This window comes from Bidens hawaiensis, unplaced genomic scaffold (genome assembly GCF_021521415.1).
Source record: "Bidens hawaiensis isolate Kalapana, Puna unplaced genomic scaffold, B.hawaiensis_p1.1 tig00004269_1, whole genome shotgun sequence".
Classification (NCBI taxonomy): domain Eukaryota; kingdom Viridiplantae; phylum Streptophyta; class Magnoliopsida; order Asterales; family Asteraceae; genus Bidens; species Bidens hawaiensis.
The window spans coordinates 345,039-417,127 of NW_027491256.1; the positions used below are offsets into that span (position 1 = coordinate 345,039).

Below are 72,089 nucleotides of genomic sequence, written 5' to 3' on the forward strand. Positions count from 1 at the left end.
ACGCTTATATTGTGATGTATGTTGTTACAAACTATTAGTTGGTAACAGTGTTGTCTCCGAGAATAAAAGTTTCGGGACCCGTGTCATGCAAAAAGAAATAGTCCCCACACCAGTGCCTCTCCTTTGGGCTGGCCTGTCAGTAATGTATCTTACTACATTTTAATTGTAATGTTGTGCAACTATGCCGTACATTATAATTAAATAATTATATATGTTAGCTCAATTCATGTGTCTTATTATAGTATAATGTCGTTTTGCAATTTTGTTGCACACTGTAGTTTACTACAGTTTAGTTACAATTTTTCTCTATGTTGTAAAACATTATAGACATCTAACTTCTCAAAACACCATACATTCATTGCATATTACACCACATATTAAAATGAATTGAAAACTACTAAAAGACCTAATGCTATAAAAACGAAAACTCACAATTTGTTATTTTAAACTTAACTTGAAGTTGTTGAACCTAACTTTCAAGATTGGTTTTTGGCCATAATTGCCTGAGAATAATCTCCATTACATGAACACACATGTTGAATCCACCCAACCAAGAACTCGGCAGTTCGACCACTACAAAAAACAAATTGAACTTGATTTTAGCCCAAAATCAAATGTGGAAATATTAGAGAAAAATCTCGAGCAATAAATATGTTGTACTTACCACTTAAACTCTTCAAGAGTATAACTACGCCGGTCAATGATGTTGGAATTATAAATTGTCTTCTACAAAAGTAGACCATGTAAAGATGTATGGTAAAAAAAGACACAAATATCCTTAAATGATACCCACAGGTCAGAGGAACACTCCTCACAAGGCACTCACGGGACATATGAATCACCCGCATAACTTTGTAAAGGAAGAACACTCTTATATCACACGCGGAAGCATCAGGCACCCTCAGACGTCATCCGCGTGATAGCACATTCACCCGCCAAAATGACCAGGAGGCAATGCCAACAGGACAGCTGTAATTAACCAATTGCCTTCTAGAAGATTTACTAAGATGCTTTATTGGGCAATACGTGATCTCTCAGCCAATAAATAAAGGACAACTGGTCAGGTTGTTATAACCGTGCACATGGTCAGGGTTACATAGCGTCCTATCATAATACACGCGTCTAGGTTGCTATGCCCATGCACATGCAACGTATACCTCAACCTATCATATGAGGGCACGTATCCAGGTGGTTACGAGAGCATCTTCTAGAAAGGGACAGCTGGCCCAATTACATTCCCACACTCTTCGGCTATAAATACCCTCTCAATTTCCATGAGGTATTCATTCACTCCCAACTATCTACTTTAAATACTTAAGTACTTTCTCTCTATCAGAACTGTACTTATTCTCACGCCGGAGGGTGGTTACTGGAAGACCCCCCCTCTTGTCCTTCCCGTAACGAGCTCGTGGTGTCTGTTTTGAAGGTTCCGGTCACTGGACTTTAGGAGATTGTGTTCATATCGTGTTGGTTGTTATAGTATCCTACCATGTGGACTCACCAGATCCAGGACCCGTTAGAGGGATTGGATCTGTGTTTCTTCATTGGTGCCATCCGTTTTGGTGTTAGAACTGCAAGAGTTTTTGTTGGTTTTTTGATTCGTACGAATGAGTAAGCTTCCTGAAGGGCTGACGGGAACTCCTGTACCTGTTTCACGTACTACCGATACTGAAGCACCTGGAGGCTTTGCTTCAAGTATCTTCGCACGAATCATGGCACCTGGAAGTTCCACTCCAGGTGACTTGGGACACGTCACGGCACCAGCAGGCCCTACTCCAACGGATATATGGCATGTCACGGCGCCAGGAGGCTGCAATAATGGTAATCTGGGGCGAATCACGAGAGAAACTCATTAGACTCATTCAGAATTAGGTCTAGAGGACGATTCTGACGATTCTGAACCGGCGAGAACTCATCATCGTAGTTCCAAAGCTAGGGGACACTTGTCTCCGGATGAGTGGTTCCATATCCAACCGGAGAATGTTGTAGCTGAGTATGAGCGTAGGGTGCACGAAGAGCGACTCCAGGCTCAAAACTTTGAATTATGATGAATCTTCCAGGAAGTCTCCTTCTCCTCCTGCAACAGCGAGGAGGAGTCAGATCCGTCACAGTGTTCAGACGGAGAGAGATCCTAGGGAAGTTTGGAGAAAGCATGACCGTCCTCGTATGGTCATGCGTGTGCCATCCTACCTTGACGAGTATGACAGTTATGATCCATCATATCGTCCAGGTGATATCAGTTACTACAGCGGTGATAGCCGACTTCATTTGCATGAGGGAACTAGCCGTCCGCAGGCGGTAGTTCGCCAAACGGGTTATCACAGTGATGCTGAGAAAGACTTTTCTAAGCCATACCGTCCGGCTGATTTTGCTGAAAAATCGAAATTCATTGCACGCATAGCAAGTGCCCCGTTTCCGGTCAATGCAAAAATCCCAACATCTGTTGGAAAATACGATGGTATGACTGATTCCAGCGATCATTTAATGAACTTCGTGGCTGTAGGAGGAGTCAACGGTTGGACTCTTCCTTACTGGTGTCACATGTTCGCATTAACATTCATTGGTGCAGCTCGGGAATGGTTTGAGAAGTTACCAGATGGACAAATCAAGAACTGGGATGATTTTGTGGCTAAATTTTCCAAGCACTTTAGTCAACAGAAAAAACACACTCACGATCCATCCGAAATATTAGACGTCGTTAGGCGTAATAATGAGTCTATTGAAGACTTCATTACCCGATTTAACAACGAGAGTCTCAATATTGGTGGCATGAGTAAAGATATGTTGCGGGGAGCCTTCTGCAAAAATGTGAAGAGTGATGAATTGATTTGGACGTTAACTGGAAGAGATGGTATGCCCACGTCTTGGGATGACATTATGTCTGCGGTGAAGCTGTTCGCAAGGACTCAAAAGACTTTGGCAACCAATAATTAGAAACAGAATTTAAAGGTTAAGTTCCAGACCCCGCGACCGAACAAGCAGGCAAAAGGGACAATTTGGTCTAGACTCCAGCCATCCGTGGAGGCGTCAGACATAATGTATGAACAGTGCATTGAGCAGCTCGAAGAAGAAGATAAGGAGAGGTTGAAACCCATTCATGCTCCTGTATATGGATTTGGAGGTGAGGTGATGCACCCGCGAGGGTTGATATCTTTTCCGGTCACTCTCAGTGACGGAATCCATTCGAGAACCGATGAGGTTGAGTTTTTGGTTTTGCCAGCAACGTCCAAGCATGATAACATTTTAGGACGTGAGGCAATTGGTGACTTTAACGCTCACCCAACTACAGCTCACGGTACGGTAAGAGTTCCGACTCGCACCGGCGTAGCAATCATTCATGTTAATCGACACTGCTTTGCAATCGAAAGTTCAAAACCCAACAAAATTCCAAAGCAAGTTCAGAGGACTGAATCAGGAAAATGGGTATTGAACAAAAAATTCTCGTATCAGACAGTTGTGATCGGACCTGCTATCTTCGAGATAGTGAGAACTTTTTTGAAGCAGTTGTTAATTAAGAACGTGGACATCTTCGCTTTGAAACCCGCCGACATGACCGGTGTCCTACGGAATATTGCGGGACACAACTTAAGGGTGAACCCAGTGTTCATACCGATTGTCCAGAAAAAGCGAAAAATGGGCTCAGAACAAACCAAAGCTATGAATGAGCAAGTACAAGATATTCTTCATTCCGGAATCATTCGAGAAATCAAGTATCAAACATGGGTGGCCAATCCAGTCATCGTTCCATAGAGCAACGGAACATGGCGGAAGTGCATAGACTTCAAAGACTTGAAAAAGGCATGCCCAAGAGATTGTTATCCATTACCCGAAATTGATCTCAAAGTCTATGTTGTGGCCCCGTTCAAGTTTAAATGCTTCCTCTATGCCTACAAGGGCTATCATCATATCCGCATGGCGGCAGGAGATGAGGACAAGACAGAGCTTCGCACAGACCAATGCACATTTTGCTACAAAATGATGCCCTTTGGATTGAAAAACGCAGGTGCTACATATCAGCGACTGATGGATCAAGCTTTCAAGAATCAGATTGGTCGGAATTTAGAGGTGTATATGGACGACTTGGTGATAAAAAGCATTGAAGAAGATCAAATGTTGCGAGACATAGAAGAAACATTTGAAACTTTGAGAAGTATCAACATGAAATTGAATCCAGCCAAGTGCTCCTTCGGGATGGAGGAAGGAAAATTTTTAGGAGTAATTGTTACTGGAGCGGGCTTTAAGGCCAACGCGGACAAGGTCCAGGCAGTAGCCCGCATGCCTTCCCCTTCGTCCCTTAAAGAAGTGCAGACACTCAACAGAAGATTAGTTGCACTAAACAAATTCTTAGAAAATCATGCAGCTAAATCTTACTCGTTTGTTTCAACTTTGAGAAACTGCCTCAAGAAGGCACATTTCAAGTGGACCGCGGAGGCTGAACAAGCATTCCTGGAGTCAAAAAATATTTAATAGAGTTGCCTACCTTAACAGCATCACATGCGGGAGAACCTCTGACACTGTACTTGTCAGCAACTGATATCGCCATGCTACTGACAGACTGAAAGAACGTCCAAACCCCAATTTATTATGTCAGTAGGACGCTGACAGACCCAGAAACCAGGTACTCGATGCTTGAGAAACTGGTCCTGGCATTGGTCTATGCTGCCAGGCGGCTCCGCAGGTATTTCCAAGGCCATCCCATTAACGTGTTAACGGGATACAAACTCAAGAATGTATTGAGCAAGCCAGAACTGTCTGGGCGATTGGCAAAATGGGCCATCGAACTTGGTGAACATGCAATTAAGTATGAACCCAGACCAACAATTAAAGGGCAAGTGTTGGCGGACTTCGTCACAGAGGTCCCGCAGCATAAAGAAAAAGAATGTTTAGTCGAACAGCAGCCCCAAGTACCTCCTGAACAAGGGCAAGTTTTGTCATTGTTCACGGATGGAGCTTCCAGCAATGAGGGATCTGGCGCAGGCCTCAGACTAGTCAATCCCGAAGGTCATGAATTTACTTACTCCATCAAGTTAGACTTTAAAAGTACTAACAGTGAGGCGGAGTATGAAGCCTTCCTGGCAAGCTTACGAATATCTAAGAAACTTGTGGTGAGACACTTGGAGGCGCGGGTGGATTCTATGCTGATCGCGGGATAAATTAATGGAACTTACGAAGCTAAAAATTATGTAATGGCTTCGTACTTGTCACAAGCAAAGGACTTGATTCTTCAATTCTCTTCCTGAAAAGTTATTCATATCAAGAGAAGTGAGAAAAGTCGGCGGACGCCCTTAGCAAATTGGCTTCAACAAACTTTAAGCACTTTGCTAAGGACATTCATGTTGAAGTCTTGGATCGCCCATCCAAACCGCAGAACCAAGTTCTAGTACTCCAGACTGGCGTAGAATCCTGGATGACACCAATCATAGCTTACTTGTCATCAGGAGTTCTACCAGAAGAGAAGGCCGCGGCTCGAAAGATAAAGCATGAGGCCTTGAACTACCAAATGCAAGATGGCGTCTTGTATAGACGATCCTTCCTCGGCCCACTCATTAGGTGTGTGGACGTCGAGGATGTGAATTACTTGATTAGGGAAGTTCACGAATGCATTTGTGGTCTTCACGTGGGCCCGAGAATGGTCGTAGCAAAACTCATGAATGCCGGATACTGCTGGCCAGGGATGCATATGGATGCTATACAAGAAATCAGGAAATGCGATTATTGCCAATGTCATGCCCCCAGCACATTGCGACCAAAGAATGAACTTGTTCCAGTAACTTCCGCTTGGCCGTTCCAAAAATGGGCTATTGACATCATGGGACCTTTCCCCGAAGCCCATGGACGTGTCAAATTGTTAATCGTGGCCATTGATTACTTCACTAAGTGGGTGGAAGTCAAACCAGTCGCATCCATTACGACATCAAGTGTCAAGAAATTCCTTCGGGAATTCATAATCTGTCGATTTGGTCTTCAGCTAGAATTGTGAGTGACAATGGGACTCAGTTTGCGGATATCGGGTTACAAGAATGGTTGAAAGAACTTCATGTTATCCAAATCTTCACATCTGTGGCCCATCCGCAAGCCAACGGTCAGGTCGAACGGTGTAACATCCCGTTTTTCTAGTTTCGGTTAATAAAATGAGAATATGGATTATTATGAGTCGGGCTAGTGTTGGGTAAAATGGATGTGGGTTATGGACTTGGGTCATGAAGGAAAGAAGGAAAAGACCATGGGCTTAAGCCCATTATCCATAATTATATAAACCATAAATCACCCATTTAATTCATTTTCACACATAATCCATAGACCTCCCAAAAAACACACTTAGCTCTCTCTCATATTTCTCTATCTCTCTAGCCGAAATCACCAAGGAAAACCGATCCCGATCCAAGGTAATGATAGTATTATGTTGTATGAGCTTAAACCCGTTAGATATGGTCACGAAATGACGAACCGACATCGTTAAACTGTTTAAGTCATGAGATCCGGGTGGAATCGGGTATAAACCGAACTTAAGATGAGCTTAGGGGTCACCCTAGCTCATATCTGGATCGAACGGGGCGAAAAACGGTGAAAAACGAGTCAAAACTCGTTTTTCCGGCAAAATCGCGTTTTTCCGGTGACGACGGCGCCGGAAAGGCGGCGGGTACGAGGAAGGGAATGTCAGAGAATGTTTCTGACTTTCTCTGACCTAACCCTAATTCGTTAACGGAGAGTTAACGACTTAGAGGCAATACGTCAGATGATTCGTTACAAGAAGCTTAACGAACTAGCCTTAGTTCATATCCAGATTCGTTAAGGAAAAGATAACGAATTAGCCCCAATTCTTTATAGTCATTCGTTAAAGGAGATGATGAATTAGAAGGTTCAATTCGTTACAGAGGGGTCATTCGTTATAGGGTTCAATTCGTTATAAGGACCAGTTCGTTATGAACCCAATTCGTTAAGAACCAAGTAACGAACCAGACCATGCTGAGATAACGAACCAGAATAACGAATCAGCTAACGAACTAGATTATGAAATATAACGAATTAGTTAACGAATCAGGCTTAATTCGTTAGGGCAAATGAGTTAGTGAATTAAAAATATATTTAAAATTCTAATGAAAAATGTGATAAGACAGTTAATGGAAATATGAATTATGTATGATGATTGCTTCACGGTGCATGAAGGGGATGCCGCCCATAGACCCCGCTGCTAGGGGCGCTACCCCCGGACCCCTGTTCGTTGAGGGTTATAACTAGACTAGAAACGCGATGTGAGTAGTGATAGTTAAATTGATATGTGTAATTGTTATACAGTTAGTCGAGCACAACTAAGGAAAGGAATAACAATTAACGGTGAACGTAATCGAGTTCAGGTGAGTTTCTAGCCCCACTTCTTTGTTATGTTTTCGGGGCTGTGTGCATACTCGATGTGATAGTTAATACACTTACCTTAAGTGTTAAGTGTATGCCTCGTATGAATTATGTATGATGATTGCTTCACGGTGCATGAACGATCTTCGGATATTGCATGGACCGTCAGGTGGTAGCTAAAGATATGAATGATATATATAATGTATGAATGATGTATGTGTGAAGTATGTATGATGTATGAACGATGTATGTATGATATGTTAATAGTACGTGAACGATCTTCGGATATTGCATGTACCATCGGGTGATAGTTTGGAGATATGAACGATACGTATATAAAGTATGAATGATTGCTTGTTCGTACGCGAACGATCTTTGGATATCGCACGTACTGTCAAGTTATAATGTTATGTATAATGTACGAATGGTACGTATGTATGTTATGAAGGAATGTAAGAGATAGCCAGGTACAGAAGAAAGGGACTGAGCCCTAATAATACTCAAGGTAGAAAAGGGACCGAACCCTTTATAAATCTCGAGGCAGAAAGGGACTGAGCCCTAATAATACTCAAGGCAGAAAAGGGATCGGACCCTAATAATATCCGAGGCAGAATAGAATAATCTAAAGTAGAATTTAGAATAAAGTATGAAGGTACGTATGTATATTATGAACGAATTATGAAAGTATGAAGTACGTAGTTATGAATGTATTGAATGTTGTATGATTAACTAGAACTCGCTCAGTGTAGCTGACTTTTAGTATGCATGCAGGCTAATCGACTGAGACAGTTGGCTTGAGAAAGACACATGGCAGGATCCGAAGAGGCTGGCATCTGGAGATTTGTCATGATGTTTGAAATACTATGTTTTATGTTATGTTTTAGAAAGACAAGTTATGGATGTTTGTAATGAATGGTTGACTTTTATATTATTCCGCAAAAGTTTTTATTAACTCTGATATTTAGAACTGTGTTTATGAGTAAATCCAACGTCCAAAGTAGGGCACCGGTAACGGGGCCTTACAAACGGACCAACCGAACTATCAAGCAGGGGATTAACGCTAGGTTAGGTACTAAACGAACAGGTTGGGTCGATGAATTGCCCCATGTACTTTGGGCCTTTCGCACCCAGAAGAATTCAAGTAATTCTGAAACGCCGTTCAGTTTGACCTATGGCACTGAGGCCATGATCCCAGCTGAAATCGGGGTTCCATCCGCACGAACTTTGATAATTGATGATAACGACAAAGAGTTGCGGTTGAACCTCAACCTCCTTGAAGAAAGGAGAGAGTTGGCACTGATCCGCGAGCACAATTACAAACAACAACTGCAAAATACTATGACTTGGGGGTCCAGAAGTGTACTTTCGATGCGGGAGACTTCGTCTTCCGCAACAATGAGGCATCTGGCCAAGAACCCCCATGCAAGTTGGCCCCAACTTGGGAAGGCCCTTACAGGGTTAAACAAGTGTTATCCAAGGGTGCTTACAAGTTAGAGAAGTTGGACAGGACTGAGGTCCCTAGCAATTGGAATGTGGCACGGTTAAAGAAATGCTATATCTAGCAAGACATGATATTTACTTTTTATCTTTGGTATGCGTGCCTAATAGACTAGTAAAGGACATGTAATGTCATTTCTTGTAATTTCGTTCGGCTTATGCCTTTTTTATGAAAAGTTCTATTAATCCCACATTCTAGTTTTATGTAATATACATGTTCTGGTCCGCGTACCAGATGGGATTCATATGTTCGTATAGCAGGAGTGATGTAATCCTTTATTGACAAATAAGAAGATCCTACAAGCACTTATATTATGAAGAATAAGACAAAGTGTACTGGATGAAACAAACTTCTTATATATGTGCAAATGGGATTACAAAAGATGTTAATTACAAGGAAAGTGGATCTGTGCAGTTTGCAAAAATATATAATTACAATGCTGCATCTTCATCTTCCGCGTCTTCCTGATCGTCATCCTCAGTTGCAAGGAGTGCCCTCAACTGATCAATTCTGTCTTCTCTGTCCGCAAACTCAGCTATTTGATTTTCAATGGTAAACTTTAAGTCATCAAATGACTTGGTTTTCTCAGCAAGAGCTTTGGCAGTATCATGGCCGTACAGAGAATGTTCCTCAAGAGGTCTCTTTCCTTCAGTGAATTGAAGACCCTTTTGGAAGCCCATCTGGCGACCAGCTTGAGAAGACGCGATCAATAGTGCTGCAAGACAGTTTCCAAGTTCATCATCCTCCCAGATGTGAGCAATAACCTGTTAACATGAGGGACATAAGCAAGTATTCTAGATAAAATTACTTTTTACAAAGGAGTTTGAAGGGAAGTGAGAGTTACCTTGGGAACTCCCTCCGCCAATAGCCATCTTTTGTCCTCCTTGGCCTGGACAATTTCCATCTTATGCCCGGCACACTCCAAGGCTTGCTCCCAGTTCTTGGAAGCAAGAGTGGCAATGCGTTCATCCTTAGCGGATGATTCAGGTTTCAAAGCCTCCAGAGAGGTTTTATACTCGTTTAATTGCTGTTGGAGGGCGACGGTGGCATCTTCGGTGATTGAGTGATGTGTTTTCTCTGCCTCTAAAGCTATCCTGGCATCCGCCAGTTGTCTTTCAGCAGTATCAGCATCCAGTCAGTTGTCTCTGGCTTCTTTCATAGCCTCAATGGATTCTTTCTCCGCCTGAGCTACCTTAGGCTCCAAATCCTCCCACGTTTCATTCATAGATCGCCAGTCTCGATATATTTCATGGCTGGTCGAGACAGCGTTAGCCAGGGAATACGTGTAAGAGTTCGCCAACTCTTGACGTGGCTGCACGCGTTGACGTTCCTTCTCAGCAGGAGGAAGTCCTCCTGACAAATACTCAAGGCACACATCTGCTTGCGAAAATATGGAATCCTGACGTATCGACCAACGTGGACGATGCGCTAAGGGATCCTCCTCGTGATGAGACGCGGAAGCCTGTGGCCCACTGGCAAAGGTACTTGGTCCCTCCGGCCCTTTGAAATGAAAAGGAGCATGGAGAGGTGAAGAAATGACGAGACCTTCAGAGGTATCGCCCTTCTTACCCTCGAGGAGGGAAGTGTCATTGTCAGTAACCGGATCTTGAACAACCTTTGGCGGAGGAGGCAGAGTCGATCCCCTCGGACCTGAAAGGTCCTTAGAAGAATCTTCTAAAAATTCTGCAAAATGATACCCCCTCATCAGAAACGTATCTTAGATAATAAAAAGCAAGTATCAAATTTAAAAATATTGAAGTTACCTGAAGAAACCTCTGTGGGTGCAAGTTGTTGAAGACGAGCTGCCAACTTCGTCCTCTTGTGTTTCTTGGTAACGACAGGCTTGGTGGATTGCACCTTTCGTTTACCAGACACCTTGGAGGCACCCACATCAACAGCTTGATGTTCACCTTCGACGACGACATCATCAGTGGCTCGATGTTCATCTTCGATGGTGACATCAGCACCTTTGTTACCCGCCACCTTGCTGGTGGTTGGATTCTGATTCCGCTTGCGGGTCAGACCTACAGTCGAATGTAGGGTGTTCAAAGTGTCAGTAGCATCAACTAATAATCCTTCTTCACAGGGTGATGACTCTTCACTAGAAGAAAGAAGTACTATCACCCTGCTAGAAGTAGCAGCAGTAAATGGTCGGGGTTTCAGAACTCCCTCACCTTTTGCAACAAATTCCTCACCTTTAGCATACATCGCCTCGGAAACCACAGGTTCCAGGTGGAGTGTGGTGGAGAAAAAGAAATTGTTGCGGGTACGCTCAAGGATGGGCACGTCCTTTGGATCAATCGGACAACACACCATAAGACCTTCCTCGTGGTCTAGAAGCGTACTGAAGATGGAGCCTTCACCTACATAAACAAAAATAGAAGTCAGAATTCAGGCGGAATCCTAGAAAAGTAATGACAAACTTACTTTTGTCGGGTTTCTCGTAAAACGGTTCCAAGGTAGGGAATGGCCATAAGCGGCTCATCTTTGCACTCACTAGTGCTCCCTCATGTATCGCCTGCATCGAAGTAGGTGTACCGGTTAGGGTCTTGAACCATGGAAGATCCACCTGTGTGGTGGCACGGACCACCGGCATCTCATCGTCCAGTTTACGACGGGTCATCGTAAATGGAATAACGTCTTCCCGAACCCAGAAAAACTTGGGCTTCCATTCGTGATGGCTTCGATACCATTCGGTACCGATAACACCCTTTCCGGTAGTGGCTCGGCCGTACCACCCGTCACGACTCATCATTTTGTAAAAAAGAGCGAACCAGCTAACTGTGGGCTCCATATCGCGGGCCTGACAGCAAAACTAGAAATGAGGAACTCGTAACATCCCAAAAGGATGGACCTGTGATAGATGGACACCATAAGCCGTCAAGACGGCATTAACAAACTTTGTCACGGGTAACCGGAAGTTCCTTGTGGTAAAATGATCGGCATATACGGTCATTTTCTTGGCCGGAGGGTTAGTAGCAATAGCACCGTCTGCCGGGCGTTCAGGATCCCACTACGGCGCCAAGCCGTAAACATTAACAGTATCGTCGAAGTTCTTCTCCTTGAAGTTAACAACGACCTCATGGATAGCAGGGGCGCTCTTCTTGTTGCCTGCCATCAGAATAGAACAAGTATACTCGAGTTCTTATAGAACTTGGATCTGAAGATTTAAGAATGAATTTCGAAATCTCAGATCTAGTTTTGCAGAGAAAAAGAAGAAGAATTAGAAGGGGATAAGAATGAATAGAAGTTGGGTCCGATCTATTTATACATGTCGCAGTTAATGCGACTTATTGGATGCCAATGGAGAGAGAAAAAGCAGCCCAATCGAGGGTTGACATGTCAGGCGGGAAAGACGAAAAGGTAAGAGTAGACTGCCAAAGGACGTCATACACGTCTGGTCAGTTGTCTTGCGACATTTCTTTTTCCGCCACGTCATCATTTTCATCCCACTTGCAAATTTCAAATATGGATAATTCAAAGTATCTAACAAGATAATATCCTAAGTATGATATAGTTCAAGACTCACAAGATGACAAAAAAGATTTTTGTTCATTCAAATCAAAAAGATAATTACAGAATTGTGAAAAGAAATTACAAGTCTAAAACTTATTCTATGGGTCTTGGGCGGACGCATCTTCCGGAGGTGTAGACGGAATGTCTTCTGGAGGTGTAGGCGGGATGTCTTCTGATTCTTCCTCCAAATACTCCTTCAATTGATCCACGCCATCACTTGCCGCGGCAAACTCTGAAAGCATGTCTTGCAAAGGAAATGATAAGTTGTCATATTCTTCAAGACACATCTTATACTCCTAAGCAACATCAAGCCCGTGTAATGGGTGTTCTTCAAACGAGCGGTCGGCTTGAGCATACACCATGCCTTCATTAAAACCCGTAGCACGACCAGATTGGGAGGAAGCACTAAGCAGAAAGTCAAGGCTATCTGTTAGTTCCGTACCTTCCTTAATATGCTTAATAACCTGCCATGGAAAGAGAAATTTATTAAACGACTGGCAACAAAAATAATATAACAGTGGAAGAGTGGGATAACATACCACGTTAAGACCCTGGCCCAACAGCCACCGTCGCTCCCTCTCCGCCCACTCCGCCCGTTCTTTAAGTTCATGGAACCCGTCAGCTATCTTTTGCTTATCATTTAGGTATTCAGCTGCACGGCTTCCACTTCATTACGCGCCTACAGAAGCGAGTCATAAGCGACCTGCATGTCGTCAGCCCTCTTATCCTTAAGCTCAGCTTGCTTTTTCTGCAGTTTTGATTCCGCTTCAAGCTCTTGAATTATAGTACCTTGGCAGGTTACTTGGGCTTCTAAGGCCGAATTGGCATCAAGTGCCTTGGCCAAGTCCTCCTTTTTTTCTTTGGGCTTCATCCCGGGCAGCTTGAAGAACAGAGTTTTGTTTCTTACAAGCTTCCTCCCATTGATGTGCAGCAGCTGTGTGCCTATCTTTCTCATTTTTGAGAGCAATCTCAGCAACAGATAACTTCCATTGGCTGTGTTGGCTGCCACACGGTGTTCGTCGGCTTCTTTTTAGCCTTCTCGGCGGATCAGGTCATTTCTCCCCACCTCTCCCCATCGACCGCCATTCGTGTAAAATTTCCTGTCCACAAGCCATGGTGTTGGCTAAGGACGAAGAATAGTCCATATAAAGGTCATGACGGGAAAGATCGCGCTGATGGATCTGCTCCGCAGGCGGGACACATTGATTGACGAATGTCGCACAAACGTATGGATCGGTGAAGCGGGATCCTTTCCCGATATCCCAGTTAGGGATAAACATGAAATCATCCTCCCCTGGATTTGGCTCCTCGTAATAATCAGAACTTGCTGCTCGGGGTCGCAGTGGGGTAGAGGAGGATTGATGGGGTGCATCATGTGTCGCCACCCCTTCGACGTTCGGTAAGGGATGTCGGGAATGAGAACCCTCCTCTTCATCCATGGGAAATGGTGAAGATGAGAGGGAAAATTGTGGAGGATGTGGAGGAGGAGATTCTTGCGTTTTCGGTGCCTCCTCATCCACAACCGGGTCCTTTCCTTTGGAACTAGAAGCATCTCCAGTCCCAAACAGATAGGCCAGGGGATCTTCAGTTTCTGGCGGAGGAAGCGGGTCTTCTTGATTCTCCTCAGACGGAGGAGTCAGTGGCTTATCTTCTTTCTCCGGCGTCAGAGATGGTAATTTCTCGTCTTCAGGCGTTGGGGACGGTAATTTATCTGATACAGTACTTCCGCCAACTACTACAGACGAATCTACACAACAAGATCGCACATGAACATTAGTTAAAGCATAAAATTTAAAAGAAAAATGTTACTTTAACTTACCAGCCATCCCCTTCATGCATTCAGCAAGGCTGACCTTCTGTTTCTTGGGGAGATGAGTCCGACGCCTCTTCGTCGCTGGCTCTCCTTCGGCATCCGTGTGGCTTACGCCCGCGTCACTTGCCTCAGCAAACTGCAGTCTTCGCTTCCGCTCCAATTCTGCTAACGCGTGCGAGACAGATGACGTTTCAGAAATTTCAGAATCGTAATCTTCTTGGGATGATGACTCGTCACTTGATGACAGAATCACGATCACCCCATCAGTAGTATGGATATTAAGCGGACGAGGATTAAGGATGTACGCACCTGTGTGGAAGATATCTTCCGAGAGTCTTGGTTCCGCGCACACCTTGGTTGAAAAAAGAAAATTTCCTCGAGTCCTATCCAGGACAGGAGGATCCTTCGCGTCACGGATCCTCTTGCGAGGATAAACCTTATTCTCAAATAGGGCATTGATCATACTTACCTCACCTGAAACATACACAAGTGTCAATGCAAGTATTACATATGAAGGAAACTAAGCAAAGTGTATAAGGCTCACGTTCGTTCACACTAAAGCCGGGATATGGCCACAGGCGGCTCATACCCGCTGACACTAAAGCCTCTTCCCGGATAGCCCGCATCGGGGAAGGACTCAACATTAGAAGACGAAACCAATCTCGGCCTTCATGTTGTGCCGTAACCACTTCCGGAAGCGCCTCATTGGCCGGACGCCGAACCATGACATTTGGAATTACATCTTCCGAAATCCAGAAGAATTTGATTCTCCATTCTTCACGGCCTTCGAGAGGATCAGTCCCAATAACCCTTCTATATATTGGGATACCTTTGAACCATCCGTCGTGATTAACCAGCCGGTAAAAAACCGGAAAACGATCAACATGTGGGATCATCCCGTTCGCCTTGCAAACAAATTCGAAATGTCGAATTTGTGTAAGTGTAAGTGGATGTAACTAAAGCGATGAATCCCATATGCACTCAGCACCTTCATCAGGAACTTGGTCACGGGAAACTGAAGATTCCCATGGGTGAAATAGTGGGCATAGACAGCCATCTTCCCGGCTGGAGGCTTGCTGGCCACAGATCAGGCAGTAGGGAATTCTAGTCCCCATTCCGGTGGAATACCATAAGTACGAAGTAATGCTTCGTACTCAGCCTGATTCCAATTAATTTCGACATCGTCGATATTGGGAATTAACGATTTACTAGCCATGGGTCCAATAGAAAAAGGGAAACAACGAGCAATCTTGAAATGGAATCGAATGCTTAGTCAAAAGATTAAGAGAAAAGAAGAGAAGATTAAAGGAAATCAAGGGTGATAAAACTTCGAAAAGAAGATAACCTCCACTATTTATACCCATCGCAATTAATGCGATGGGATATGAACAGTGGAGAGTGAAACTCGTCGCCCATTTAGCAGACGCCACGTCACGCGGGAAAATCGAAAAAGAGAAAAAAGTGTACAGTTGGGTATAGTGACAGCCGGCATAAATGTCCCATCACCTGTTCACGCGCCTACAAGTGGTCAACTTGTCCTTTTTCATGGCTATCCACACCACCAACAGAAGATATTTATACCAAATTCCAAAATTCAAAACCCCCCAAATATATCTTAAGTCCAAAATTTCACCCACATAAAAACTTTACGCAGAAGAAACACTGGCCAGGTTGTAATTAACCAATTGCCTTCTAGAAGATTTACCAAGATGCTTTCTTGGGAAATACGTAATCTCTTAGCCAATAAATAAATGACAGCTGGCCAGGTTGTTATAACCGTGCACATGGCCAGAGTTACATAGCGCCCTATCATATTAAGACACGCGTCCAGGTTGTTACGCCCATGCACATGCAACGTATAGCTCAACCTATCATATGAGGGCACGTATCCAGGTGGTTACGAGAGCATCTTCTAGAAAGGGACAGCTGACCCAATTACATTCCCATACTCTTCGGCTATAAATACACTCTCAATCTTCATGAGGTATTCATTCACTCCCAACTATCTACTCTAAATACTTAAGTACTTTCTCTCTATCAGAACCGTACTTATTCTCACGCCGCAGGGTGGTTACGGGAAGACCCCCCATGTTGTCCTTCCCGTAACGAGCTCACGGTGTCTGTTTTGCAGGTTCCGATCACTAGACTTTAGGAGATTATGCTCATATCATGTTGGTTGTTATAGTATCCTACCTTTTGGACTCACCAGATTTAGGACTCGTTAGAAAGATTGGATACGTGTTTCTTCACCATGGTTGTTGCATAAGAAAAATAAAAATGATGCTTTTACCCTATGTGCAAAGGCACACGATGTGATTTAACATTAAAAATAAATACGCATCCACATCATGGATCAACTAACACCACACACTAGTGTAAAATGTCGAACAAAATCTGAATTTTTAAAAACAAATGTCCACATTTTCAATGAGTATACAGTTAATATTATCTTAATAAGGCTCACAAATAATAATTCAATATTCTTTTTTATTTTCTTTACATTATGTATGGACTATAAAACTCAAAATCATTAGGTCAACAATTTGTTTACTTGTTTACATTTTGTATAAATTTCATTTCATTGTTGCAAATTCGTAGGTTTACGGAAAAAAACAAGTTTTGACATTTCACTATAATGATATTGATGTTTGAACTACTATGAAACATTAGTCTCCCTAAATCTTATTTTCTTAGAATGCAATCTCATACTATCATAAATTTAATTCCCAATGTTCTTCACTTTTGGATATATAAAAATAAAAGTACCATAACACATGATCATATATATATATATGTGCATACTTTAACATATATTGATATCGTCCGTGGCGAAACTTGGACTAAGACATCGTGGGGCCGGACTCAAAATGTATACAAAATTTCACAAACGATGGGGGTTGGGCTCAAATTTTCGACCGAAAACGGCTAAATTACACTAGTGTAAATATTTCGGACGAAAACGGGTAAATTTACATTACCACGCAAACAGTGGCCTTGGTGATAAGCGACTGATAGGTGAAATTGGTAGTCTGGACAACAATAATGGCTTTGGTGGCGGCAATGCCCACAAGATGGCAATAAGTGTTTGTAGTGGTTGTTAGGTGATGACGGTGACGACATATTGGTGATGGTAGTGGCACGTAGTGAAGATGGGGCAACAATGACAATTACAAGTGGCAATCTTGAACCAAACCACTTTAAATGGGTTAATTTGGATTGGTTTAAAAATTATATGAGTTAGTTTGGGTCATAGATTTTAACTAAATGAGTCAAATGGGTTATTTGAAATTCAATCTCTTATTTTCGAGTAAAACTTGGTCGACAAATTTAAAGATATGAGTCGATGTGGGTTAATGTCTTAAGGAAAAGTGGCTGGTTTGGGTTGAAACGGGTTTTGGATTGAAACGAGATCGGTTTAGGTTTTGGCTCGGATGAGGTTTTCTGCCAACACGAGTTTTTGCATTTGACGGGTTGGGTTTTGGTTTCTTTCGAGTTTTCACACTAGACGAGTCGATTTCGGTTTTTTGTTTCGTTTTGGTAAGGTTTTTTCAGTTTCATTTATGTTCAGTTTCAGTTTTTTAGTTTTCGTTTTGATCTTTTTTCGGTTTTGATCAATTCGGTTCAGTTTTGGTTTTTGTTTCGTTTTCGTCGAGTTTTCGTTTTTTTATGAACGAGGACAACTGAAGAAACATTTTAGTATTTTTATTTTTTTCGTTATTTATTTATATATTAAGTTATGATTTTTTTTATTTGTTTTAAGGGTTTTTTATCTTAATAAAACCCTAAAAAAATTAATAAAAAAATATAACGAAAATTATAAAAAAAACAAAAAAAAAGTAAAAAAATAAAACGTTTCGTCCGTTGTTTTCGTTGAACAAAAAAAAACAACCCGAAACCCGTTTTGACCTGGACCTGTTCTGGCCCGAACCTGTTGACCCTAACTCGTTCCGACCCGAACTAAAACAATCCTTTTTTAATTAACCCATTCCAACCCTAACCTGTTTCGACCCATGACCTGTTTCAACCCAATCCAACCCATTTGCCACCACTAATGACAATACAATGTTAAGTAGTTGATAATAGCACTGACACTGGTCATGTCATTGACGTTGTGACTAACACCAATGGCGGGTGATGTTGATCCCTATGATCGGTTATAAGTTAGCTACTTTCATATGGGTGACATTAATAAATCTCTTATAACCCAAAGTAACCCAAAGTAATCGAGTTTATCATGATAATCACATGTAATAACCCAAAAGTTAGATGCATAATTGGTTTGTTTAGCCCATATATATAAGCATGATGTATAAAGTAATTAATAAACCATTCAAATTTCGAAACTTATTTAAGGGCTGTTTGTTTACATCTGAATGAAACCATTCAGATGTAAGCATATAATTCATTCATACTTCAGACAGTTTGATTCCAAACAGAAAAACATCTGAATGGTTAAAGTTATGTCTGAATTATTCAGACTTATTTTTGTTACTGAATGGGACAGAGACTCATTCAGATCTTAATGAACCAAACAGCCTCTTAATTAGTTGAAAAGAAACACCAAAAGGCTCTTTACAAATAATTAAAAGGTCTACAAAGAAATAATCAAATACTTCAAGGACCACCCACCAATTAATATTCCATAACACAAATAAACTTTTTTTAAAAAAATGAAAAATTTAACCCGCCAAGACCCAACAGTTTCCTCCATTTGTCTCACCAATAATACTCTCTAGAGAGAGAGAGAGAGAGAGAGAGACAGACAGACAGCAAGAGAGAGAAACAAACAAGCCATAATCAATATTCAAAATCTTTTGAATAAAAGTTTGGTTTTTTTAATATGGGTTCATCGTCTCCATCAGCAACACCATATATGAACAATGGAGAAATCAAAGGCAGCTTCAAAAGATCACAGATCAGTCCCACCAGTTATGATTATTCTTTCAAGATTCTGGTTATTGGAGACTCAGGTGTTGGCAAAAGCAGTCTTCTTTTAAGTTTTATATCTAACTCTGATGACCCTTGTCAAGATCTTTCTCCTACTATTGGTAAATATTCAGTTTCAATCATTTTTATGTATCTATATTTGTATATCTATATTCTTGTTAGTTATAAGGTTTCTTGAATTTTTTAGATATTTATGTATATGAGTTTTTGTATTTTAGTTGATATTTTCATTTGATTAGTTTTATAACATTAAAGGGTGATTCTTTAGCTTTGATCATTTGGTTGATGTATAAATTCTTATTGATTTGAATTTCAAATGTAACCATCTATATATCTATATCCTGTTTATTGAGTTATAGGTTTTTTTTATATAAACTTTTGTGATTTTAGGAGTAGATATGATTAGATGGTATACACTGTTTACACTTGTGTGATTGAATTTTTTAGAAATTTTTTATTATAATTAAGCAGTTTATAAGGTTATATGGTAATTTTTTTAGCTTTGATCTTTTTTGAGTGATGTTTCTTATGATTTATTTATAAATTTATATCTATATATCTATATTCTTTTTACTGAGATAGGATTTTTTTTAAATATTAATATAAAATTTTGTGATTTTGGGGATAGATAAGACTAATTGATAATTTTTTGTATTTGTTGTTCAGAATAGTATAGATATACCTTGTTTCCCACACACTTATGTAATTTGATTCTCTTGAAAATTTATATTACAATCAAGCAGTTTATAAGATTAAATGGTGATTTTACACCATTGATTTTTTAGTTTATGTATAAATTTCTATGATTTATTGGAAATCTATTATCAATATGTGTATTTGTACACTTTAGAATTGCGAAAACTATTTAAACACTAACATTTATTGATTTGAATTTGACATGGTTTTCGCGATTTTCTACTTAAAACTGGTTATGTATTGGACGTGTATATGAGACTGGTAGGGCACTGCTATAATATTATGGGAAATCATTTACCAAAAAGCATTTTTATTTATTTATTATTATTATTATTATTATTATTGGATTTTTTTCACTCTATCTGGGATTTTCTTACCCAGATACTCTTTAAAACTATTATTAAATTTGGATTTACCCTACCACAACAGTATGTTCTTGATATTTCATCTAGATATTGATCTTTTTTTGTTTCTTGTTATAATTGTTTGTGTTGGATCCATGGGCTTTTATGGGAAACTCACTGACAACCCATGTTCTCTAACTTATCATTTTTTTAACTTTGACCTTATCTTTTATCCAATTTCAGCTATAAAAACTATCTTGTCATCCTTTTGTTTTCTTGTTCATGAATACTCATCATAAAATAAAACATGTGTATCAATAGTGTTGTTATCTTTATTCTTTAGTCATGTGAATAGATTCAATCAAAGTTCCAATTTTTTTGTTCTTTAAATAAAATATGAGTATTTGCATGTGGTAAGATGATTCCAAGATTTGATTTTTATTATATGTTATGACAGTAGACTACAAAAAGGGTCCCCTAAATTAGGATTTTGAGACAAAAGCTCATGATGTATGCTTATATGTTCCCATTTAGATAGTCTTTTTGTGTTTATTGGTATAATGTGTCATGAATCATTTGTTATAATATTAGGCATGCACACATGGTCTTTGATAAAAATGGCACACAGATTTTAAACCGTAATTAACCGAATGTGAATAATATCTGTCAATTTCCAGGGGTGGATTTTAAGATGAAGATGCTCGCAGTTGATGGAAAACGACTGAAACTAACCATTTGGGATACGGGTAACTATATATAATCGTTTTTAAGATTATTAGCTGCTAATTGGTGGAAAAAAAATACCATTTTTGAACGGGTGTTGTGCTGCAGCGGGACAAGAGAGGTTTGGGACACTAACAAGCTCATATTATCGAGGATCACATGGAATCATTCTTGGTATGCCATTGAATTAATTTACAACTTTAGAATGTTATAAGATGATTAACAAGAACTTTAAAGGGATGGTGTAGTGGTAAACAACTGATTTAGATTTAAATCAATCTTTGGCTGGTTCTTGCCTATAACTCCTTGAGTTTTAACTAGGGGTGTAAATGAGCCGAGCGGAGCCCGGCCTCAACCAGGCTCTAGCTTGGCATGTTTATTATTTATTAATAAATTTATACACAGTTTTGTTATAAGTTTTATATATAACGTAATATATATTATTTAGTCATTTTTGCCATGTTTTTATATATAATAATAACTATTATTATATAAATATATACATAATATATTAAACAAAAACTATATAAATAATAGGCTCGCAAATTGGATTGTGCTTGATAAGTGAAACTTTGGCTTGGACTCGTGTATTGTTCAAGCTTAATTTATAGGCTTGAGCTCGTTTAAGCTTGGCTCGATTCAAGCTTTTAGCAAGCCAATATTGGGTGACTTGGTCTGTTTACATTCTTAGTTTTAACTGGTTCCGTTAATTGGTTGGGAGGGAGTTGTTTGAGTTTTCTAATAACGGGTTCTCATGGTTAAAATGAAAGATGATTAACACTCGTTATATTTGTGATATTCAGTTTATGATGTTACTCGAAGAGAAACCTTTACAAACTTATCGGAAATATGGGCTCGAGAAGTTGATCTCTACTCTACAAACCCTGATTGTGTCAAGATTCTAGTTGGAAACAAGGTCGATCGGGTGAGTTTATGAACCAAAAATTTTGCACTTTTTTTTTATTATCAATCTTTATCAACCAATTAACCCGTCTCACGATCATGATGACACATTTCAGGATGTTGAGAGGGCTGTAACGGTTGAAGAGGGAATGGCTCTTGCAAAAGAACATGATTGTTTGTTTTATGAATGCAGTGCTAGAACAAGAGCAAATGTACAACAATGCTTTAAAGATCTTTCTTCAAAGGTGCATACATGTTTTCATGTTTTATTTTTTAGCGAGTCGGATTAGATAAAAGAACTTGGTTAAAAGGGTAATCGGTCAAACGGGGTCAGACATGTTGAAAGTCTCTCAAAAGTGTATTTCTATAGCATAAAACTTTCCAAATCATTTTCTTGAAAAGATCAAATTTTTTGCAATCAATTTATAAGTTTAGAATTTTTAGAAAAAATTGAGTCAGCCCATTCTGACCCGTTTTCACCTCTACAGACATTTACCTGTTTTGAGCATAACTCATTGGCCCATTACTTAACCTGTTCGTGTTTGACTGGTAAAAGTTTTGATATTGTGCAGATACTGGATAAACCAGGTCTGCTTGAACAAGGATCAGTAGTAGTGAAGAGACAAATCTTGAAGGAGAAGCAACTTTCCATAAAAAAAAGAAGTGAAAACTGTTGCTCTTAATTGGAAGCGTGTCTTATATGGTTCTTTTTTTCCTTTCTGATGTTTGACTCGAGATGGTCAAACCTGTTGCTGCATTTTCTATGGTCAACCAGGATATGATGCTTGAAAAGAAGTTGGGAGTTATTGTATAATGCTTTGTAGGTTAAAATTGCATAGGTATATGTTTTTTATTTGTTGAATCTTTTGTCGCGGTTTGGGCTCGTTAAGAGTTCACTTTGAAGTTTTGAACGGTTTCGGTTTATGATGTCCGAATGAAAGCCCCGGTATGGGATGGCAGTAAATAGTTATGTATTATCTTATCGTGTTTTTTTAGTTATACGATGTTTTTGAAGTATATTTGATTTGTTTGCTCATAAATCTATCAATGTGCTAATAGATCCTAACTCCAGAGACAATACAAAGGTTGACATTTGAGATCAAATTTTTAAAATTTTACTCTTGAAATGAAATAAATTGATTCTATTCAAACTTTCACATGTTTTTATACAGTATAGATATGTTGACTTCTCAGGTCAAACTATGTATTTCCAAAATAAAAATGATTTTTTTTTTCTTTTTGCCACCTTTTAGGTAGAGATGATAATGGGACTTTTATTTATTTTATTTTTCAAATATATGTTCTGCTATTTTAATTTTTATAAGTTTTATTACTCAGGAAAATTATAAATATATAAACTAAATATCAGTGAATTAGTTAATCGATTTTTTATTATCCAAGAATAAAACAAAATAAAAATAAAAATAAATGTTTACGGGTGACCAGATATACATGTTTTGTGTAATAGGGCCCGGCTATCACAATATAGTGTAATACCATACCTGTAAAAAATTCAAAAGTAATCCCATACCCGAATACTTGTCAGTTGTCATTGCCAGTTGCCCGTTGGGTTTGGGTTCGTTCGCATCCCTACTTTTAGATCGTAGTAGCGATTCCATCAAGATTTTCTAAGAATTCCCATCAACTAAAAAAAGACTTGAGCAGGTCAAATCTTGATATAATCTTGTAACCATGGCTTTTAGTTACATGACAACATAAACAGATGGCTAAATAGACTGTTGTTTAAATCATAGATATTAACTTACTAACATCTAGACATATATAAAATGACAAGAAACAGTTGGTTCTTCGTATGCCGATGGCGATATCAACTAAACTGTCAAAACCAAAGTAGTTTTGTCTTGTGAGCTTAATCAACCTTAGTGCCTGCAGGCATGCATACAAAACCTCAGTTCCATCACCACCCTTGTTACATAGACCACATATGCACCTTTTGTTCCTATGCAACTCACAATGGCTTCTTTGGTATGGTCCATATTAGCTTTTCTCGTGGTTTTACTTGCGACAACAAACTCGGAAGTCATAGATCTACGTTGGGATATTGATAGTGACGATACATTTGGGCAACCGGTAATGTCCCGTTAATCAGTCTTTAATGTTTGAATAATCGTGTCTATATACAATGTTTCTTAGGTAACTTCTGTCACTTAAAAATCTATATGCATTTAGTATTATATATTTCAGACAACGTTGGTGTTCTTTTATATTTTATTATGTTATGTTCATTGATAGTGTTCGTGTGTTTGCGACAGGTTATAACCATTAATAGCCAGTTCCCGGGTCCTCTTATTAACGCCACGACCAACGACATTGTTAAAGTAACCGTTTTCAACTATTTAGACGAACCCCTTCTTTTCACTTGGAATGGTATTCAACAAAGGCTTAACTCGTGGCAAGATGGAGTTTCCGGGACTAACTGTGCCATTAAACCAGGCACTAACTGGACTTATGCATTTGTAGTTAAAGATCAGATTGGTACTTTCACTTATTTTCCTTCTATCAACTATCAAAAACTTGCGGGAGGGTTCGGGCCCATTCGGGTCAATAATCGTATTGTCATCAATGTCCCGTTTGCAAAACCCGAAGCCGAGTTTGATCTTCTCATCGGTGACTGGTTTACCGCGGATTATAAGGTACAACAGTCTATATTTAACCAACCCTTTTAGAAAAATCATCAAAATAGCCATTTTAACCAAGAAAACAAGCAGAATAGTCTTTAATGTTTTAAAGTATCAATCAATCAAGACACGACATGTGTCGTTTTGGGGCAATAGGTTGGATCACTTTCGCTTTGTAGATTTAACATAGCACGCCAAGTTTCCATTTGGCGCGACAAATTTCCATCTTTGGTCATTTTCTTAATTATAAAATAAAAAGTCGTCAAGACTATTTTGGTAATTTCCCTTATCTATATCACTACTAGAAAATTGACTATCAAAAACAAAAAAAATTCTGACAGAATGACCGATCATTGGTTACCGACGAATCAATGACATCACAATAATATTTTAAAAAGAAATTAAATTAAATCTTTAAATCCGACCGGGAATGATAAATCCCTAAGAAAAATACAAATTATTTGAGATAAGATTTCGTCCCAGACTTTTCAGCAGTCACTTAGTAAGAAGGTATGTGCGACGGACCTTCACTTATTCCGTCACTATATTCATCTTATCTATAATTTTATAGTGTACTTACATTTTATCTTGTTTTCATGTAAAGGTCATTAGGTCAAATCTTGAAGCTTTAACCGAGGTTCCCGATATGATGTTGATCAACGGAAAGTCGCCTTATGGGCATTCGAAATCAAAACCTTACGAGTCTGTAGAGGTCACTAAAGGTATACAACTTTACATGACAGTTAAATATAAATAACGTGTCAACTCTACTATTCTAAGGCTTCTAATGCTCTAAAACTTTAGGTAAAACATATAGATTCAGAGTATCCAATGTGGGAACTACATTGAGTTTCAACTTCAGGATTCAAAACCACAAGATGCTGTTGGTTGAGACCGAAGGCTCGTACACGAACCAGACAACGTTGGACTCTCTAGACGTGCATGTAGGACAGTCATACTCGGTTCTAGTAACTGCAGATCAAGATGATGCTGATTACTACATTGTAGCAACTCCTAAGATGTTAAACACATCAGATGATAGCCCGCTTGTGGCTAAAGGCGTGTTGCATTACACTAAATCGAGTACTCGTGTTAGTGGACCGATCCCCACTGGCCCTGACCCATGGGACATTGAGTTTTCAGTAAACCAGGCAAGATCAATCAGGTAAATAAGTGAAAATTTTAAAACCACTTTAAAAGTATCGGTGTGTAATATTTTCTTTTCATTAATAGGGGTGGCAAATGTGACCAGTTAGGGTTGATATAGGCTGAAGTAAAATGTATAATGGGTCACTATCATCGTACTCAGTATATCCCACCAATAGCAAAGCTATGGTAGGGTCTGAGGAGGGTAAAATGTAGACAAACTTACCTCTACCCTTTAGGAATAGAGAGGCTGCTTCCGGTGAGACCTCCGGCTCGATAGTAGTTTTGCATTAAGCCTTGGACATAAGGCACATAACACTCAACCATCGGGACACCGCCGATTGGTGCATGTACCCTTGTCTTTCGGCTATCAACGCCACCACATGATGCCTGATTAACCTTCCGCCACTTTTAACGTTATTTTCACGATATTAGTAAAATAACGTCAAAATTAGTGCTATTTCACTTTTGCCCACCCGAGGGTTCACACATATATACATTATATGCATGAACCGCAAGCAGGGTGATAAAATGTATAATGGGTCAGATTGGGTCAAACTAAAAGAAGAAAATTGTTGAATGAGTCAGAATGGATTGAGATATCAAAACCCCTTAGAAAAAAATTCAAATAAATATTAAAAATCATAAATCAAAATATAAATAAAAAAATAATAATGTAAAAAAACTAAAAAGTTTCATCCATTGTCCGCATTTGTAGGAGAAAAAAAATATAAAAACCTCAAGAAATATCAACTTTCTGACCCATTCCAACTTTTTCCTTCCTTTAGTTTAACCAATTGTCCAATTCTGACCCATTATACATTTTACATCAACCCTTTAACAGGTCACATTTTCCACCCCTAACTGGAAGCCAACCCTTTTTGAGCTCAAAGCGAACAAAAAATAATAACGCTAAAGCTGAATAACTAGTAGTGGTGTGTAGGTTGGTATTGAACTCAACAACTGAAAACAGAAAATTCAGTTTTTGCGTTTCTAAAAACCGTTCGTTTTGGAGTTTTCGGTTTTCACAATGGTTCGTTTTGGGTTTTGGGGTTTTCGGTTTTCACAATAGCGTTGCAGCTTGTTGCACGTTTACCCATTATCCAGATGTAGCTCGGTTTGTGTTTATATGTCAAAAGTTATAAAATTCAAAAGTTTTTGCTAGAAAATTTTGGGCCTAAACTGGCCCAATGTAGTCAACATGGGGCTTGAAACTTTAGGGTAATTTCTTTTGTTAAATAATATTAAACGCCTTGAGGTTGGTGATCTAATGACAGAGACAAACTCTGCTAATCACCCGTAAGTCCCATGCGCAAGTCCTAAGGAAGTAAGAAGAGTAAAAAATTTCCTGGTCTAAAAAAAAATAATAATAACTATAAGGAATAAACATCTAAAACCATAAGTGCTCTTTAGAGGTTTCAAAATCTTTGAACTAATGTGTTCGGTTCTTAAACAGATGGAATATGACAGCAGGAGCAGCACGGCCTAACCCGCAAGGGACATTTAACGTGACTAACGTGACCATATCGGAAACGATCATCCTTCACGGATCGCAGGCCAATATTAGCGGCTCGTACCACTACGCGGTCAATAACATATCATATTTCACACCAGATACACCATTGAAACTGGCTGATTATTTCGTCAACGGGTCTGGAGTTTACCACCTAGGTGAATTCCCGATCCAGTCCATCAAAGACGAGGCCGCCTTTGGTGTTTCGGTCGTGAATGGGATTCATAAAGGGTGGCACGAGATCATCTTCCAAAATGATCTCACTTTAATGGATTCTTGGCATTTAGATGGCTATGGATTTTACGTTGTCGGGTAAGTGCTGATCAAACTTGAGCTTTTACAACAAATAAGGCAAATCGAATTCTAATAGTTTAAACTATAATTCATTGGTCAATAATAATCTATACTGTTAATGTGACTAATGACACTTGTAACATTAAGTTCCGTTGTTAATCACAAACAATTTACTTTTTTTTTAATCACAAGTAAAATGTTACAAATTGTTTTTAAGAAAAATATATAAAAATTAAGGGCAGTCCGATTTAGTGATTGCCCTATTTGGTATATTGTAAGTATATATTATTATCAATCAATAAGTCATAGTTATTATTTTTTTTTTCAGTTTTGGTGATGGAGAATGGACACCGGAATCTCGAAACACCTACAACTTGTATGATCCTGTGGTTCGTTCCACCGTCCAAGTGTACCCTGGATGGTGGACGGCGGTGTATGTTTTCCTAGACAATCCTGGAATGTGGAACTTGAGATCACAACATTTGAAACGTTGGTATTTGGGACAAGAGTTGTATATTCGGGTTCATGATGATGATCCTAACCCGGCTAAGGAAAACCCTCCACCAGAAAACCTGCTTCTATGCGGTGTGTTTGGTGGGTCGGGAGCATGGGCACCGAGTGGTGCACCTGAGCCTCAACCGGGATGGTGATTACTTATTAGAGTGACAGGTTATGATGGTGCATGGTTTATAAGCATATAACTCCTCTTCGCTAGCAATAATGTGTCTCTGAAATAAAACGGATGATAATATTTGTATTTTCTTTAATTAAAATTGTTAATTATAAGAAAATAAAATGACAATTTATTAAGATTCTTTATTTTACATACAAACAACTCACAAAAGTTTATATGTAAATATTCTTTGACCCAACCAAATACATATATCAATTTGGAGGTTTTTCGTTCTTTACCTTCAATATTGCGTTGGACATTCTTTATGTAATGAGTTTGTAAATTAACGTTAGGTCTTTTAAGCTAACGGATGTTAAATTACTTGTAAATTGACATGTTAGACGACCAACATGTCTTCATATTTATAAAAAAAGTAACTAAGAATAAGAAGATAACCTTTTATAAAATCAACATATTGTTGTGAAAAACCATTTAAGTTATTAATAATATTTACAAATTTGTCCTTTTGAATATAATGGATTGACTAAACATTCTAATGGCCAAGATTAGTTTCTAGTACTTCTTGCATATATATGTGTTTGTGTATGTCATACTTTCTGATATTTACAAACATTTAATTACTTAATACACTTGTTAGTACTAGTTGATCATCGAATGATGACCCAAGCTATGATCTTGGTACCCTTCTAGCGGGTTTATATGATTACAACTCTACTTATGGAATGAAAAGAATTTAAAGAATGACACAACACAACCACCCTTCAAATCAAAAGGGTATAAGAATTTAAGTTAGTTGTAGCCCCTACAAAAATATATCCTTTTAGAGACATTAATTTTTGTAGGGTATAAGAATTTAAGTTCTATTGGGAAAAAACAGAATACACAAATCTTGAAGTAGCACTAAATGTGGGCACATGCATGACCAATAACTTTTAACAAAATATCTCTTTTCCAAACCGTATTTCTTATTATTATATGATCTAATTTATATTTTCTTTTGCCTTCAAGTATGTGACAAATATCATGTTATGGTTTGGTTAGTTTAAGCGATACGTAGACGTCACATCATTATCATGTAGTTAGTGAGTTTTTACTAACCAACTCAAAAAATAAGTGTAATGAAAGGGGTTATATAAGTTAAAGGTGCTCCATCCACCTCCGTAACACTTAGAGGCTGTTTGTTTACATCTGAATGGAAGCATTCAGATGTAAACATCTGATTCATTCAGACTTTAGACCATTTGGTTCCAAACAGAAAAACATCTGAATGGTTAAAATTAGGTCTGAATTATTCAGACTTGATGTTGTTGCTGAATGGGACAGATGCTCATTCAGATTTGAATGAACCAAACAGCCCCTTAGTCTACTTATTATATAGATAATTTTGTATGAAAATTAGGTTTATGATTATCTTTATATAATGTATCTAAATTGTATCTATGCAGACACAAGTTTAAATGTTCTAACAAATAAATAAAGACGTTTACACACATTCATTTCAATATAAGCAATAATAAGTTAAGAACTAAAGGAATTAAACATTATAATACATTTATACGTAACCTTTTAAACAGGATACATAGTCGTTTAGATAACCGCCACACTTTAAATATAGCACATAAGACTTTTAATGCATATTATTTTTTTATGATTTGAATGTGAATATTTATAAACAAAAAAACTATGATAACTTTAATCATAAATGATTAAATTCACAATTGATAACACCATATCCTTCTATAAATACCAAGAATTTCCATGTTTGTGTTCCTCAAACTGGCTCTTCTAAAGACACTTTTATAATCATTCTTAATTATCTTATCCTCATGAAGACAACATTGTCTTTGGTTTCCTTAAACCTCTTCATCTTCATCACCACACACTCACTTCTGTCAACAGCTTCCGACGTAACATACGACTCCGCCGGCAACAAGCTTCTGAAGGGTGTCCCTTACTACATCTTCCCACTCCTCCGTGGCACCGGAGGCGGTCTCACTCTTTCCCGGGCCAACAAAGACGCATGTCCACTTGATGTCACACAAGAACCTTTTGAGTTCAACTATGGCGTCCCATTCATCGTTACACCTATCATTTTCGATGAAACTTACATTCGTGAATCGTATCCGGTTTCCATTGAAGCAAGTTTTACAGACCCATGCCAGGGATCCAAGACATTGAAGGTTTGCATGTGTCGGTTTTGGGTTAACACTGAAACTTTCGGTTTTAGAAAACTGTTTGGTTTCATTTTTTTTTATTTTACTAGGGTTGTTCAAATAGCTTGCGTATCGAAGCTTGCATGAATATGGCTATATTGTAAACGAGCCAAGCCGAGCCTAAGCTAGCTAGCCTTGGCTCAGCTCATTAACTCATAATATTTAACTAAAAATCATTTTACGTATACTTTATGATTTATACATGGGCTTGAAAAAATCTAAACAGGATAAAATTGGTCCAAAATAATTAATTTTAGCCTAAATAAAATTAGCATAAAATAATGAATTTGAACCAAAGCTTTTGGCTAAAAGTATTCATTAACCATTTACTAATAAATACTGATCTAAAATTTTTTATCCAAGTATTTAATGAGTTTTGTTTTATAAACGCAATAATAAACATGTGATGAATTAAATAAGTGTATCCGATGTGTTGAATTTATACTAGTAGCTCATTTGAAGGATCCGTTAGTGATTAAAAAAAACCACTATAAACAAGTTTAGTGTGGTTCGGTTCAGTTTTGAAAAACGCATTACTGAAAACGAACCTACTTTTTAGTTTTCAAAAACAAAAGAGAAAGACAAAAACCGAAGCGCTAGTTATTAGTATGGGTCGGTTATCTTGGTTTAGTTTTGATTAATGAATCTGTTTTTTCATACTCGTACTTGAAGCTATCATCGTCGGAAGTTGTCGCAGCAGCTGCTGCTAAAACTGTTAAGACCGTTACTGCCGGCGGTGAGTTGAACACACAAGAGAGCTGTTTTCAGTTTGTGGAAGCCGATGTGATGCCGGGAACGAGAAGTTACCAGATCCAGTTATGTCCGTTTAAATGCGGTTCGAACAGCAGTACCAGTCTTAGTTGCTATAATATCGGACTTGTCACAAATTCGGACGGCAAGACGTTTCTTGGTCAGACCGATGCTTTGTTTCCGGTTGTGTTTCAGAATTCTTTTGGCAATTCCGTCCAAACTGCTGTCCAGTCTGAGTAGAGTGTTCAATTGGTGTTTTGTGTTCGTCGAGTTTGTGTCTTGTGTTAATGCATATTCATTTGTCCATTATGCAAAAGGTGAATAATTTTGTATGTTGTTGATCGTGATGAAATAAATTTGCATGATATCACTTAACAAAGTTGTTAAAATAATTCTGATTACGTTATATCTTTAATAAAAATGAAGTAGAAACTAGTAGCAACCAAAATAGAGTTAAATTTCGGCTTGTTGCTACGAAATATTGCTTTGAATTCTTTCATGGGAATTCAAACTAGAGCAATCGGTTGAAAAAATGCACAAGTATTGCCAAAGTAATTATAAGTTTTATTAAAAGAGTACATGTTTCATGGAAATTCAAACTGGAACAATAGTTTAGGAATCTATGGAGAAATAAATTAATTAGTAATTTTGTCAAAGTAGGTTACTAACTAATACATCATATGAATATCTATGTAAATTCCTAAACTTGACACATCTAGATTACAATTAACTGAAAAGGTTAAAACTATGTAATAATGAATACACTTCAATAATAGCTCGTTAACGGGTTTCAGTATAAGTGGGTGTTAAAGGTGTATGGAGACTCTGGAGGATGAAACTGACCAAGGGGAGATTGTCATATCATATTTCAAAACTTTATGAAAATTTATTAGCTAGGTTTGTAAAGAGATTCATGGAGATTTATTAAGCCCTGCTTGCGGCGCACATATAATGTATATATGTGTGAATCTTGGGTGAGCAAAATTGAAATTGCACTAATTGACGTTATTAGACTAATCTCGTGAAAATAACGTTAAAAATGTCGGAAGGTTAATCAGGCATCATGTGGTGGCGTTGATAGCCAAAAGACAAGGGCACATGCACCAATCGGCCGGTGTGCCGATGGTTGAGTGTTATGTGCTTTATGTCCAAGGCTTGATGCAAAACTACTATCGAGCCGGGGGTCTCACCGGAAGCAGCCTCTCTATTCCTATGGGATAGAGGTAAGGCTGTCTACATCTTACCCTCCTCAGATCCTATCATAGCTTTGCTATTGTTGAGATTTACTGAGTACGATGATGATGATGTTTGTAAAGAGATTCATAGAGATTTATTAAGGATGTATAGATTATGAATATTTATAAAACCAACCAATAAAAACAAACATAACATTTCATTCTTCTCAAACCAATTTGATCAGCTTCATAAACCGAATTCCATACTTGAAGCATGAACCTGATTTGTTAAGGGTGAAAATCGAGCACAACCTGATGGAAACGAAAGGAACGCTAAGGGTGCCCCTCTCACCCTATTTACGTAATACAAACATGGTTAAGCAGTTAGATTTGCGGCTTAACTCGTTTAACCTGCTTATTTTGGACGAACCATCAAACCCATTATTCTGGACGAACAATTTATCCGTGGTCCGTACATGCTTTCGATTGAAGCCTACATCATAAACCCATGCAGCGTGTCGAATATATAGAAGGTAACGTGGCTGGTGTGACCCAAAGATTTTTTTCATTGAGTGATTAACCAAAATTTTATGAAGGGCGATCGGGATTTTAACATATAAAAACAGTGATAGAACTTAAACATTTAAATTAGAGACGTGAAAATACATGCTAGATTTGGATCACAAGGGCCTTAACCAAATAGAATTAATATTATTTAATTCTCACTCCTTGCTAAGTGGTGGTGGCGGTTCAAAAACGAGAAAGGTAGGTTGTGGTGGAAAGTGGTTTGGGCTAATCATAGTTCATCAAGATCATGGTCTGCTATCCCGGCAAAGATGTCCGCACCGTGTCCGTGGCACCAAATAGTAAGCCTAAATTCTAATTTTCTATCGTTGGGTATTGACTTAAATAAGAGTTTTCGGAACATAGTTAAGGACGGGAGAAGTACATGGTTTTGGCTTGATTAATGGTTGGAGTCGGGTCCATTATGTGTTCGGTTTCCGAGTCTCTTCGCCTTGGAGATGAATAAAACTTGTGTTGTGGTCAATAGGTTGTTCATGGCTGATGGTTTCATTTGTGGGAATTGGAATTGGTCTAGGTCACCGACCCGCGAATCAGATGTGTTGGAACTGAGGCAGTTGCTCCAAATCTGCCTCCAAGTTCATTTGGAAAACGGTGTAGATAGGGTGGTGTGGGTCGGGGGAGATAGTGAGGATTTTTCGGCCCGGTCCATTAAAAACTAATTTCGGCCCGTTCTAATAATGACCCGGGTTTCGTGTTTGAATGGAGTAAATATTTACCAAAGAAGGTGGGCATTGTGGCATGGAGAGCGACTTTAGGTCGTTTACCAACTTTTGATGCTCTAGAAAGAAGGGGAATTTCGGTGAGCACCCGGTTGTGTCCGATTTGTAATGAGTTGGAGGAGTCCGTGGAACACTTATTTATTTCGTGTAGTATGGCTCAAGCGATGTGGAGCGAGGTTGCTCAATGGTGTAAGGTTCCTCCTCCACTTTTGTTTTCTTTTCGGGATGTTTTGGATCTCCACAAATTTACACCCATGTCCTCGGAGAAAGCGAAGGTCGTCTATGCGGTGTGCCTAGTTGCAACTTGGTGCTTATGGAAAAAGAGAAATTTATTGGTTCATGATGGGGGTCGGATCGACATTGCCGGACTCGTGGAAGAAATAAAAATAATGTGTTTCTTGTGGGTGAAGAATAAAGGGAGGCGAAACAATCTTACGTGGGATAAATGACGTTGTTTTAGTTTTTAACGGTGTTGTTTGGTAATTCATAGTTGGTGTGGGTGGTGGTTTGTTTCTAGCATGTTGTATGTTTGTAAACTTTTCTAGCTTCTTGCTAGAGTTTTGGAATGAATTTGTTGGTCTTTCAAAAAAAAAATATTATTTAAACACAATGAGCTATACTTATGATTCTAAACAAAAATAAATCTCGGTAGGGAGGCCTCTTCTCGTCCTATGAAAGCTTATAAATGACTCTAATTTTTAATGGTGGGCGGCTGTCCCCATCCTAAAAATGTAGGTTCACTAGACGGCTAATTTGGCAAACAACGTTGATCATGAGTTTCTGACAAGTGTAACGTTTTTACGTACTATAACATTGGTGCTGTTACAGATGCTGATGGTTATGGATATCTTTCCTGTCGTGTTTGCGAGTTCTTACGGGACGTTTAGTCAGTGGTAGAATCAAACATGATTAGTCAGTTTGTGGTATTGAATTTGGAACTAGTGAAATCATTCCAGAAGATTAAACCAATTTATCTAAACGAATTGAATTAATCACAATCATATGTTGTAATCAAACTTTTAAATAATTGATATTTGATGGGTTTTAAACGAGTTGACTTAAACGATTGCTTGTTCTAGCTTTAACAAGTTGATGTTCAGCATATTTGATTAAATATGTTAAGCACGCCAACACATATATGACTCGTTTTAAACGATTTAATTTTGCTATCCAAAAAAGGCTAGTGGTTTAGCGTGTTGCACATTTGCCTTCTGTATCGATGTAAAAACTCATTTTTAATGGAACTAAATCAAAAAGCATTGAACATTTAGTACATGACCGCAAATTATAAACAAATAACATTATACTAAGTGTCGCGGAGGCGCCAAAGGGGGTGGTGTCATCCACCTCACCTGTTAGCCCACTGCCAAACCACAACACCTCCCCCGGCGCCAAATCTTTTCCCTCCTCTCACTATTCCCGTAACCCATCATCTACGTGAAAATGACTTGACACTTTACATAATCGAACTACAATACAAGTCTTAAAGATCTGATTATTTCTTTGTTATGATATGTTGGTCTCTAATGTACTAGAAGAAGTTATAATAATGGAGTAGTAATTGAAAGAGTGGTCCTAGTAGAGTAGTAGGTCCCATGGGCTTTCCCTAGTTACGAAACCAAACACATGCAATTACAAAACAGGTTTTCAGTTTTGTTTTATCAAAAAGGACTTACTAATTAAGTACATAATTAGAATAATGTATAAAGTTTGGACAATGATGCCTTTTGAATATGATGTTGATGTATATAGGTGTACGTAATTTCTTTTAAAGTTGTATGAAATACAGAAAATGACGTGATTTTAATATGAAATTGATGTATATAAATATAGGTGTGTGGATTTATGTATTTATTTATGGTTATTGTCTACTGTGATAGGTGACAAAATTAACTTCATTGTGATTGAACGACCCTAGGAATATGGTGTAATGGAATACCTTTAAGAAAACACAAGATTATGTTGAAGTATGCGGCTAAAACACAAAATCAATACAATAATAGTCAATTACCGAAAATATAAAATAAACTAAATGATGCGTGATAATTTGATGGTTTAGCTCCTCTTAGAATACTAGCCCAAAACATGCGAGCGGCTTGCCTCGTATGCACCCATAGTTAAAACGGGTCACTTTTATTTTGTAATCAGATGTTGTCAATTGTCACCACATAAAGTACTTAAAAGTTTATTTGCATATATAACTATCAGTTTGTTACTTCTTTATTTCTAAATCTTGTAAGAGGTATATTATTGAATTATTAGAAATTAGAGGGTGTAACTTCTAAAGTTTCGATCAATTAAATTAAACTCTCAATTCATTTTCTCACATTCCGTCACCGCCATCGCTACTCCAGTCCACGACGATCACCGCCACAACTGCTGTTAAACATCACTCCGACAATCACCGCCACCACTTCATCCGTTAATTCATCTGGTCTGTTTACTCATCACTCACTCTCGCTAACAATCGGTCAATTGAACATTTGATAGTATTAACTATTATATTGATTGCTCATTAGTATAATCGATTAGGTCAGATTGTTAAATCACTAGTATAATTTATTGTTAAGTAGTGCCGATTATTGTTAGATTGTTAAATTAGTAGTATAATCGGTTAGGTTAGATTGTTAAATCAGTAGTATAATCGGTTAGGTAGTTTGCTGATTAGTTATTTTTATTGATTTCATGAACAAGCGTTTCTGTAATCACGCAGAGTGTGCTATAATTGATTAATTTGTAACGTTGGCGGTTTATTATGAGTTAAATCTAGTGATTCAGTTATTTTTGGATCTAAATTGTTGTTCATCTACTGTTTACGCATTCTAGGGTTGCATTCAGTTATTTTTGGATAAATCTAGTAATTCAGTGATTGCTGGAACTGAATTGGATATGGTTCTAGGGTTTTAGAGCTTTACATGAGTCATTTAGTGGTTTTTGAGGGTTATTTTGATGATTAATTTATCCTAGAGAATAGAAGGATTTAACAATCAAGGGATCAAAGTATTGGTAATAAATAAGAACCAAAACACTTGAGATGGTTAATGTGGAGCCTAGATTCATCCTAAACTCTACTTTTGTCTCTCTCTTTGATAGGTATTAAGGAGTCCGACACTTGTTTAGAGGCACCTAGCCAGTGGGATCTCGGGATCTCATTTTTGATAAACAAATTATGCAAGAAGAAATGGCCTCCACCACATCTGCTGCAGCAACCATGTTCAATGTCAAAAGTGTAGATGGTTTCATGAATCTGAATTTAATGTTAAAGTTGACCTTAGGACCGAAAGTTATATTTCAGATGATGAAAACCGGCACATGTGTGTAATAGTGGCGGTTGATGGTGCTTTTGTAGTCACTGACCCGGCCTAACCGAGGCTACACAAGTGATGTCCTTTCTGTTTCTTTTGTTAGTTTTCTTAATACTAAACATCGTTGATAGAATTTTTTTAGTTTGATTTGTGTTTGCATCTATATATGATTTTGTAAACATTTTTATATATATATAAAAACATTTTAATAATTTGTTATCCAAGGAAATTGTGATTGCAATGAACCAGAATATAGTGGCATAAAGGAACGGTTGCAGATAGGTGGAAAAAGATTGCGACTGCAGAAGTGGTTGCAACATCTGCAACTGAAGAGGTGGTCGCAAGATCTGCCACTGCAGCATTAGTCACAAGTTTTTGCGACGGCAGCATTGGTTGCAAAATCTGCGACGGCAGCAGTGGTCGCAAATTCTGCGACGGTTAGTCAGTCGCAAGGTAAAATCGGTCGCAAAACAGTTGCAACAGGGAAATTGCGACGTGTGTTTTTCCGATCTCATTTTTCGTTGCAAAACGGTCGCAACTAGGCAATTGCAACCGTTTTGCGACTGAAAATGTGGTCGCAAAAGCCCATTTTTCTATTAGTGATAATTGAAAGCACGAATGATTGAGAACACGAAACCCTAGGCAAAGAGAGTACAAATCGAGTGAGACTGCAATGAAATACATGTGTTGATCGATGTAGTTGGAGTTGTGGATTAGAACTATGTTCGATTTCGCGTTCAAATTGAAGAGGAGTTGGGTAAGGGTTTTTGAAGTCATTGGAGCGTGAGATGGATATGGAGATATGGATCTGAATTCAAATGTCCTAGAAAATATAAAGTGACATGAAGAGATGACATACATATATTGTAAAGTGTATCTCGTGCTTTTTTTTCTTTTTTCTTTTTTCTTTTTCCTTTTCTATTTAACTTTTTATGGCTTTGGAATTCTGGAAAGATGACATACATTGTTGCACGTCAAAATATAGTGTGTGTCATAGTTCGTGTGTCATTAAAGCATAGTTTTCTTATAGTGTCTCCAACCGGTCGGGTTAAAATTGGCTAGTACAATATACCCAAAGTGGTGTTCCCGACAATACTGGTGGCTTGGCTTATAAGGTGTTCCCAAGTGCACCCGTTCATCCTTATCAATAAGTAGAATTTGAACGAGTCGGTCCCGACACACATATTTAAGAATAAATGTTTGTTTCTAATTTTGTGTTTTTTAACCGTTATTATAAAATAAGTGTTAAATTGAGTTGTGTAGTATATATACACTTTTCAATTTTGTTTTATTAAATGAATGCTAGGTATATAACTTTAGTTGATAAAAGATTTCTTTTAGAATGTATGATGTCTGAACAAGGACGTCTTTTAATATAAAACAAAATGTATACATGTGTAGTTTCTTTTATAGATGTGTGAAGTCTGGAAAATGATCCCATTTTAGTATGAAATTATTATATCCATGTGTATGTCTATTTGTTATATTTTTATGCTTGTTGTCCATTGTGATATTTGACAACTTCAATGTGGTTGAATGTCTATATGATACATGGTATACCACGGGATATGCTTTTAAAAAAAAGAAGAAAACAAAAGAAAAAGAAAAAGAAAAAGAAAAAGAAACAAAACAATAATAGTCAAATCAAATATGAAAAGATAAACGAAACAATACCTGATATTTTGATGGTGTGGCTACTCAGACTAAAAACTATTCACTATCGCAACTTAATTTATGATGAAGTGGTAAAAAAATGTCTGATGTGATTCAAGTTTGATTCTTGCTCTCATCATTCAGCTTTGGTGGCACCAGGTGATGACGTGAGACTAGGCGACTAGGTGGCGACAATCACTAGTTGGATCCTTGAACTGAACGCTGTGCCTGTGGGCGAGTATTCACAGGCGTTAGCCTTAGGTGAGGGTTCTTCATGGATCGGAAGGTAAGTGTGTCCTAATATGGTGGATTTTGCCAGTAGCCTATTTAAAAGATTCATTAGTTCTTAAAAAAAAAATCTCAACTCAACTCCACCACTGGTTGAATGTCACGTGGCAAATGTTGTGTTGCAATATTGGGTTGCTCTTGTGATATGGTTATTCACCAAATTTAGGATTTTCCTTTTTTAAATTAAAAAGATAGTTTGTCTTATTTACATGTGAACCGATTGGAAGAAAAATTCACCATATTACGTAGTATTAAAAGACAACATGACAAAACTTACCTTTTACGTTTGCATGAATTTTCAATGGATGTTCTTTGCATTTGGAAATAACAGAAAACATTCTTTGTGTTTAAAAAACCTTGCACGTTTCGTCATTTTCACTAAGGAGGGTTAGTTTTTCCTTATTAAATCCAGTCATGTGCACCTCATGTGAGGACAATTTAGTCTTTTTTACTTCTTGAGGGTTATTTATGTAATTAGCTTAAAAATTTGGTCTTTGAACAAATAAACATTTTTCACTTTTAATCCCCTTCTTCATTCTCAAATATTCATAACCCCACCATAAACACCATAACTTCACAACCACACACCACCACCTACCACTGCCACCAACACAACGACGGCACCCGACAATCACTACCAGCCATCATTGTCATCTTTGAAACCCTATATCTACTTGAAAATGGTCGAAACCCTATATTTTTACCATATATTAAGTATTAAACTATCTATCATATGTGGCCATCGTGATCAAGAGAACAAACAACCACACCTGTTTTTCACGGTTGCACTCTCCAACGATATTTTGGTGAGCGACGATGACGGCAGAGGTCGAAGAACGACGAAGGGGTTTTGGATGGAGAATACGTCATGCTCCCTTTATTCCATTGTAGTCGTCTTCTCCATCCCCTCCTCCACTTCTACTATTCTCCAGCCAACCCATCAACTTCTCACAACTCAACAACAAAAATTATTATCAATTTTGCTTCAAATATAATGCTCCAGACGATAGGCCTTTGTTCATAATGCAAAGCCCCTCTACCCTTGGAGCTTCGCCAGAGGTCACACAACTGTTTTTTTTTTTGGGTTCAGTGGCCTAGGGTTGTGAAGAGGTATGTACTCGCCTCAACACCAAGCAAGGCGGGTCAACCCACAAGATAAAGACATTATGAAGGCACAAAGCCAAAACCTATGCGCATGGCGCATACAAAACATGCTCAGGCATCATATGCTCGCGCATCACATATGCGCGCAGCGCATCAGCGCGCGGCGCATATCACATGCTCGTGCATATCACATCTGCGCATGAAATATCTGCGCGTGAGAATAAAGAGAAGACCCCGCGCATCCTCAGGGTGAGCGCATATCATACGTGCACATAATCAACCTCGTCCTTATCCAAATCAGGATTAGGGCAACCTTGATTGTGCACATCAGACAACCTTCCAGAAGGTATCTTTTTAAGGAGAAAGAATATGCTGATGTTGATAGCTGCCGAATGAAAGGTCGACAACTCAGCATGACACATGTGTTACCACGTGATTACAACCAACGAGAAAGCGCCAGGTGTCCCAGAGGACACGTGGCGCAGTGCGATTGGAGGAAGCCAACGAGGTTGAGCCCAACCGGTGGTAACCCTAGCACTATAAATACAGCATCAACTCCACTTTGATGACATATTCACACTCAATCATTGACAGTTACAAGCAGTGATATCACATTCAATCATATTGAATTATATTCACTCACAGTCAGTTACAGAAAACACACAGTCACACAATCAAGAGTATTCAGCGATTCAGCAATACTCTTGAGATTCACTGACTCACACACTATTATCTTCTCCACAAAGATACTGATTCTCACGCCGGAGGGTTACCCCAAAGAGGACCCCTCTGTCCCTTTCTGAGGGGTAAGTAACGGCGTTGTTCATTTTGTAGGTGGAAGAACACGGATTCAGAGGAACCATCGGTGAAATCAGTTTAATCATACCCGAGGGAAGTAGATCTGCTACCGGTGAGTAGATCCACGTTTCTTCATTGGCGCCATCCACTGTTACAAACGGCAATCAGATCTAATCCAGATCTACAAAAAAATCAATCACCATGGTTTCTGGAGTTCGTAACGTTGATCAAGCTCTGGAGGATATTGAACGTGAGGGTGTTAACGACGGACAGCAGGTTCTGAGGGTTCCGCGTGATTCTACGCGTACCACCAGCAACCGTCCCTTCGTCACAACCCCTCACGGCCAGACTGAAACTCCTCCAGACGATCACACGTTACAAAATATGGCCGGCGCGAAGCTGAAAGGACCAATGGGTCCAGAAGATGAAGCAAATGATCCGAATGAATGGCTCATAAACGAGCAGCGGCGTCTGATTGAAAAGTACAACGAAATGGTCAAGCAGAAGAAGCTAGCCGACCAAACACAAAGGCAAGCTTTTGATAAGCAGACTACAAAGAGGCCACGCGCGCCGGAAGAGGGACATTCTGTTCACACTGCACACACTGAGTTCAGTGATGAAGAAGTGCATAGCATGAGGAAGACACGGGATACTCATGCAGGAGGCTCACAGCTCCGCGCGCCTGTGAACATGGCGCCTGGAGCCAGAGCAGATCTGGATCTGCACATGCCGTACAGCCCACCGGTCAGAGGGCAAGTAGACGTAACCACGCCCTACAGACCAGCCATCCTGGTAAAACACTCAAAGTTTACTGCGCGTATCGCGCAGGCTCCCATCCAGCACAAGACAAAGATGCCAAGTGGTCTGGGCAAATATGATGGCACAACAGATCCAGATGACTTTTTGCAAGGTTTCTATAACACGGGAAACCTAGAGAGCTGGACGATGCCAACATGGTGTCATATGTTTGCTCGCTGCCTCACGGGCGCAGCGCGGGTATGGTTCGAGAGCTTGCCGACAGGGCAGATTGATGGGTTCGAGGAACTATTAGAAAAGTTCCAAGCCCACTTCGTACAGCAGCGCAGGCACACGCGCGATCCTGATGACATCATGCACTGCATACGCAGGAATGATGAAACGATTGAAGATTACATCACTCGTTTCAATCAGGAATCCCTGGCAATCGGGGGTATAACTGAGCAGCTCCTGCGCGTGGCCTTTATACAAGGCGCGCGCAGTGATCAACTCCGCCGGGCTCTCGTAAGCAAAGATGGTATGCCCACCACGTGGGCCAAGTTAATGGAGGCATCGCGAGTTTTCGCGAGAAATGAGAAACAGATTGCCCAAGATAGGGCAAGAGAAAGAGCGCATCAGGCAGAATCACCGCGCAGCAAAGATAAGAGGGCCAAACAGAACTCTGTATGGTCCAGGTTGCAGCCAACAAGTTTTTCTTCCGCGGAAAAACAAGCGCAACCAACCTCACCACAGCCCCAAAAAGAAGTTCGTAATCGCGGGGAGGGTGACAAGAGGGAGGGCGGCAGAGATCCTAGCAGACCTCTGCCAAGAATATGGACGCCCCTCACTAAAACACCTTCACAGGTGTTAAGTACTGAGAATGTCCAATTCAAGCCCCCCAAACAACTACACTACAAGGGACCGCAAAACAGTGGCAAATATTGTGAATTTCACAGGTCCCCGGGCCACAACACCGATGCATGCCATCATTTAAAGGATGCGATCGAGAAGGATGTAAAGTCAGGCAGGCTGGCTCACTTGGTAAAAAACCAAAGAATAGAAGATGAGCAACCGGAAGGAGCCTCTGCCAACAAGAAATATAAAAGAATCTGTGTGGCTGAGGGGGGACGACAAGGGCAGACGTCAAAAAAAAGAAGTGCGCAAATCCACGGAGATTGGCGCGAGGAGCAAGTCATCTTCCCAAGAATCAGGGGAGGCCCTTCAATAAGCAGTCCTCTCGTCATCACCACATACATTGCTCATTACGAAGTGTCAAAGGTCCTGGTGGACACTGGAAGCGAATCTGACATTATGTATGAGCAGTGTTTCAGAAAGTTAGACCCGGCAGACCAAGCGCGGCTCGAAATTGTGAACGCACCAATCTGTGGTGTCTCAAATGAAATCATACATCCCCTAGGCCAGATTCAGTTTGAACTAACTATGGGGGATGATGAGCACAAGCGAGCCGAAGTTGTCAACTTCTTGGTCTTGCCCACCACGTCATGCCACAATATGATCCTGGGTAGGGGAACGATTGCCCAATTTAATGCTGTACCGTCGCCAGCGCACGGCGCATTGGGGATCCCTACACCAACAGGCGTAACATTTGTTTACCGCGATCATTTGTGCGCAGTGACAAGCACGCCGCGGGAAGGGAGAATGAAACTTCCAATGGCTGACAATGCGCCAGAGAAGTGGATTTTAAACCCAAAATTCCCAGAGCAAACGGTCACAATTGGCGCTACCATTTCAGACGAAACGAGATTGAGAATGAAAAAGTTGCTCACAAAATACACGTCGGTTTTCGCGTGGCAACACTCCGATATGACGGGAGTCCCGCGAGACTTGGCGCAACATTCTCTTAACACGTTCAAGTCGGTGGAGCCAATTGCTCAGAAAAAGAGAATCATGGGGGATGAAAAGGCGAGGGCCATGAATGAGCAAGTGGAGGACCTGTTGCGCGCAAACATCATCCGCCCGATCCGATACCAGACATGGGTGGCCAATCCTGTGATGGTAAAGAAAAGCAACGGGTCATGGAGAATGTGTATTGACTTCAAGGACCTCAACAAAGCATGTCCGAAAGACTGTTACCCCCTCCCAAACATCGACGCAAAGGTGGACTCCGTGGCGCCATTCAAGCTAAAATGTTTCCTGGATGCCTACAAAGGCTATCACCAGATTCAAATGGCACCACAGGATGAAGACAAGACTGCCTTCAGAACCGACAAGGGTGTTTTTTGTTACACAAAAATGCCCTTTGGTTTAAAGAATGCGGGCGCAACCTACCAGAGACTTATGGATTCGGTTTTCAGTGAACAAATTGGAAGAAATCTAGAAGTCTACGTTGATGATTTGGTGATCAAGAGCAGGGAGGAGAGACAAATGCTCAAAGACATCGAGGAAACTCTTCAGCGCCTAACGGAAGTTAACATGAAGCTCAACCCGAGCAAATGTACTTTCGGCGCAGAAGAGGGGAAATTTCTTGGTGTAATGGTCACTAAGGATGGTTTCAAGGTGAACCCTGAAAAGGTGGAAGCCATCCTTGACATGCCTTCACCATCCACCATGAAAGAGGTTCAGAAGCTGAATGGTAGATTGGTGTCAATCAACAGGTTCCTAGCGAACCACGCCAGCAAATCTACTCCATTCGTTAACACCTTGAGGAACTGTTTGAAGAAGAGCCAATTCAAGTGGACGCCTGAGGCTGAGCAAGCTTTCACTGAGATAAAAGAATGTCTCATAAAGTTGCCAGCGCTCACAGCTCCACTTCCTGGCGAAACCCTTACATTGTACCTGTCAGCTGGAGACCGCGCGATCGGCGCAGTATTATTGGTGGATCGCAAGGGGATACAAACGCCAATATACTATGTGAGTCGGGTGCTCACAGACCCTGAGACGCGCTATTCCATCATGGAAAAGTTAGTTTTGTCACTAACACACGCGTCGCGCAAGCTCCATAGATACTTCAATGGTCATCCTATTGAAGTTCTGACTGGTTACAACATCCAGCAAGTCTTGCGACGCCCCGCGCTCTCCGGAAGGCTGACAAAGTGGGCGCTGGAATTAGGTGAACACATGATCACTTATAAGCCCCGTCCAGCGATAAAGGGTCAAGTTTTGGCGGATTTCATCACGGAAATCCCAGACGGAAAGATTGAAGAAGCTCAGCGCGAGGTAGACCCTCCGCGAGCAAATGATGAAGAAGATGTTTGGAGGCTATTCACTGATGGAGCCTCCAACAGCGAAGGGTCCGGCGCAGGCCTCAAACTGGTGGACCCTGATAATCATGAATATACTTATGCTATCAGGTTGGACTTCAAGAGTACCAACAATGAGGCTGAGTATGAAGCCCTGCTGGCTGGTCTGCGCATCGCGCGCAAGTTTGGGGTTAAAAGACTAGAGGCGCATGTTGATTCTTACTTGGTAGCTGCTCAGGTCAACGGCCTATATGACGCCAAGGAGAACACAATGCCTCTGTATCTAGAGCAGGCAAAAAAGCTCGTTGAGCAGTTTGACTTCTTCAGAATCATACACATCTCGCGCAGCGAAAACAAGTCCGCTGACGCGTTGAGTAAAATGGCATCAACCAATTTTGATCACTTTGGCAAAGATGTCAGGGTGGAGGTAATGAGCAGCCCGTCAGTGCAAACGCAATCGGTCCTTGTAATTCATACAACCCCTTCATCCTGGATAACTCCAATAATGGAATTCCTGAAGGAGGGGAAGTTACCGGACGATCGCGCACAGGCGAGAAAGATAAGACACAAGGCACAGAACTATGAATTACTTGATGGTACATTATATCGGCGCTCTTATCTTGGACCGCTCATGAAATGCCTGGATGCTGAAGAAGCAACCTATGTGATTAGGGAGATTCATGAAGGAATCTGTGGAATTCACGCTGGTCCGCGCATGGTGGTTGCCAAGGCGATGAGCTCAGGCTACTATTGGCCAGGCATGTACTTGGATGCGCTAAAAGAAATCCAAAAATGCAAGGCATGTCAGAGCTACGCGCCAAACACCATGCGTCCAAAGAACAACTTGATTCCAGTCACCTCCGCATGGCCTTTCCACAAATGGGCCATTGATATTGTGGGGCCCCTGCCGCAAGCGCAAGGGCGAGTGAAATTTTTGGTAGTGGCGATAGACTATTTCACAAAATGGGTTGAGGCCAAGCCACTAGCAAAAATCACAGCTGAGGCGATGAAGCAATTTATCTGGAGCCACATCATTTGCCGTTTTGGCCTTCCCATGGAAATTGTGAGCGACAATGGCAAACAATTCACTGACAGGAAGATATCAAGCTGGCTCAAAGAATTGCACATCAACCAAATCTTCACGTCCGTCTACCACCCTCAGGGGAATGGCCAAGTGGAGCGCGCGAATCAAAGTTTGCTAAATGGGCTGAAGAAAAGGTTGGAGGGAGAATCCCATTCTTGGGTCGAAGAGTTACCTAATGTCCTGTGGGCGCACAGGACATTAAGCAAAACTAGCAATGGCGAATCCCCGTTCAGCCTAACCGATGGGACAGAGGCTATGATCCCAGCAGAAATTGGATGCCCATCCCATAGGGTACTCATGATGAGCAAAACTGATAACGAGCGCGAAAGAAGATTGGACCTTAACTTGCTTGAAGGGCGCAGAGAAGCGGCTATCATTAATGAAGCCAGATACAAGAAAAAGCTGGAAAAATATTATAATCAGCGCGTTAAAGAGTGCCACTTCAAGAAAAATGATTTTGTCCTTCGAAACAATGAAGCTAGTCGCGCAATACCCCCAGGAAAAATGTCCCCCAATTGGGAGGGACCTTATCAAATTTCAGAAGATTTGGGGAAAGGCGCGTACACTTTAAAAGATTTGAATGGAAAAAAGATACCGCGCGCGTGGAACGCGGCACAACTTAGAAAATGCTTCATGTAAAAAGTTCAAATTTGTAATCAAGGCTTTTAAGCCATCATGAATGATGATTCGCGCTATCTTTCAATATTTGTCGCGCTATCTTTCAATATTTGTTCTATAAACCTTTGCATACATGTTTCACGCTTCCTTTATTAATTTGGAGCAATATGACAACACTATATTGACTTCAAAACAAAATAAAACGAAGTAAAACATACATGCGCGAGCCTTAGCTCAAACGCGTTAACGAGTCTTAACTCTAAAACATCAGGGCCTTAGCCCAAACCTACGAGCCTTAGCTCAAACACGTTAATGAGTCTTAACTCTAAACACGTCAGGGCCTTAGCCCAAAACAAAGAGCCTTAGCTCAAAACACTCACAAACATCCATCTTACATCCCGCGCAGCTTGATCATAAAACTCCTTAAACCTAAGGCAAAGTACATGCCATAACATAGTTGTTAAGGTCTCAGGTCGAGATCGCGCGAGGAATCAAAGTGGATATCTGACTAACACATGCTGACATGTAATGGCTAAAACTCATACTTCCATGTAAAAACAGCGCGACTATGACGCGCGAAAAAGGAATTGTGAAAAGTTATCGCGCATGTCAGCATAAACGAGATACTGTGAAACCACTTACAAAATAGGACTATGGTTAAGTGAATAATTTCCTTACAACCTTGTTCTTATTTTAACGTGCAACCATATCTTATATCTATACAAGCAAACATGAAGAGATGAATGGAAATGCACGAGATGAAAGAAGGAGAAAACAAGTTTCATTCCATTGCATTGAAATTTACAAGTATGAGGAGTTACAAATTACAAGTACAAAAACAAAAAAATAAAAAAAAAATAAATATACAAAATTTGATGAAGGGCTTCTCAAGTCTCCACGTCGACGTCAGCCGCTTCATCACCCTCATCATCTCCCGCAGCATCTGGCGCGGTCTGCTCCTCATCCCCGAACTGACCATAGTCAAGTTCTTCCTCCTCATTGGAGTCTTCGATCACAACGGTGTCAGGAGCAGATTCTTTCGCCGCGCCAGAGCCGCTGGCAGGGGCAACATCCCCCGCGCCACCATCATCGCCACCAGCCCTCTCGCAATCATCAAGCAACTTCTTTAGCGCGCCGAGGTCTGGCTGGTCAGCAAGCGCAGCTATCTGTAAATCATTAGAAAAGTAATGAGTACAAAACACTTAGAAAAGTTAGTCAAGTAAAACTCATTAAGATCAAGGTACCCGCATAAGGATGGGGATGGGAGTATTCATATACTTTTCCCCCACCGCGGCCATGTCCGCGCAGGCCGCACCGCTCTTGTAAGGGTACTCGGATGGGTTCTTCCTCAACATGCCATACTCATACCCATCCGTAAACCCTTCAGCTCGGCCCACCAAACGCGCGGCGGCATTGCAGTCCATCACAAGGGCTTGAAACTCGGCGGAATATTTCATCGCCAAAGCGCAGCGAGCCATGCCCTGTGACACCAGCCATTGGCGATCCTGCGCGAGGCCAGCAACAGACGTCTCGAGGGCAGGAACCTGAGAGTTTAATAACTCAACAGTTTCCTTAGTCTTTTTTAGTTCCTCCTTATCAGACGCTGCTGCCGCCAAAATTTTTTCTTTCTCCGCCTGCGCAGCACCAAGTGCTTCCTGGCTAGACGCCGCCGTCGCCAAGGCCTCATCTCTATCGGCCTGCGCGGCCGCCAAATCCCTTTTCAGGCGCGCAACCTCGCTCTCCAGTGATGATTTCTCAGTGATACTCTGGACGATAGCTTGGTCACGCGCCTCGGCCTGCTGTTCCAAGACACGCACTCTGCGCGCGTACTTGGCAACTTCGGCCTCCGCCAACTGCTGCTTCTCCCGCGCAGCTTGGAGCTCATGCCCGCGCTTGATGTATGCGGTGTTGGCACTTGCTCGGTTTTCACTGAGCTCCGCCTGGAGTTTCTCAGCTCGCGCGCGAGCATCAGACAGGTTCCAGGCGGCCACCTTAGCCTCTCGCTGGGCTTCCACAAGAGCGTCGCGTACTTTAATATAATCACGACGAAGCTCTTGGGAAGCAGCGAAGAAAGCCGACCCAGCGAAAACATGGTCGTTCAGCAAGTCCGCGCGGGTGCGCTCCTCCTGATACCTCCTTTCAGTAGGAGGCACGGCATGAGCCCAGAAGTCCTCGCATACGCCCATGGATTGAAAGGAACTCTCTTCATTAATATTCCATCTCGGGCGGTAAACGTGGTCACCTTCCTGCAAAACACAAGAAAAGTTCTAAGTCATAAAACATACTTATATGGAGGTACGCGCAGCGGACCAACAAATCAATACATACCTGCGGGGATGAAGCAGGAAAGTCAGCGCCAGCCCCACCAGAAGTCTGCGCTGCGAACACTTGCGGCATCGCAGGGCTGGCGCGGTCTCCCAAGGAGTCTTCAACTTGAACCCCCTCGTCCTCCTCGTCTTCTTCAACAGGCCTCTTCTCCTGCGACCTGGAAGGCTCCAAACCAGCCTCGCGGGGAGGGCTGCGTGCAGGAGGAGGCGAGGGAGGTCTCGACGCCGCCAGTTCGGCGCGCAATACGGTTTCCTGCTCCTTGGTAATCCCAATAAGGGGAGACTCAGCACTAGCAGGAGCAGGACCAGAACCAGCGGCGCCGGCAGCGGCGCCAGGAGTATCACCAGCAACTGTTGCGCCAGCTACAACTCCTATGAACAAATAAACAAGGAAAAATGGTTTATGACTGACTACAAAGGGAAAAATTCAGAAGACATATGTGCAAAACTTACCTTGGCGCAATTCTGTTCGCGCATCGAACATCGCCATAAAATCCATTCTACCCTTTTCAGAGGGTAGAACAGGGGACTTCGATGGAGTCCCCGGCGCAGCCGTGGCACCTTGTGGCGCCTGCGGCTGATCTGTTACCGTCGCTGCCTCTGCAAACATTTAAAGGAGCAAAGGTTTAATAACAATTCAGCCAGATGAAGATAAATAAAGTATACCTGTTGCAGGCGCGGCACTGCTTCTCTCTTCAGCCGCGCGAAAGGAGGAGGCGACGCCACCATACCTCAAGTGGACAGGAGGTCTGCCCACTCTCACAGGCAGAGAAGCTAAAGAAACCTTGGTGGTAAACACCTGGGTTTCCTTAGGTCCCTTCGTTTGAGCATGGGGATGAGCGACAGGGGTGTCATCTTTCTTCTGTTTCTTACTGGCCCCTGCGCCAGATTTCCCCTTAGCTTTGCGCTTTAGTAGGGGCGCCTCCTCTTCCTCCTCCTCCTCTTCCGCGAGCTCTAGCTCGTAGTTTTCAAGCGCATCTACAAAAACAACCAACACAACTGTTAATAAACTTGGATATTCTATAGGAATGAGCATAAGTGCGAAGGCTTACCAGGCGCGTCACTGTCAAAGTCAAATTCCAGATCCACTGGGATGAACATGTCATCGAAGCGATCTGGGAAACCAACTTCCCCAGCGCCAAGCGCGACGGAGCCACCCTCCACTTGTTCATCATAAGCGGCAAGGACATAATCCTTGGTGACTGCGCAAAAACAAATCAAGTGATATCAGCAAAAGAATTATGTTCGCGCAGAAAAAATAAATAAACCAATGAAATTAACTTACACAACCCGTCGACTTGGATAACGGGCTCAAGCGCGCTATCGGCCCAAAGCTTACTCATGCCGACCCCAACCAACGCCTCCTCGCAAATTTTCTTCGCGGGGGATGGTTCGGCGGTCAGTTTCTTAACCCAGGCGCCAGTTGGGTTCTTGAGGACACCCTCATCCGCAGGCGCAGAAGTGATAGAGCGCATGGTCATACGGATGGGGATCACACCGGCCCTAATGTAAAAAAACCTCTCAGACCAGTCATGAAGGCTCTTGAATGAAACAGTGGAGCACTTCACCTTCTGACTGCGAGGAATAAAAGAGATCCAATTGTCTTGGATCTTGGCCTTATAAAAATACTGAAAGCGCCGAGGAGTGGGTTCCTCGCGCTGGGATTTGCACATGAACTCAAAGTGAGTCACGCGCACGAGTCCAAACGGATGGACTTGGGATATATGAATCCCATAGAACTTCAGCAGTGCACCCACAAACCTTGTCATCGGGAGACGAAGGTTGCAGTGGGTGAAAAAGTGGCTATATAGGGATATATAGCCAGCAGGCGGGTCCGCCGCCGTTTGCCCGGACCTAGGCAACATGCAGCCAAACAGGGTGGGAAAGCCCTGAGAGGTGATGAGGTTGTCGAGATCTGCCTGCTTCAATTTGCAGGGGATTTCATTCCACCTTTTGGTGGCCTTGGTCCTCCCTACTTCCTCCGATGTGGTCTCAACAACCTTCTTCCCCTTCCCCTTTTGCTTCAATGTCGACATCACCACAGATTTCACACGGCGTCTTCGAGAGGCAACAGAGGTGATTGAGGGGCTAGACGAGTCTGAACTATCAGACATACAACTGCAGCAGCAGATAATCAAGAAATCGAAAAGATGAAAACACTCAATTCAGAATATGAAAGGCAGAAACAAGAAAATTATCAACAATGAAGATGAAGATAAAAATTTCCTAAGGGCCTCCTTTTATAGGCCCAGGAGAGAGAAATGTGGCAGCTGATCGGATTTCACGCGCCCCCACTCGCGGGTCCAAGCCAACGAGGGCGCGACACGTGTCCCTAACACTGTTGAGGGGACATAAAATTGTAACCGACCTGCCACGGAGCAGAGACGCGCCCCCACTCGCAGGTGCTAACCAATACGAGCGCGACACGTATTCAAGACAGCTGTGTGAGGGGACGTGAAAGGCAACTGTAGCACCTCGAGCACACGAAACGTCTGACATGTTTACGGCGCACGTCACCACCAACTAACCACGTGTTTGGACCCTTCGTTTTCAACCAAATGGATAGAACTTCGCCCAACGACGGAAGCAACCAGGAAAACGACAAAACCCCATTAAAAGACAAAAATCAGTAAGTCTAATATCCATCTTACCGCGCTCGCGCGAGATAAGACACACATTAGACTGGGGGGGCTTGAAGAGGTATGTACCCGCCTCAACACCAAGCAAGGCGGGTCAACCCACAAGATAAAGACATTATGAAGGCACAAAGCCAAAACCTATGCGCATGGCGCATACAAAACATGCTCAGGCATCATATGCTCGCGCATCACATATGCGCGCAGCGCATCAGCGCGCGGCGCATATCACATGCTCGTGCATATCACATCTGCGCATGAAATATCTGCGCGTGAGAATAAAGAGAAGACCCCGCGCATCCTCAGGGTGAGCGCATATCATACGTGCACATAATCAACCTCGTCCTTATCCAAATCAGGATTAGGGCAACCTTGATTGTGCACATCAGACAACCTTCCAGAAGGTATCTTTTTAAGGAGAAAGAATATGCTGATGTTGATAGCTGCCGAATGAAAGGTCGACAACTCAGCATGACACATGTGTTACCACGTGATTACAACCAACGAGAAAGCGCCAGGTGTCCCAGAGGACACGTGGCGCAGTGCGATTGGAGGAAGCCAACGAGGTTGAGCCCAACCGGTGGTAACCCTAGCACTATAAATACAGCATCAACTCCACTTTGATGACATATTCACACTCAATCATTGACAGTTACAAGCAGTGATATCACATTCAATCATATTGAATTATATTCACTCACAGTCAGTTACAGAAAACACACAGTCACACAATCAAGAGTATTCAGCGATTCAGCAATACTCTTGAGATTCACTGACTCACACACTATTATCTTCTCCACAAAGATACTGATTCTCACGCCGGAGGGTTACCCCAAAGAGGACCCCTCTGTCCCTTTCTGAGGGGTAAGTAACGGCGTTGTTCATTTTGTAGGTGGAAGAACACGGATTCAGAGGAACCATCGGTGAAATCAGTTTAATCATACCCGAGGGAAGTAGATCTGCTACCAGTGAGTAGATCCACGTCTCTTCAGGTTGGTTGCGGTAGTTCGGTGGTGGTTGTGGTAGTTGTGGTGACGATGGTTGCTCGGTTGTGGTGGTTGTTTAATGGTGGTGGTATTGAATTACAGAAAGTATAAGGATGTGTAAAATTACAATACTATTCTCATGTGCTTTGCACATGATTAGATTTAATGAGAAACATTGAGAGATTAATCCATACAATAGTTACTAAGTTTCAATTTTGTTCCAATCAGTTAACCTTTATTTAGTATTTTAATCCTAGATCTTTGACATGGATAACATGTTACTTAGGTTTTTTTTTATTTTATTTTGTCATTATTTGGTCATATTCTTTTATAACAATATAATTAAAAGGTGTCTATTTTTTTTGTATGGTTGTAGTTAATAATTTCTACCATTAAAAATGTGAATATCACCTATTTCTACTATAAGAAACCGTAATTTGTATAAAGAAAATGGTTATATTTTTTCATTATTTCAAAATTTGAATATCACCGAAGTATTTCTACTATAACAAACTGTAATTTTTATAAAGAAATTGGTGAGTTTTTTTTCATTATTTTAAAAAAAAATTGCACACTTTTCGCAATTTTAAATTTATTTTTTGCAAATTTTTTACTAATTTTTGCACTTTTTAAATAATATTATGCGATATCAAAATATTTGTAAAAAAAACCTAGATAATTTGCCATCAAATTCAAATATATATGACTGAAACAGTAAATAAAGGTTAAGTGATCTAAATAGAACAAAACCTTGCATCGGTGAAATGATTTGAACAAAATTAAAACTTGGTTACTATTTTATGAAATAATCCCGAAAAATTAACTAAGTTAAAATAAAGGACATAACGTAATAGGTTTTCTAAACATAAAGAATTGTTTTTTTGTCACTCCCATTTGCAAAGAACATTCATTGAAAATTCAAGAAGAAAAATAAAATGACGAGTTTTGTCATTTTATTGTATTAAAACTAGCCCACTACTAAGGTTTCTCTCTATATATTCTTTCTCTCTAGAAAATCAAGTTCAAAAAAATCACCAACTACTTCCACAGTGGATTTATTTTGTCTTGTTGAAATCCATCATCGAATATCTCAAATTTAATGTTTAGATTTAAATTTTGAAAAGAGGTTAGATTAAACATCAGGTGCGGATCTACGGTGGCAAGACCGGGTTCACGGGAACCCATTGAGTTTCGAATATTATTAAGAACGCTTATATAAAACATGAGAGTGAACCCACATATACTTTATGAGTGAACATATACACAAAGTGTAACTATGGTCTAATGGTAAACATACATGCTTCATATTCTAAGAACTTGGGTTCGATTCATGCTTTTAGCGCATTGTATTCTTTTTTTTCCCCGCCCTCTCCACACATAAAATATACATAGAACGACCCTATTACAATTATGTAAGTTATTTTGTGACAATGAACCAATGTGCATGTATCCAAAATGTAATATACATATATATTACATTAGTTGTAATAAATTTTTTGTTACATTACTAACAAAGTAATAATTCATAATAATCGATAATATGTAGTTTGAACAAGAAATTTGCTAATCCGTTAGAACCCACCCGCTAAACTTAACCCATTAGAATTGGATAGTTATTATGTTTTTTTGTTAAATAAGTTATTAGGTTCCGATCCTAACCCGTTGGCTGATCTGTGAGAACCAGTATTAGGGATAAACCTTCACCGACCCGAACCATGGAAATTACCCAAACCGTCAAACCGATCCGAACAGTAAACTCACTGGAAAAAATTTCTGAATCCGTCACGATTAAACATACCCCTTACTCCTAATCTACCAGTCATACCCTTCCCTATATATGTTTATCAATAATAATATATTTCAGAAGTTTAGTTTCTTTTATAGGTGTTACTAAACTTTATTAGTTATCATATAATTACACTAATTTTTTTTAATGTTTTTCAATTAAATAATAATTTTTATACATTTATCGTTACATTTTCTCCATCATTCACTAACAACTACAATAAAAAAAGTATTAAAAAACTATAAAATGTGAATAGTGTTTCTACAACTTAACTCATGAACAATAACATTTTCTCTCTTATCCACTCACAACTATTGCATAAAATATAGAGAACACACACACACACACACACACACACATATATGGAGCTAGAGGCTGTTGTGAATGCTTTAAGAGCATTCTCATCCAACCCCCTATTTTATGTGAGGTATGTTTTCATAATTTAGAGAGTGATTTTGGGTGTTGTGAGTGAAAAGTTTTTATATTTTAGAAAACACAGTGATTTTTCTGTATGTTTGAAAAGATACCATTTCCCTTATGATTTTTTAATATAATTTGAAAGTAGTTGTGAGTGAAGGATAGAGCAATGGTAATGATAAACCCTGATTTGTTTAAGTAATAGTTAGGTTTCGGGGACGAAACCTCTTTAAGGAGGGAATACTTATAACATCCTAAATTTTTATAATAATAAATAAAGGAAAGTTATGTTGTGAAAAGTGTGTTAATATTTAATTAAGATTAAATATAATAAGGAGTATGGACTTGAGTGGGGAAAGATGGAATAAGAGATGGGATGGGCCTTAGGTCCATGGGCTTAAGTGAGTATAAATACTCCCTTAAACCTCCCTAAATCCCTAAATCTCTCATTTCTTTTTATCTTATTCTCTACACACTCAAAACACACACACACACACACACACCCACTCACGACCGTGACTCAAGGGGAAGATCCAAAACCCAACGAACAAAGATTCTTGATAGATCTTGGATATTTAAGCTAGATACAAGATTAAAATTCATCACCAAGCTATACCATAACCTAAAAACGAGTAAATGTACGTTCTTTATCTTTAAAGGTTATGTTTTTATGAACGGTTTTCTATGAAACTAAACCATAGAGTAGATCGGGTCTAGAGAAGTCATAAAGTTTCAAACTTGATGAATAAAAATGGATTTAACGAACTTATGGTTATGAACGGTTCATAAAAGAAACCCTAGATCTAGCCTTAACGTTTTTGACCATAAAGGTCCAAGCTTTATGGTTACACGGGTCAATTTTTGACCGAAAACGGTTAAGAAAATGTTCATGGGTTAATACTGAACAATAATAAGTGTTAAGGTCATGAAATATAATGATAATAGTGATAAACAGACCAAAAAGCTTCAACTTGTTCGATTACAATGTGAGACTCGATTACAAAGCTTATGGTAGATTACAATGTGAGACTGGATTACAATGACGAATTCGATTACAATGAGGAATTTGATTACAGTGATATATTAAATTACATAGTGTAATTCGATTACAATGATATCATTCGATTACAATGATATATTCGATTACATAGCGTAATTCGATTACAATGATATATTCGATTACAATGTGATCAATAGAATACAATGTGATCATTAGATTACAAAGTGATCATTAGATTACAATGTGATCATTAGAATACAATGTGATCATTAGATTACGATGTGATCATTAGATTACATGTGTGATCATTAGATTACAATGTGATCATTAGATTGCAATGTGATCATTAGATTACAATGTGATAATTAGAATACAATGTGATTATTATATTACAATGTAATCATTAGATGCAATGTGAATATTAGAATACAAATGTATTCTAATACCATTCGAATACAAGGTATTCAAATACAATGTTATTAGAATAGACCAGACTTAACCATTTATGGTGAAACCTGAATAATGTGATTAGGACAAGTATTGATACATGTAATTGATGTAAATCATTAGATACAATGTGTTCATTAGAATACAAATGTATTCTAATACAATTCGAATACAAGGTATTCAAATACAATGTTATTAGAATAGACCAGACTTAACCATTTATGGTGAAACCTGAATAATGTGATTAGGACAAGTATTGATACATGTAATTGATGTACAGTTAGCCGAGCACATTTAAAGAGAGGAATAACGATTAACGGAGAACTTAACAAAACCCAGGTGAGTTTCCAGCCCCATTCCTTGTTATGTTTTCGGGACTGTGTGCATACTCGATGTGATAGTTAATACACTTACCTTAAATGGTAAGTGTATGCCATGCATGATTTATATGTTAATTAATGTATGTCTTGAATGTGAATGAAAGCTTGTTTGTATATAAACGATCTTCGGATATTGCACATACTAATTAGGAAGGTAAGTATATGAAAGATGAACGTGTAGGAAAGATATAAATATGATAAATGAGTATGTGTGAATGTTAAAGAAAGTATATGTATGTTAATGGATATGTAAAGACAATATGTATGAACGAAGAGGAAGCAAGGGATCAGACCCTAATAATATCTGAGATAGAGAAGAAAGTGATCAGACCCTAATAACATCTAAGATAGAGAAGAAATGGATCAGACCCTAATAATATCTGAGATAGACAAGAGGGATCAGACGCTAATAATATCTGAGATAGAAAAGGAGAGTTTAAGGCCCCGTTACCGGTAGCCCTACTTTCGTGATGGATTTACTCATAAACGCAGTTCTAAATATCAGAGTTAATTAAAATATTCGCGGAACATTAAAAACATTAAAACCATTACATTCCATAACCATAATTTTGGTCTTATCGAGCATTCATAGTCATTTAAAAACAAAACATAGTCTTTTAAAATAAAACATCATAGCAAAATCTTCAGATGCCAGCTTCGTCCAACTCTGCCATGTGTCCTCCTCAAGCTACCTGCCTCATTCTACTCACCTGCGTGCATACTAAAAGTCAGCTACGCTGAGTAAGTTCTAGTTAATCACATAATCATACAATACCTTCTTACATTTCATACTTAACCTCTTAACTTTCTTTCATACACACATAAGTGCATATACTTTCATTCTTACTTTCATACTTTCTTTACATACATAATCATACGTTTTAAAGAGCCTTTCGCCCTATAACCTCACAGATATTATAAGGGTCTGGTCCCTAACATCACAGATATTATAAGGGTCTGGTCCCTAACATCACAGATATTATAAGGGTCTGGTCCCTAACATCACATATATTATTAGGGTCTGGTCCCTTTGTTTCGTGTAACTGTACCATACCTGTTCATACATGCTTTCCTTGACAATACGTGCAATCTCCGAAGAGCTTTCACGTACCATCATCATAACATACATACATTATGCATACATCATATATTCATACATACATCATATCTCTCATCATACTTATCAATCATATCTTAACTACCACCTGACGGTTCATGCAATATCCGAAGATCGTTCACGCACCGTCAAGCAATCATCATACGTAAATCATACAAGGCATACACTTATCACTTAAGATAAGTGTATTCACTATCACATCGAGTATGCACACAGCCCCGAAATCATAACAAGGAAGTGGGGCTAGAAACTCACCTTAATGCGGTTGCGTTCACCGTTTACGGTTATTCCCTTCTTGAGCTGTGCACGACTAACTGTATAATAATTATACGTTTCAGTAAACTATCACTACACATATCGCCTTTCTAGTTTAATCATTACCCTCAACGAACGGGGGTCCGGGGGTAGCGCCCCTGGCAGCGGGGTTCTAGGGGCGGTAGCCCCTAGCGGGGTCCAAGGGGCAGAGCCCCTGGCTGGGGTTAATTGTAATTAAATCATTCTTTTCTAAGTCCAGGGACTGTTATTGTCATTCAGTTAAACTTCTAATTCGTTATTGGTTCATAGCGAATTGGATTATCCTAGCGAACTGGTTCTTATAACGAATTGAACCCTTAACGAACTGGACTTCTTAACGAATCAGTCCATATAGCGAATTGGACCTTCTAATTCGTTATTTCTTTTAACGAACTAATCATAACGAATCAAGGGTAATTCGTTACCCTTTTCCCTTAACGAATCGGAGACGAATCATAGACGAACTAGAGCTAGTTCGCTGTGCTCCCTTAAGCGAATCAACTAACGAATCACCTTCAATTCGTTAAGCCCCCATAGCGAACTAGGGTTAGGTCAGGGAATGTCAGAACATTCCCTGACATTCCTTATCCTCGTACCACTATTCCGGCGCCGCCTTTGCCGGAAAGCCGCCGGAAAACCGCGAACACGTCGGAAAAACGAGTTTTAACTCGTTTTTCACCGTTTTTTGTCCCGTTCGATCCAGATCTGAGCTAGGGTGACCCCTAAGCTCATCATAGGTTCGGTTTATACCTGATTCCACCCGGATCTCGTGACTTAAACGGTTTAACGGTGTCGGCTCGTCGTTTAGTGACCATAACTAACGGATTTAAGCTCATACAACAAAATACTATCATATCTTGGGTCGGGATCCGATTCTTCTTCTATATTTTGGCTAGAGAGGCTAGAGAGAGAGAGAGCTTAAGTGTGTGTGTTTGAGAGGTGTAAGGGATATGTGTAAATGAATTAAATGGAGGATTAAGGGTATATATATTTTTTTTGATCATGGGCTTAAGCCCATGGTCTTTCCTTCATTCCTCCATAACCCAAGTCCATAACCCATATCCATTTACCCAACACAAGTCCATCTCGTATTCTATTCAACTAAACCGATAACGACCCGCTATAAATAAACGAACTTTATTTTATTAATATAACCGAAAGTAGGATGTTACAGAGAGGGATCAAACCCTAATAATATCTGAGATAGAAAAGGAAGGGATCAGACCATAATAATATCTGAGATGGAAATGACAGTAGGTATATAGTATAGAATTAATAAAGTATGAACGTATGTATGAATGTATGAAATGAAAGTAATAAGTAAAGTATTTAAAGTGTATCTTCAGATGCATAAATGAAGGTAAGTCTATGTATTGTATGATGTATGACTAACTAGAACTCACTCATCGTAGCTGACTTTTAGTATGCACGCAGGTGAGTAGGATGAGGCAGCTCGCTTGAGGTGGTCACATGGCATAGAATTAAAGATACTGACATCTCAAGGAAATGTTATGATGTTTTAAAGACTATGTTTATCTTTAAATGACTTTGAATGTTTGTTCAAGAAAAGTTTTGAAAGATATGTAATATATTATGTTTAAAGTTTTTATATTCCGTGAAAGTTTTAATTAACTTTGATTTCTAGAACTGTGTTTATGAGTAAATCCAACGTCCAAAGTGAGGCACCGGTAACAGGGCCTTACATTGTAACATCCGTTATTTTCCATTTTCGTTATACCTGACCCGTATTATTATTCATGTCTTAAATATTTAATAAAATTTTACTCATTTAATGTGTGTTAGTATCGTTACAATTCGTTTATGTATGCTAAAAATCAAGTTATAGAAATTATAAGCAAATCTACGAACTGCAGCAGGTTCAGTTGGTTCGTGTTCAGCTCGTGTAACCCGGTTTATAGCAGTTGGTTCATTTTGCAACTGGTTTAGCTCGCTTATGCACTCTTTTAGCCTGTATTGGTTCATGTTATCTTCAAATATCAATCCAATTCAATCTAGGATTCAAATTAAGAATTATAGATCATTCTTTTATCATATCTATCAAAAACACGTTTAAAAACATCAGTTATCTTAAGATTTACCAGCTAACTGATTTAAATATTCGACCTTATCAAATCATGGTTAACTCGTCATGGTTAGGCTATATATACATGCCCATAACACAATCATTTCAGCATCGCTATCATGTCCCCTAAGTCAATTTCATCTCTAAACCATTTTAAGATCAAGGTTGGCTTCGTGTTTTGGCCGAAACCCTAACCCATCATTCATTATCAATTCGATTCTATTTAAGGTAATTAAACTATAGATTGTGATCGGAATTTAACAAGGATTTAAAGCCCTAAGTCAATTTCTATTGACAGGGGGTAATTGATCCTCAATTGGGAAATCAAACTAGGGTTTTATCAAAATTTGGATTTTGAACATGATTTGTTTATTAATATATGTTTTTGTCATGTAATCAAATTGAAAGGCTGGCTTGATGGCCACCACATGTTTGCTAAAACCGTGAACCGACCTGGGGCGCCGATTCGAATCACCCAGGTCCGGTTTTGTTATTTTATTTTTTATTTTTACTTCTAAATGTTTTAAAAACCTTGTTAATAATAATAATAATAATAATAATAATAATAACAACGATTAAACTAATAATATTTTCATTACATTTTTATTTAAAACCCTGTTGTAACTGTCACACCCCCTTCCAGGGCCTAGGAGTGCGACCCATAACTTGGTATCGTGTTTGTAAATAAATCAGAGTTGCGTTAGTTTGCGGAAGTCTTATAAAACTATAAGGATCAAAAGTGTAACATTTAAATATATTCAAAAGACGGGATTGTAAATACCCGTTTTAAGTTAACAAAAGGTTATTTGTTTATGTTTACAAAACCACCACATTAAAACATTAAGTTCACAAAAAGAATCCGAGCCATCGGATATTAGTACTTCGTCATGCCAAGCTCTAGCTTTGTTCACCTGCAAAATGTAAGAAAATACGTCAGCAACGAATGCTGGTGAACACGCTGACGCAAAAATAACTCTTTTACTTTATTACCCCTTGAGACTACGCCTGCCTCGGCCCAACGTGGCTTAGGAATAACAAAGTCAATGAACACATTATAAATATGAGCCTCTACGCTAGGTCACCTCAGCAAACACCGCAGCGTTCGACTTAGTTAAGTACCCGTAAATATACACATAAGGTTGTACTCCCTGCAGGAGAGCGTCCTACGACCAAGGGTGGTGCGATCATGCCCATACATCGCATAGTACCACCTATGTAAGGATCCAGACATACGTATACCACGGTCTGAGGGCTAGGTTTATACCCTTTATTTATAACGGTTTTAGGAACACATAGTTCCTTGTAAACAATTTTAAATAACTTGTTTGACTCATTTTAAATAAATAAAAGTTTGGGGGCGTATTCACCTTGTCTCTTTAGGATCGGCTTCACTCACCGTCCAAGGGTCTTTCCCTTTCTTTATCTCGCACCTATAGTACGAGTATAAATATTTGTTAGTCGGATACACGATCCGGCTTAAGACCTTTAGTCTTATATCTCAATCCTCGATTGAACCTTTAGTTCAATTCTTTGTTTACTTAAAAACCTTTAGTTTAAAAGTAAGTTTATAAACCTTTAGTTTATATTTAGAAACCCGACGTTTTTTCTTCTCAAAGAAACGTAATTATTTTCTTTATTATTTAAGAATACTCTTTATTCATTAAATAATATTTCATAACAAAGAATATTTACACATATACTTACACACACATATATATGTATCCAATAATATTCATAATTATAGTTTCATTCGTTTTTTGTTATGTTTATTTTTCTTTTATCGAGGTATCGAGTATAACCTCGACTTAAGGCTTAAACCTTGAATATAATATTAAATTATATTGAATTCGATATTACGCCTAACCTTAAGTGGCGTATAGAAACCCTAGAGAATTGAGCAGCACTCCGACGCCGCTTTACTTTTCTCGATCAACTTTGATATGCCAACTTCAACACATGTCGGCACGTCTTTCGGGACTCATTGCCATAACAACGCCTTCTTGATGATTGAGGGTGGAAGGTGGCACAAACTTCGAGGAAACGGTGTACACAAACAAGAGATCGGGGCACGCTTATCTAGGCAAATCGTTTATATGATTGTCGGGACTTAGAGAGATGTTAGAGAGAGAGATGTGAACTGAGTTTTGGTGTGTAAAATGTGAAGCCCGGACCTTGCTATTTATAGACTTGAAATTGGTTCCTATCGTGATACGCGATAGGTTCCTCAGCAGACCTATCGCGTATCACGATATAGGTCTGCTGACTCACAGCGTAGACCTGCCACGTGTTGACACGTGGCAGGCACTGCTACACGTGGCAACACGTGGCAGCAGTGTTGCCACGTGGTAACACGTGGCGATAACCAGTGCCACCGTGTGCCACGTGGCACACGTGTCACGTTGTGTCAGGTACCCCATCGCGATACGCGATGGGGCTCTCCTCTGACTCATCGCGTAGCGCGATGGGTCAGGAAATCAGAGTTTTCAAATTAAACCCTCAACTTTGGAATTTGGCAATTTTAGTCCCTACACTTTGGAAAGTTGATACTTTGAACTCGAAATTTTCACGTTGTTACATCCTCCCCACCTTGAAACAAATCTCGTCGTCGAGATTGCTTTACTCGAACAAGTGGGGGTATTTCTTTCTCATTTCCGATTCGAGTTCCCAAGTATATTCGGGCCCTCTACGCGAGTCCCATTTTACGTTCACAATTTTCTATGTTCTTTTCTTTAACTTCTTTGTTTTTGAATCTTCAATTTGTATTGGACGTTCTATGAATTTTAAGTTCTCATTTATTTCAACGTCTTTTAATGGCATAGCCAACGATTCATCGGTCAAACACTTACGCATATTCGAAACATGGAATACATCATGTATCCCTTGCATTTCCTCAGGCAGTCGCAACCGGTGTGCAACAGTGCCGATTCGTTCGAGTACCTCAAAAGGTCCAACGAATCGAAGACTTAATTTTCCTTTCTTATCGAGGCGAACAACGCCTTTCCAAGGCGAGACTTTCAATAACACTTTGTCTCTGAAATTGAACTCTAACGGCTTACAACGGACATCAGCGTAACTCTTTTGGCGATCACGTGCCGTCTTAAGTCGTTCTCGGATTTGAATGACTTAGTCGGTTGTTTCTTGGACTATCTCGGGTCCAGACAATTGATTATCTCCGGTTTCAGACCAACACACGGGCGTTCTACATTTTCTTCCATACAACGCCTCGAACGGTGCGGTTTGAATACTTGCGTGATAACTATTATTATACGAGAATTCCATTAGGGGTAAGTGGTCATACCAACTTCCACCTAGATCGATCACACAAGCGCGGAGCATGTCTTCCAACGTTTGAATCGTCCTTTCGCTTTGCTCATCGGTTTGTGGATGATAAGTAGTGCTAAGGTTCAACTTTGTACCGAGAGCTTGTTGGAAGCTTTTCCAGAAATGAGACGTAAAATGACTGTCTCGATCAGATATTATAGACAGCGGTACTCCATGCAAAGCGACAATGGTGTTTACATAAATTCGCGCTAATTTATCCATAGAGTACGACTCATTGATGGGTATGAAGTGTGCGGATTTTGTTAAGCGATCCACAATCAACCAAATAGCATTATGTTGTCGAGTCGTCTTCGGGAGTTTTGTAATAAAGTCCACGGTAATTAACTCCCACTTCCATACGGGAAGTTCAGCTTGTTGAAGCAATTCCGAGGGCCTTTGATGCTCAGCCTTAACTTTTAAACAAGTCAAACATTTCGCAACATGCGAAGCGACATCCCTTTTCATTCAATTCCACCAATAGTTCGCTTTAGGCTGTGGTACATCTTATCATTTCCGGGATGCATCATATATTTAGACTTGTGACTTCGTTCAAGATTTTCTCACGCAATCCTCCAATGATTGGTACCCAAATCCTATTATCGAGTCTTAGGATACCGTCGTCACCCTTGACTAGCGAGTCAGTGGTGCCATTGCGTTTTTCATCAGAGATTTGATTTTCATTGATTGCTTGCATTTGCGCATATTTGATTTGTTCGAAAAGATCAATTTGAAGCGTAAAGCTCCAACCCTTTTAGGTTTTTCATGCTCTTTACGACTTAAGGCATCGGCCACGACGTTGGCCTTGCCTTCATGATACACAATCTCGCAATTATAATCGTTAAGAGTCTCCATCCATCGCCATTGGCGCATGTTGAGCTCTTTTTGATCAAAGATGTGTTTCAAGCTTTTGTGATCAGTGTACACGGTAAATCGTACTCCATAGAGATAGTGCCTCCAAATCTTAAGTGCAAAGTTATGGCTTCTAACTCTAAATCGTGAGTCGTGTAATTCTTTTCGTGTACTTTCAATTGACGAGAGGTGTAAGCAATTACCTTCTTGCGTTGCATTAGTACGCATCCCAAACCGGAGTGGGACGCGTCATTAAAGACTACAGTACCTTCTGGCAGAGCCAGTATCGGTGCTTGGGTAAGTTTTTGCTTGAGTATGTCGAACGCCTCTTGTTGCTTCGTTCCCCATTCATACTTGATGTTTTTACGAGTTAACGAGGTTAAGTGAACGGCGATTCTTGAGAAATTTTCGATGAACCTACGGTAGTAGCCGGCCAAACCTAAGAAACTTTGGATCTCAGTTGGCGACTTTGGGACCTCCCACTTAGAGATAGCTTCAATCTTAGCGGGGTCCACTTGAATACCGTTAACATTGATAATGTGACCAAGAAATTGCACCTCGTGCAACCAGAACTCGCATTTCGAGAACTTGGCATACAACTTCTCGGTTCTAAGAATTTCAAGCAAAGTACGAATGTGGATTTTCTTGATCGGCCTTTGACTTAGAATAAATAAGTATGTCGTCGATGAATACGATAACGAATTTATCCAAGTAAGGCTTGCAAATACGGTTCATCATATCCATGAATGCGGCCGGAGCATTAGTAAGTCCAAACGGCATAACAGTGAACTCATAATGTCCATACCTTGTTCGGAAAGCAGTCTCTGGAATGTCTTCGGATTGAACTTTAAGTTGGTGATAGCCGGAACGAAGATCGATTTTAGAAAAGTAGCTAGCACCTTGAAGTTGGTCGAAAAGATCGTCAATACGAGGGAGTGGATATCTATTTTTGATTGTAACTTTGTTTAGCGCACGATAGTCGATACACATCCTCATGGAACTATCCTTCTTCTTGACGAATAGAATTGGTGCTCCCCAAGGTGACGAACTCGGTCGGATGAAACCTTTCTCCAAAAGCTCATCGAGTTGTTTCTTTAACTCCTTCATTTCAGTCGGTGCTAAGCGATATGGAGCTTTGGCGATTGGAGCAGTACCGGGAATCAGATAGATTCTAAATTCCATCTCGCGGTCGGGAGGAATACCGGGGAGTTCATTAGGAAAGACATCGGAAAATTCGGAAACGATCGGGACGTCTTTGATTTCTTTTAGCTTAGACTCTTCAGTGACGTAGGCCATGAATGCGAGGCATCCTTGATTTAAACATTTGTTAGCCCTAATCATGGAGATTATGCTAACTTGGCCAACATCTTTGTCCCCTTCAATTCGAATCGTTCGTTTATTGGGGGCTTGAAGTTCAACAGTTTTGCTATTGCAGATGATACGGGCATGGTTATCGGATAACCAATCCATACGAAGTACAATATCAAAACCAGCCAGACTCATGGGTAACAAACAAATAGGTAACGAATAACCAGCTAGAAAGATTTTTCCGTTTTCAAAAGCTTCGGAGATCTTAACGACTTCACCGCTAGCAGTCTCGACGCTTAGAGTTTTATCTAATTTAGTTAATGGTTCGTTTAATAGACTACAGAATCTATAATCTATAAAACTCAAACTCGCACCCGAATCAAACAAAACTCTAGCATAGGTGTCGTTGACTTGAAACGTACCGGTTATGGTTTCTGGCACGTCAGCGGCCCTTTTTGTGTCGACTACGAAGACTCGAGCGTTTTCCTTTTTGTCCTTGCCACTACCACCCGCACCACCAGCAGCAGGCTTGTTCTTTGGGCACTCGAAACTTAAATGTCCCATTTCCTTGCAGTTAAAGCAAGTCATCCTCTTCTTCCAGCAATCCGCAACATCATGACCAGTGCGATTGCAAGATTCACAAACTTTAGGAGGCGGGGCAAAGTTGCAACGACCCTTGTGATACCTCCTACAAGTCTTGCATTATGGCGTGTTTGAATTAAATCGGCTTTGGTTTATGCTCTTACCTTTGAAGCGATTATTTCCTCCACTCGTCCTTCCTTGAGTTCTTGTTGTCGTAACCTTCTTGTCTTCTTCTTTGTTGCGAATCATGCCGCCCATTAGATAACCGGCTAACTCCATTGCAGAGTTGGCAGTTTGTGGTAGGTGAGACCTTACCATGTCGCGGATTTCCCGCGAAAGTCCCCAAATATATCTCGTGACTTTGCTGGATTCAGGGTGAACCAGCTGGGGAACAAGGCGACAATACTCATGGAATTTAGTATTGTATTCGCGAAGGTTTGTCCCAACGACCTTGAGATTCAAAAATTTTGTTTGAATCTGATCGGTCTCATGCATAGGACAGAACTTAGCCATCAACAAGGCTTTAAAATCCTCCCAACTCATACCATACATTACATCTCTTCCTTTGCTCATCAACATAGCATTCCACCACTCCAACACTTCACCCTTAAACATAAGGGCTGAATACTGAATCTTCTCCACCTCAGAACACTTACTTGTGATCACGATTGTTTCCATCTTCTTGAGCCACCTCAAGGTTGAAATGGCTCCCTTATCACCATGGAACTCTTTTGGTCCATAGTACTTGAAATCTTTAAATGAACAACCGCTTATCTTGAGTTTTTTGAACTCATGTCTAACTCCGCCGTCGGTGTTAGTGATGTGTGTATAATGATGCTATTTCTAAATGACTCACAACTAAGCTTTAAATTTATTAAATGAAAATCCTAACGAATCCACACACAACCGGCAAGTGTACCGATCACTAATAGTATAGACCTAAGGAAGTCCGAGTATCGAACACAAGGACACTTGAAAACGTATATGATACTTAACCCTAACCAAGACTCACCTAATAATATTTAAATGATTTTTAATATAATTAACTACTTAACCTAACTTACTTTAACTAAATTAATTAACTAAACTTAACTTGATTAAATGAAACTCTTGACGAAACTTGGAAACTTTACTGCAATCGGAGAAAACGTCTACCTAGGTAAGAATCATATTGAAGGTATAGTAAGCTATTGGATTGTAGAATCTCACGGCACCGGTTCCTAAAGAATGACACAACTAAGGTTCACTCAGGAAGCTAGATTACCTCTCGGTCTCACTAACAAGCCCTAACCTACACTTAGTTGATTTTAAGAACAAACCGGGTGACGAATTGTTAACGTGCTCTAATGCCGACTCTCCTCTCGGTCTCACCGACACACTACCCTAATGGAGACGAATACTACGTAACCAAGGATAGAGGAACAATTCAGTTTACCTTAAACTAGGTCAACAATCGCTCACAAACCCAAACCCGACAAGAACCGAACCCGCTCTCGCGCGATCTTAATTCTAACAAGTAAAAGTAATGAGACGAGTTTACTTCTTATCACCTCTCGGTCTCTAAGAAGGTGTCTACCCGCTGATTATATTCAATTAAAACACTCACTTAAACCTTACGGTTGATCAACCCGCAAACAAACCCTAAACACTAAGTAAAGAGTCCTAACAAGCAACAATCAATCAAAACTCATTCAATTAATTAAAGCAAGAGGTTTATAAGTGTAATTAACAAATTCACAGCCACTAAACACAACCTAATTCAATGTTAAACCAAACTTTACATTAACAATTTATGCCATGATCATCAACAATCCAAACTACTTACTAAAACCTAACAACAATCATCTAACCTAGGTAGAACTAACTAGTTTAGCCTAACATTGATTTTGGACAGCAGCATATAGTTAAGATAAATATCAAATAACTCAACCAAAACATAATAAAACTCATTCAATGATCAAGAACAATCAAACACAAGTCAAACTTCAAATTACTTGCAAAACAATCCAACAAAAAGCTTAAACTTAACAAGTTAGGGTTCTTGAACAAAGGACAAAGTTTATGGATGATTACTTAGGGTTATATGGCTGAGATTATGAATGTATATGACCCGTAGCTGCTGTCCACAACTGTCCTTAGCCTCCTTCTTCTTCCCTTGGCTCAAGAATTGCAAAAAACGAATTTTTCCTCTTGAATGTGAGCTTTTAGGGTTATTTTTTTACTAGTTGGGGGCTGATTTCGGGATTGATGGGCTGTTAGGGTTCTTTTTTCTTTTGTTTAATTAATATATTATGCATGTAAGGCTTCTAACTTGTGGGCTTGGGTCGGGCCTTGAGTTGTAGTCTTCAAAGTTGCTCAAATAAGCCCCAAGAGTCTTCAAACTTGCCACTTTTCTTCGTTAAAACTCATAACCTACAAGTAAACATCCATCATTGTAAAATTAGTCAAAAACAATCTATACCTCTTAATAATTAAACTAAAAAGCAATTAAATCATGATAAAACGATAAGGAAAGTAATTGTTTTTTACAACACATCAGTTAGACTCATGCACACTTTCCTCAACACGAGAGGGATTAGGACGGGATTTAACGGGTTTAGATGGATTAACAGATTGCGAATTTCGAGATTGCCTAGAATGAGATCTATTCATAGATTCTTCCCTCACGGCATCTTTTATCATCTTTTGGATTTTGTTCATGTATTTCTCGGGAATATCTTCCTCTCTCTCATTTTCGGGGTCTTTCCCATTGGCTTTTATTTCTCTCTCTCTACGAGCATTCTCGTTATTATTGCTTTGTTCAGACATTTTTCTCTTTTCAATTAGTCTGAAAATTTTAACAATGTTTCTTTCAAACACATATTTTATTTATTACACATTATATATATATCCAAAGGATATATATATTTTACAATACATATATATATATATATATATATATCGTTCCCACGATATATATAGCTAGTCCTATCATTACATAAGAACGTTTCAAACGTTCTTTTATTCGTACACACATCATACAACACTAGTTTTATACATAAAAAGTCTTCACATCACTCTCCATATCTTCAGTCCTTCAAGAATTTCTTCACAACCTTCGTTAGTTTATTGCATTTACGAAGGAGTGCTTTTCCAATTTTCTTCTTTTCCTTCTCTTTCTCATCTACCTTCTTCCCCCAGTCGTCAGTCTCATGCAATGCACGATCCAGATGTTCTTCGTACGACTGTGGGACTATGTTGGGATATCCGTATTGCGGAGGTGGGTTGCGATAACCCAGTGTTACCATCTTGTAATGGTTTCTTGGCTCTGGATATGGAACATAGTCCATGTCTGATGAAAGATAAAGGTAGGTCTTGGCAGCTTGATTTTGTTCACGGATCTCGTCGGCTTGTTCTTGAATCGAAGGAATTTCTCCTTGAAACGGTGGGAAGCTTGACGAAGTTTGGATCCTTAGTTTCTCCAAGTACTGGACATACGGGTCCACGGAACCATAGCTTGCATTATTGGAAGTGAGTGATCCCTTCATCGGGCTTGATATTTCGTTCGGGTTCTCTGGATGCTCTTCTTCCATCACTTCCTCGGACTCCTCTACAGGGTCCTCATCTTCTTCTTCCTCATCGAGATCCTCTTCTTCGGTGGGTTCTTCTTCCTCTGGTTCATCTTCCTCCATTGGTTGTACAGTTTTGTTCTCCATTGAAGGCATCTTGATTGTTTCGTAGGGCATCTTGATTCTCATCTTTGGCTTTCGGGACGGCCCTTCGTTATTCTTTGGTTGGGAGCTAACTTCATTCATGGTGGAGCTTCCGGTAAACCATCGACATGGGTCGGAATGACACTGCATCCAATCGGAGGATGGGCTTCGTGGTTCTTCCTTGATAGGTAAGTTTGACAGGAAGGCATATGACGGATGTGGATTTGGCGGTACATAACCAGTTGGGAAATATTGTGGTACCTCCATGGGTTGGTAGTTTGGGATCTCCGTTGGGTGGTATGTTGGTATTTCTGACGGTTGATACATTGGTAGAGTCGGTGGATGATAGCTCGAATGCCTTGGTGCCTCAACACTTGGCTTCGGTGGACTATCGGGGATATCGATCGGGTAGTGCCTACTTCCGGGATAGTAAAGGGGTTTGGATAAGTCTCTTTCTGTGTCTTGATCAAAGAATGCTTTGTAGTATCCATCGCTAATGTTGTCTTCGGGGTAGGGTTCGGCTATACCGGCTTCCTTAGCCTTGCATCTGTAGTTCTCAATGTGAGCTTTAAACGACATCTAACATTTATAGGTGGTTTAGAATGTAGAGAGGGATAGAAAGGTTACCAGCCTATCTTATCTTTAAAACAAATAATCAAATAATTTTCCTATACTTGGATCAAAGCTTGGGTATTGTTTTATGATACCCAATTCGCTAAGATCGATGGCTCTAATACCAAGCCTGTCACACCCCCTTCCAGGGCCTAGGAGTGCGACCCATAACTTGGTATCGTGTTTGTAAATAAATCAGAGTTGCGTTAGTTTGCGGAAGTCTTATAAAACTATAAGGATCAAAAGTGTAACATTTAAATATATTCAAAAGACGGGATTGTAAATACCCGTTTTAAGTTAACAAAAGGTTATTTTTTTATGTTTACAAAACCACCACATTAAAACATTAAGTTCACAAAAAGAATCCGAGCCATCGGATATTAGTACTTCGTCATGCCAAGCTCTAGCTTTGTTCACCTGCAAAATGTAAGAAAATACGTCAGCAACGAATGCTGGTGAACACGCTGACGCAAAAATAACTCTTTTACTTTATTACCCCTTGAGACTACGCCTGCCTCGGCCCAACGTGGCTTAGGAATAACAAAGTCAATGAACACATTATAAATATGAGCCTCTACGCTAGGTCACCTCAGCAAACACCACAGCGTTCGACTTAGTTAAGTACCCGTAAATATACACATAAGGTCGTACTCCCTGCAGGAGAGCGTCCTACGACCAAGGGTGGTGCGATCATGCCCATACATCGCATAGTACCACCTATGTAAGGATCCAGACATACGTATACCACAGCCTGAGGGCTAGGTTTATACCCTTTATTTATAACGGTTTTAGGAACACATAGTTCCTTGTAAACAATTTCAAATAACTTGTTTGACTCATTTTAAATAAATAAAAGTTTGGGGGCGTATTCACCTTGTCTCTTTAGGATCGGCTTCACTCACCGACCAAGGGTCTTTCCCTTTCTTTATCTCGCACCTATAGTACGAGTATAAATATTTGTTAGTCGGATACACGATCCGGCTTAAGACCTTTAGTCTTATATCTCAATCCTCGATTGAACCTTTAGTTCAATTCTTTGTTTACTTAAAAACCTTTAGTTTAAAAGTAAGTTTATAAACCTTTAGTTTATATTTAGAAACCCGACGTTTTTTCTTCTCAAAGAAACGTAATTATTTTCTTTATTATTTAAGAATACTCTTTATTCATTAAATAATATTTCATAACAAAGAATATTTACACATATACTTACACACACATATATATGTATCCAATAATATTCATAATTATAGTTTCATTCGTTTTTTGTTATGTTTATTTTTCTTTTATCGAGGTATCGAGTATAACCTCGACTTAAGGCTTAAACCTTGAATATAATATTAAATTATATTGAATTCGATATTACGCCTAACCTTAAGTGGCGTATAGAAACCCTAGAGAATTGAGCAGCACTCCGACGCCGCTTTACTTTTCTCGATCAACTTTGATATACCAACTTCAACTCACGTCAGCACGTCTTTCGGGACTCATTGCCATAACAATGCCTTCTTGATGATTGAGGGTGGAAGGTGGCACAAACTTTGAGGAAACGGTGTACACAAACAAGAGATCGGGGCACGCTTATCGAGGCAAATCGTTTATATGATTGTCAGGACTTAGAGAGATGTTAGAGAGAGAGATGTGAACTGAGTTTTGGTGTGAAAAAGGTGAAGCCCGGTCCTTGCTATTTATAGACTTGAAATTGGTTCCTATCGCGATACGCGATAGGTCCCTCAGCAGACCTATCGCGTATCGCGATATAGGTCTGCTGACTCACAGCGTAGACCTGCCACATGTTGACACGTGGCAGGCACCGCTACACGTGGCAGCAGTGTTGCCACGTGGTAACACGTGGCGATAACCAGTGCCACCGTGTGCCACGTGGCACTCGTGTCATGTTGTGTCAGGTACCCCATCGCGATACGCGATGGGGCTCTCCTCTGACTCATCGCCTAGCGCGATGGGTCAGGAAATCAGAGTTTTCAAATTAAACCCTCAACTTTGGAATT

The 72,089-nt window shown here is 39.9% G+C and overlaps 3 protein-coding genes across 3 annotated transcripts; all 3 read left to right on the forward strand.

The window, feature by feature from the left end:
* The first annotated feature begins 18,936 nt into the window (after window positions 1-18,936).
* On the forward strand, window positions 18,937-22,835 carry LOC143625939 (ras-related protein RABC2a-like). The gene is made up of 6 exons (XM_077096150.1): window positions 18,937-19,228; window positions 20,845-20,913; window positions 20,999-21,064; window positions 21,694-21,815; window positions 21,910-22,038; window positions 22,366-22,835. Exons 1-6 carry the CDS (start codon window positions 19,021-19,023, stop codon window positions 22,474-22,476), a joined length of 705 nt encoding a protein of 234 aa, XP_076952265.1. The 5' UTR covers window positions 18,937-19,020; the 3' UTR covers window positions 22,477-22,835.
* Window positions 22,836-23,555: 720 nt separating this feature from the next.
* On the forward strand, window positions 23,556-28,035 carry LOC143625940 (monocopper oxidase-like protein SKU5). The gene is made up of 6 exons (XM_077096151.1): window positions 23,556-23,884; window positions 24,067-24,447; window positions 25,037-25,154; window positions 25,237-25,597; window positions 27,035-27,403; window positions 27,714-28,035. Exons 1-6 carry the CDS (start codon window positions 23,756-23,758, stop codon window positions 28,033-28,035), a joined length of 1,680 nt encoding a protein of 559 aa, XP_076952266.1. The 5' UTR covers window positions 23,556-23,755.
* Window positions 28,036-29,754: 1,719 nt separating this feature from the next.
* On the forward strand, window positions 29,755-31,288 carry LOC143625941 (kunitz trypsin inhibitor 5-like). Its single transcript, XM_077096152.1, has 2 exons — window positions 29,755-30,199; window positions 30,905-31,288. Exons 1-2 carry the CDS (start codon window positions 29,846-29,848, stop codon window positions 31,220-31,222), a joined length of 672 nt encoding a protein of 223 aa, XP_076952267.1. The 5' UTR covers window positions 29,755-29,845; the 3' UTR covers window positions 31,223-31,288.
* The last annotated feature ends 40,801 nt before the right edge of the window (window positions 31,289-72,089 follow it).

Coding starts and splice junctions, on each gene's coding strand:
- LOC143625939 (XM_077096150.1), top strand. CDS start 19,021: ATGGGTTCATCGTCTCCATCAGCAACACCATATATGAACAATGGAGAA. Junction 19,229..20,844: donor AGATCTTTCTCCTACTATTG/GTAAATATTCAG, acceptor GTCAATTTCCAG/GGGTGGATTTTAAGATGAAG. Junction 21,065..21,693: donor ATCACATGGAATCATTCTTG/GTATGCCATTGA, acceptor TGTGATATTCAG/TTTATGATGTTACTCGAAGA.
- LOC143625941 (XM_077096152.1), top strand. CDS start 29,846: ATGAAGACAACATTGTCTTTGGTTTCCTTAAACCTCTTCATCTTCATC. Junction 30,200..30,904: donor AGGGATCCAAGACATTGAAG/GTTTGCATGTGT, acceptor TCGTACTTGAAG/CTATCATCGTCGGAAGTTGT.
- LOC143625940 (XM_077096151.1), top strand. CDS start 23,756: ATGCAACTCACAATGGCTTCTTTGGTATGGTCCATATTAGCTTTTCTC. Junction 25,598..27,034: donor AACCAGGCAAGATCAATCAG/GTAAATAAGTGA, acceptor GTTCTTAAACAG/ATGGAATATGACAGCAGGAG. Junction 27,404..27,713: donor TATGGATTTTACGTTGTCGG/GTAAGTGCTGAT, acceptor TTTTTTTTTCAG/TTTTGGTGATGGAGAATGGA.